The 72,089-nt window shown below is 40.0% G+C and overlaps 1 pseudogene; it reads left to right on the forward strand.

Moving 5' to 3' along the window:
• Window positions 1-37,078: 37,078 nt before the first annotated feature.
• LOC149119961 (U6 spliceosomal RNA) lies at window positions 37,079-37,146 on the forward strand (annotated as a pseudogene).
• Window positions 37,147-72,089: the final 34,943 nt, after the last annotated feature.

Here is a 72,089-nt window from a genome sequence, read left to right on the forward strand (position 1 = left end):
CCAAAATCTTGCTTGTATTGCATCAGAATACAAAATTTGGGAAGGAAGAAGGCAAAACCGACTCAGACCCAGAAAACATTTAGGAAATTGCCGCTCAAGAAACCACAAATCGGCTGAGGCCCCCAAAACAATGACAGCAAGCCAGAATTGCAGCAAGCCAACATCTGTGCCCTGATTGAAAAAGAACCTTCCTCTTGTGCCCTGAGCTCAATATACCAGCCTCAAAACCAAAGCTCACATCAGAAAATTCATTACAAACATTGATAAATAAGAAAAATGAGAAAAAAGCCAAAGAAATGCAGGAGTTCTTAGTAATATTGGGCTTGATTTATTGCCATGTAAACGGCTGTTTCCAGATTCATCCACACCTCCCAGCTGAGTATCTGTGGTTTCTGACTGAATTAACCTGAATATCGCAGTGAAACTCGGTTTGGAGGCAATTAATATCTGTCACCTCAGCCAAAGTGTTCCATTTTATCTTCCAAAACTCAAAAACTCACCTTAGTCTTCTTACCTGTAGATTTCAAAACTTCAAATGCCTATTTGTTTTGTTTTTTATTTCATAATGGCTACTCTGCCCAAGCTCTTGTTTGTATTGCGTCAGAATACAAAATTTGGCAAGGAAGAAGGCAAAACCAACTCAGACCCAGAAAACATTTAGGAAATTGCTGCTCAACAAACCAAAATTGAGCTGAGGCACCCAAAACAATGACAGCAAGCCAGAATTGGAGCAAGCCAACAGCTGTGCCCTGTTTGAAAAAGACCATTCCTCCAGTACCCTGAACTCCATATTCCAGCCTCAAAACCAAAGCTCACATCAGAAAATTCATTACATACCATGATAAATAAGGGAAATGAGAAAAAGCCAAAGAAATGCAAGCCTGTGGAATCCTAACTGAATTAACTGAATTAATCTGAAAATCGCAGTGAAACTCGGTTTTGGAGGCAATTAATATCTGTCACCTCAGCCAGAGTGTTCAATTTTAATTTCGAAAACAAAAAATCATACCTTGGTCTTGTGACCAGTACATATATAAGCTTCAAATGCATATTTGTTGTGTTTTTTATTTCATAATGGCTACTCTGTCCAATCTCTTGTTTGTATTACGCCAGAATACAAAATTTGGGAAGGAAGAAGGCAAAACCTACTCAGAGCCAGAAAACATGTAGGAAATTGCCGCTCAAGAAACCACAAATGGGCTGAGGCACCCAAAACCTTGAAAGCAAGCCAGAATTGGAGCAAGCCAACAGATGTGCCCTGATTGAACTAGACCATTAATCCAGTGCCCTGAACTCCATATTCCAGCCTCAAAACCAAAGCTCACACAAAAAAAAATCATTACAAACAATGATAAATAAGGGAAATCTGAGAAAGCCAAAGTAATTCAAGAGTCCTTTGTGGTATTTGGCTGGATTTAGACAGAAGGAAACAGGCTTTTTCCGGATTCATCCCCCCCTTCCACAGACTGACTTTGGAATTCTGACTCAATTCGCCTCAAAATCGCACTCACACTCAATTTGGAGGGAATTAGTATCTGTCCCCTCAGCAGAAGTGTTCCATGTCATTTTCCAAAACACAAAAACTCATCTTAGTCGTGTTGCCTGTAGACTTCTAATCCTGAAAGGGCAATTTACTGTGTTTTTTTTTTTTTCTTTCATAATGGCTACTCTGTCCAAAATCTTGCTTGTATTGCGTCAGAATACAAAATTTGGGAATAAGAAGGCAAATCCGACTCAGACCCAGAAAACATTTAGGAAACTGCAGAAAAAGAATCCACAAATCAGCTAAGGAATCCAAAACAATGACAGCAAGCAGAACTGGAGCACGCCAACAGCTGTGCCCTGATTGAAAAAGAACCTTCCTCTTGTGCCCTAAACTCAATATGCCAGCCACAAAACCAAAGCTCACATCAGAAAATTCATTTCAAACCATGATAAATAGGAAAAATCAGAAAAAAGCCAAAGAAATGCAAGTTTTCTTAGTGATATTGGGCTTGATTTATTCCTAAGTAAACAGCTGTTTCCAGATTCATCCACAACTCCCAGCTGAGTGAATAGGGATTCTGATTGAATTAACCTCAAAATGGCAGTGAAATTCGGTTTGGAGACAATTAATATCTGTCACCTCAGCCAAAGTGTTCCATTTTATTTTCCAAAACACAAAAACTCACCAAAAGTCAGCTGAGGCACCAAAACAAGGACAGCAAGCCAGAATTGGAGCAGGCCAACAGCTGTGCCCTGTTTGAAAAAGACCATTCCTCCGGTGCCCTGAACTCAATATGCCAGCCTCAAAACCAAAGCTCACATCAGAAAATTCATTACAAACCATGATAAATAAGAAAACGGAGAAAAAAGCCAAAAAATGCAAGAATCCATAATGATATTGGGCTTGAGTTAGTCGCAAGGAAACCGGCTGTTCCCGGATTCATCCACCCCTTCAGCGGACTGCCTGTGGAATTCTGACTGAATTAACCTGAATATCGCAGTGAAACTCAGTTTGGAGGCAATTAATATCTGTCACCTAGCCAAAGTGTTCCATTGTATTTTCCAAAACACAAAAACTCCCCTTGGTCGTGTTACCTGTAGATTTCTAAGCTTAAAACGCCTATTTGTAGTGTTTTTTTATTTCATAATGGCTACTTTAAACAAACTCTTGTTTGTATTGCGTCAGAATACAAAATGTGGGAAGGAAGAAGGCAAAATCAACTCAGACCCAGAAAACATGTAGGAAATTGCCGCTCAAGAAACCACAAATCGGCTGAGGCACTCAAAGCAATGACAGCAAGCCAGAATTAGAGCAGACTAACAGCTGTGCCCTGATTGAAAAAGAACCTTCCCCTTGTGCCCTGAACTCCATTTTGCAGCCTCAAAACCAAAGCTCACATCAGAAAATTCATTACAAACCATGATAAATAAGAAAAATGAGAAAAAAGCCAAAGAATTGCAAGAATCCATAATGATATTGGGCTTGATTTAGTCGCAAGGAAACCGGTTGTTCCCGGATTCATCCACCCCTCCAGCTGACAGCCTGTGGAATTCTGAATGAATTAACCTGAAAATCGCATTGAAACTCTTTTTGGAGGCAATTAATATCTGTCACCTCAGTCAAAGTGTTCCATTTGATTTTCCAAAACACAAAAACTCACCTTGGTCGTGTTACCTGTAGTTTTCTAAGCTTCAAACGCCTATGTGTTGTGTTTTTTATTTCATAATGGCTACTCTACCCAAACTCTTCTTTCTATGGCGTCAGAATACAAAATTTGGGAAGGAAGGGGGCAAAACCAACTCAGACCCAGAAAACATGTAGGAAATTGCCGCTCAAGAATCCACAAATCGGCTGAGGCACTCAAAAGAATGACAGCAAACCAGAATTGGAGCAGGCCAACAGCTGTGCCCTGTTTGAAAAAGACCATTCCTCCATTACTCTGAACTCCATATTGCAGCCTCAAAACCAAAACTCACATCAGAAAATTCATTAGAAACGATGATAAATATGAAAACGAAGAAAAAAGCCAAAGAAATGCAAGAATCCATAATGCTATTGGGCTTGATTGAGTCGCAAAGAAACCGGTTGTTCCCGGATTCATCCACCCCTCCAGCTGACAGCCTGTGGAATTCTGACTGAATTAACCTGAAAATCGCATTGAAACTCTTTTTGGAGGCAATTAATATCTGTCACCTCAGCCAAAGTGTTCCATTTGATTTTCCAAAACACAAAAACTCACCTTGGTCGTGTTACCTGTAGATTTCTAAGCTTCAAACGCCTATTTGTTGTGTTTTTTATTTCATAATGGCTACTCTGCTGAAACTCTTGTTTGTATTGCGTCAGAATACAAAATTTGACAAGGAAGAAGGCAAAAGCAACTCAGACCCAGAAAACATTCAGAAAATTGCCGCTCAAGAAACCACAAATAAGCTGAGGCACCCAAAATAAAATGACAGCAAGCCAGAATTGGAGCAGGCCAACAGCTGTGCCCTGTTTGAAAAGGACCATTCCTCCGGTGCCCTGAACTCAAAATGCCAGCCTCAAAACCAAAGCTCACATCCGAAAATTCATTACAAACCATGATAAATAAGAAAGATGAGAAAAAAGCCAAAGAAATGCAAGAATCCACAATGATATTGGGCTTGATTTAGTCGCAAGGAAACCATCTTTCCCGGATTCATCCACCCCTCCAGCTGACTGCCTGTGGAATTCTGACAGAATTAACCTGAAAATCGCAGTGAAACTCAGTTTGGAGGCAATTAATATGTGTCACCTCAGCCAAAGTGTTCCATTTGATTTTCCAAAACACAAAATCTCACCTTGGTCGTGTTACCTGTAGATTTCTAAGCTTCAAACTCCTATTTCTTGTGTTTTTTTTTATTTCATAATGGCTACTCTGTCCAACCTCTTGTTTGTATGGCGTCAGAATACAAAATTTGGAAGGAAGAAGGCAAAACCAACTCTGACCCAGAAAACATTTAGGAAATTGCCACTCAATACACCAAAAATCAGCTGAGGCACCCAAAACAATGACAGCAAGCCAGAACTGGAGCAAGCAAATGGCTGTGCCCTGTTTGAAAAAGAACCTTCCTCTTGTGCCCTGAACTCCATATTGCAGACTCAAAACCAAAGCTCACATCAGAAAATTCACTACAAACCATGATACATAAGAAAAATGAGAAAAAAGCCAAAGAAATGCAAGAATCCACAATGATATTGTGCTTGATTTAGTCTCAAGGAAATCAGCTCTTCCCAGATTCATCCCCCCCTCCAGCTGACTACCTGTGGAATTCTGACTGAATTAACCTGAAAATCACAATGAAACTCAGTTTGGAAGCAATTAATATCTGTCACCTCAGCCAAAGTGTTCCATTTGATTTTCCAAAACACAAAAACTCACCATGGTCGAGTTACCTGTAGATTTCTAAGCTTCAAAAGCATATTTGTTGTGGTTTTTATTTCATAATGGCTACTTTAACCAAACTCTTTTTTGTATTGCGTCAGAATACAAAATTTGACAAGGAAGAAGGCAAAACCAACTCAGACCCAGAAAACATTTAGGAAATTGCCGCTCAAGAAACCAAAAGTCAGCAGAGGTACCCAAACCAATTACATTAAACCAGAATTGGAGCAAGCAAAGAGCTGTGGCCTGATTGAAAAAGAACCATCCTCCTCTGCCCTGAACTCCATCTTCCAGACTCAAAACCAAAGCTCACATCAGAAAATTCATTACACACCATGATAAATTAGAAAAATGAGAATAAATCCAAAGAAATGCAAGATTCCATAATGATATTAGGTTTGATTTAGTCGCAAGGAAACCGGTTGTTCCCAGATTCATCCACCCCTCCAGCTGACTGCCTGTTGAATTCTGACTGAATTAACCTGAAAATCACAGTGAAACTCAGTTTGGAGGCAATTAATATCTGTCACCACAGCCAAAGTGTTCCATTTTAAATTCCAAAACACAAAAACTCACCTTGGTCATGTTACCAGTAGATGTCTAAGCTTCAAACGCCTATTTGTTGTGTTTTTTATTTCATAATGGCTACTCTGTCTAAACTCTTGTTTGTATTGCGTCAGAAGCAACATTTGAAGGAAGAAGGCAAAACCAACTCAGACCCAGAAAACATTTAGGAACTTGCCGCTCAAGAAAGCAAACTCAGCTGAGGCACCCAAACCAATGACAGTAAGCCAGAATTGGAGCAAGCAAAGGTCTGTGCCCTGATTGAATATGGCCATTCCTCCGGTGCCCTGAACTCCATCTTGCAGACTCAAAACCAAAGCTCACATCAGAAAATTCATTACAAACCATCATAAATAAGAAAAATGAGAAAAAAGCCAAAGAAATGCAAGAATCCATAATGATATTGGGCTTGATTCAGTCGCAAGGAAACCGGCTGTTCCCAGATTCATCCACCCCTCCATCTGGCTACCTGTGGAATTCGACTGAATTAACCTGAACATCGCAGTGAAACTCAGTTTGGAGGCAATTAATATCTGTCACCTCAGTCAAAGTGTTCCATTTGATTTTCCAAAACACAAAAACTCACCTTGGTCGTGTTTTCTGTACATGTATAACCTTGAAATGCTTGTTTGTTGTGTTTTTTATTTCATAATGGCTACTCTGCCGAAACTCTTGTTTGTATTGCATCAGAATACAAAATTTGGGAAGGAAGAAGGAAAAACCAACTCAGACCCAGAAAACATTTAGGAAAATGCCACTCAAGAAACCACAAATCGGCTGAGGCACCCAAAACAATGACAGCAAGCCAGAATTGGAGCAAGCCAACAGCTATGCCCTGATTGAAAATGACCATTCCTCTTGTGCCCTGAACTCCATATGCCAGCCTCAAAACCAAAGCTCACATCAGAAAATTCATTACAAACCATGATAAATAAGAAAAAGGAGAAAAAAGAAATGCAAGAATCCATAATGATATTGGGCTTGATTTAGTCGCAAGGAAACCGGCTGTTCCCAGTTCATCCACCCCTCCAGGTGACTGCCTGTGGAATTCTGACTGAATTAACCTGAATATCGCAGTGAAACTCAGTTTGGAGGCAATTAATATCTGTCACCTAGCCAAAGTGTTCCATTTGACTTTCCAAAACACAAAAACTCACCTTGGTCGTGTTACCTGTAGATTTCTAAGCTTCAAACGCCTATTGGTTGTGTTTTTCATTCCATAATGGCTACTCTGTCCAAACTCTTGTTTGTATGCCGTCAGAATACAAAATTTGGGAAGGAAGAAGGCAAAACCAACTCAGACCCAGAAAACATTTAGGAAATTTCCACTCAAGAAACCAAAAGTCAGCTGAGGCTCCCAAAATAATGACAGCAAGCCAGAATTGGAGCAAGCCAATAACTGTGCCCTGATGGAAAAAGGCCATTCCTCCGGTGCCCTGAACTCCATATTGCAGCTTCAAAACCAAAGCTGACATCAGAAAATTCATTACAAACCATGATAAATAAGACAAATGAGAAAAAAGACAAAGAAATGCAAGAATCCATAATGATATAGGGCTGGATTTATTCGCAAGGATACCGGCTGTTCCCAGTTCATCCACCCCTCCAGCTGACTGCCTGTGGAATTGTGACTGAATTCACCTGAAAATCGCAGTGAAACTCAGTTTGGAGGCAATTTATATCTGTCACCTCAGCCAACGTGTTCCATTTGATTTTCCAAAACACAAAACCTCACCTTGGTCATGTTACCTGTAGATTTCTAAGCTTCAAATGCCTATTTGCTGTGTTTTTCATTACAAAATGGCTGCTCTGCCCAAACTCTTGTTTGTATGGCGTCAGAATACAAAATTTGGGAAGGAAGAAGGCAAAACCAACTCAGACCCTGAAAACATGCAGGAAATTGCTGCTCAAGAAACCAAAAGTCAGCTGAGGCACTCAAAACAATGACAGCAAGCCAGAATTGGAGCAGGCCAACAGCTGTGCCCTGTTTGAAAAAGGCCATTCCTCCGGTGCCCTGAACTGCATATTGCAGCCTCAAAACCAAATCTCACATCAGAAAATTCATTACAAACCTTGATAAATAAAAAATGAGAAAAAATCCAAAGAAATGCAAGAATCCATAATGATATTAGGTTTGTTTTATTCGCATGGAAACCGGCTGTTCCCAGATTCATCCACCCCTCCAGCTGACTGCCTGTGGAATTCTGACTGAATTAACCTGAAAATCGCAGTGAAACTCAGTTTGGTAGCAATTAATATCTGTCACCTCAGCCAAAGCGTTCCATTTTATGTTCCAAAACACAAAAACTCACCATGGTCGTGCTACCTGTAGATTTCTAAGCTTCAAATCCTATTTCTTGTGGTTTTTATTTCATAATGGCTACTGTGCGCAAACTCTTGTTTGTATGGCATCAGAAAAGATAATTTGGGAAGGCAGACAGCAAAACCAACTCAGACCCAGAAAACCCATAATGATATTGGGCTGGATTTATTCGCAAGGATACTGGCTGTGCCCAGATTCATCCACCCCTACAGCTGACTGCCTGTGGAATTGTGACTGAATTCACCTGAAGTCAGCCGCGGCACCCAAAACAATGACGGGAAGCAAGAATTGGAGCAGGCCAACAGCTGTGCCCTGTTTGAAAAAGACCATTCCTCTTGTGCCCTGAACTCCATATGCCAGCCTCAAAACCAAAGCTCACATCAGAAAATTCATCACGAACCATGATAAATAAGAAAAAGGAGAAAAAAGCCAAAGAAATGCAAGAATCCATAATGATATTCAGCTTGATTTCCTCACAAGGAAACCGGCTGTTCCCGGATTCATCCACCGCTCCTGCTGATTGCCTGTGGAATTCTGACTGAATTCACCTGAAAATCGCAGTGAAACTCAGTTTGGAGGCAATTAATATCTGTCTCCTCAGGCAAAGTGTTCCATTTGATTTTCCAAAACACAAAAACTCACCTTGGTCGTGTTACCTGTAGATTTCTAAGCTTCAAACGCCTATTTGCTGTGTTTTTCATTACAAAATGGCTACTCTGCCCAAACTCTTGTTTGTATTGTGGCAGAATACAAAATTTGGGAAGGAAGAAGGCAAAACCAACTCAGACGCAGAAAACATTTAGGATATTGCCGCTCAAGAAACCACTAATCGGCTGAGGCATTCAAAACAATGACAGCAAGCCAGAATTGGAGCAGGCCAAGAGCTGTGCCCTGTTTGAAAAAGACCATTCCCAGCTGGCTCCGCGGCTCATTAAGCTAATCCTCCACCTAGCGGCCCCAGCACACCAGGTTCTAGTCCCGGTCTGGGTGCGGATTCTGTCCCGGTTGCCCCTCTTCCAGGCCAGCCCTCTGCTGTGGCCAGGGAGTGCAGTGGAGGATGGCCCAAGTGCTGGGGCACTGCACCCCATGGGAGACCAGGAAAAGCACCTGGCTCCTGGTTCCTGCAATCGGATCAGCGCGGTGCGCCCGCCGCAGCACACTGGCCGCGGCGGCCATTGGAGGGTGAACCAACGGCAAAGGAAGAAATTTCTCCCTGTCTCTCTCTCTCACTGTCCACTCTGCCTGTCAAGAAAAAAAAAAAAAGGAAAAAGACCATTCCCCCGGATCCTGAACTCCATATTGCAGCTTCAAAACCAAAGCTCACCTCAGAAAATTCATTACAAACCATGATAAATAAGAAAAATAAGAAAAAGGCCAAAGAAATGCAAGAATCCATTATGATATTGGGCTTGATTCACTCGAAGGAAACAGGCTGTTCCAGGATTCATCCACCCCTGCAGCTAACTGCCTGTGGTATTCTGACTGAATTAACCTGAAAATCACAGTGAAACTCAGTTTGGAGGCAATTAATATCTGTCACCTCAGCCAAAGTGTTCCATTTGATTTTCCAAAACACAAAAACTCACCTTGGTCGTGTTACCTGTAGATTTCTAAGCTTCAAACGGTTATTTGTTGTGTTTTTTATTTCATAATACCTACTCGGTCCAAACTCTTGTTTGTATTGCATCAGAATAGAAAATTTGGGAAGGAAGAAGGCAAAACCAACACAGACCCAAAAAACATCTAGTAAATTGACACACTAGAATCCACAAATTTGCTGAAGCACTCAAAACATTGACAGCAAGCCAGAATTGGAGGAGGCCAACAGCTGTGCCCTGATTGAAAAGAACCATCCTCTTGTTCCCTGAACCCAATATGCCAGCCTTAAAACCAGAGCTCACATCAGAAAATTTATTACAAACCATGATACATAAGAGAAATGAGAAAAAGCCAAAGAAATGCAAGAATCCATAATGATATTGGGCTTGATTTAGTCGCAAGGAAACCGGCTGTTCCTGGATTCATCCACCCCTGCAGCTGAATGCCTGTGGAATTCTGATGGAATTAACCTGAAAATCGCACTGACAATCAGTTTGGAGGCAATTACTATCTGTCACCTCAGCCAAAGTGTTCCACTTTATTTTCCAAAACACAAAAACTCACTTGGTCTTGTTACCTGTAGATGTATAAGCTTCAAACGCCTATTTGTTGTGTTTTTTATTTCATAATAGCTACTCTGTCCAAACTCTTGTTTGTATTGCATCAGAATACAAAATTTGGGAAGGAAGAAGGCAAAACCAACTCAGACCCAGAAAATATTTAGGAAATTACTGCTCAAGAAACCAAAAGTAAGCTGAGGCATGCAGAACAATGACAGCAAGACAGAATTGGAGCAAGCCAACAGCTGTGCCCTGATTGAAAAAGAACCTTCCTCTTGTGCACTGAACTCAATATACCAGCCTCAAAACCAAAGCTCACATCAGAAAATTCATTACAAACCACGATAAATAAGGGAAATCTGAGAAAGCCAAAGAAATTCAAGAGTCCTTTGTGGTATTTGGCTGGATTTAGACACAAGGAAACTGGCTGTTTCAGGATTCATCCCACCCTTAAACAGACTGACTTTGGAATTCTGATTGAATTCACCTCAAAATTGCACTCACACTCAATTTGGAGGAAATTAGTATCTGTCCCCTCAGCAGAAGGGGTCCATGTCACTTTCCAAAACACAGAAACTCATCTTGATTGTGTTGCCTGTACAGTTCTAATCCTGAAAGGCCAATTTCCTTTGTTTTTTTTTTTTTTCTTTCATAATGGCTACTCTGTAAAAATCTTGCTTGTATTGCATCAGAATACAAAATTTGGGAATAAGAAGGCAAAAGTAACTCAGACCCAAAAAGCATTTAGGATATTGCCACTCAAGAATCCACAAATCAGCTGAGGCACCCAAAACAATGACAGCAAGCCAGAATTGGAGCAACCCAACAGCTGTGCCCTGATTGAAAAACAACCCTCCTCTTGTGCCCTGAACTCAATATGCTAGCTTAAAACCAAAGCTCACATCAGAAAATTCATTACAAACCATGATACAAAAGAAAAATGAGAAAAAGCCAAAGCAATGCAAGAATCCATAATGATATTGGCCTTGATTTAGTCACAAGGAAACCAGATGTTCCCGGATGCATCCACCCCTCCAGCTGACTGCCTGTGGAATTCCGACTGAATTCACCTGAAAATCGCAGTGAAACTCAGTTTGGAGGCAATTAATATTTGTCACCTCAGCCAAAGTGTTACATTGTATTTTGCAAAACACAAAACCTCACCTTGGTCATGTTACCTGTAGATTTCTAAGCTTCACAAGCCTATTTGTTGTGTTTTTTATTTCATAATGGCTGCTCTCCCCAAAATCTTGTGTGTATTGCGTCAGAATACAAAATTTGGGAAGGAAGAAGGCAAAACCAACTGAGATTCAGAAAACATTTAGGAAATTGCCGCTCAAAAAACTGAAGGACACTGAGGCACCCAAAACCTTGAAAGGAAGACAGAATTGGAGTAAGCCAACAGCTGTTACCTGATTGAAAAAGACCATTCCTCCGGTGCCCTGAACTCCATCTTGCAGGTTCAAAACCAAAGCTCACATCAGAAAATTCATTACAAACCATGAAAAATAAGAAAAATCCTAAAAAATCCAAAGAAATTCAGGAGTTCTTAGTGATATTGGGCTTGAATCATTCCCTTGTTAATGGCTGTTTCCAGATTCATCCATACCTCCCAGCTGAGTGTCTGTGGTTTCTGACTGAATTAACATGAAAATCGCAGTGAAACTCGGTTTGGAGGCAATTACTATCTGTCACCTCAGCCAAAGTGTTCCATTTGATTTTCCAAAACACAAAAACTCACCTTGGTCGTGTTACATGTAGATTTCTAAGCTTCAAATGCATATTTGTTGTGTTGTTTATTTCATAATGGCTACTCTGTCCAAACTCTTGTTTATATTGCGTCAGAATACAAAATTTGGGAAGGAAGAAGGCAAATCCAACTGAGACTCAGAAAACATTTAGGAAATTGCCGCTCAAGAAACCTAAAGTCAGCTGAGGCACCAAAAAAATGACAGCAATCCAGAACTTGAGAAAGCCAACAGCTGTGCCCTGATTGAAAAAGACCATTAATCCAGTGCCTGAACTCCATATTCAAGCCTCAAAACCAAAGCTCACATCAGAAAATTCATTACAAACCATGATAAATAAGAAAAATGAGAAAAAAGCCAAAGAAATGCAAGAGTCCTTTGTGATATTGGGCTTGATTTAGTTGCAAGGAAACGGGCTGTTCCCGGATTCATCCACCCCTCCAGCTGACTGCCTGTGGAATTCTGACTGAATTAACCTGAAAATCACAGTGAAACTCAGTTTGGAGGCAATTAATATCTGTCACCTCAGCCAAAGTTTCCATTTTATTTTCCAAAACACAAAAACTCTCCTTGGTCGTGTTACCTTTAGATTTCTAAGCTTCAAACTCCTATTTCTTGTGTTTTTTTTTATTTCATAATGGCTACTCTGTCCAACCTCTTGTTTGTATTGTGGCAGAATACAAAATTTGGGAAGGAAGAAGCCAAAACCAACTCAGACCCATAAAACATTTAGGAAATTGCCGCTCAAGAAACCAAAATCAGCTGAGGCACCCAAAACAATGACAGCAAGGCAAAATGGGAGCAAGGCGACAACTGTGCCCTGTTTGAAAAAGACCATTCCTCCTGTGCCCTGAACTCCATATTCCAGCCTCAAAACCAAAGCTCACAGCAGAAAATTCATTACAAAGCATGATAAATAAGGGAAATGTGAAAAATCTAAAGAAATGCAGGAGTCCTTTGTGATATTTGGCTGGATTCAGACACAAGGAAACTGGCTGTTTCCAGATTCATACCCCCTTCCACAGACAGACTTTGGAATTCTGATTGAATTCACCTCAAAATCGCACTCACACTCAATTTGGAGGGAATTAGGATCTGTCCCCTCAGCAGAAGGGTATCATGTCATTTTCCAAAACACAGAAACTCATCTTGGTCGAGTTGCCTGTAGATTTCTAATCCTGAAAGGGCAATTTCCTGTGTTATTTTTTCTTTCATAATGGCTACTCTGCCAAAATCTTGCTTGTATTGCATCAGAATACAAAATTTGGGAAGGAAGAAGGTAAAACCGACTCAGACCCAGAAAATATTTAGCAAATTAACGCTCAAGAAACCACAAATCGGCTGAGGCACCCAAAACAATGACAGCAAGCCAGAATTGGAGCAAGCCAACAGCTGTGCCCTGATTGAACAAAACCATTAATCCAGTGCCCTGAACTCCATATTCCAGCCTCAAAACCAAAGCTCACAAAAAATAATCATTACAAACAATGATAAATAAGGGAAATCTGAGAAAGCCAAAGTAATTCAAGAGTCCTTTGTGGTATTTGGCTGGATTTAGACAGAAGGAAACAGGCTGTTTCTGGATTCATCCCCCCCTTCCACAAACTGACTTTGGAATTCTGACTCAATTCACCTCAAAATCGCACTCACACTCAATTTGGAGGGAATTAGTATCTGTCCCCTCAGCAGAAGTGTTCCATGTGAATTTCCAAAACACAGACACTCATCTTGGTCGTGTTGCCTGTAGATTTCTAATCCTGAAAGGGCAATTTACTGTGTTTTTTTTTTCTTTCATAATGGCTACTCTGTCCAAAATCTTGCTTGTATTGCGTCAGAATACAAAATTTGGGAATAAGAAGGCAAATCCGATCAGAACCAGAAAACATTTAGGAAACTGCAGAAAAAGAATCCACATATCAGCTGAGGCACCCAAAACAATGACAGCAAGCAGAATTGGAGCACGCCAACAGCTGTGCCCTGATTGAAAAAGAACCTTCCTCTTGTGCCCTAAACTCAATATGCCAGCCACAAAACCAAAGCTCACATCAAAAAATTCTTTTCAAACCATGATAAATAGGAAAAATCAGAAAAAAGCCAAAGAAATGCAAGTTTTCTTAGTGATATTGGGCTTGATTTATTCCTAAGTAAACAGCTGTTTCCAGATTCATCCACAACTCCCAGCTGAGTGAATAGGGATTCTGACTGAATTCACCTCAAAATGGCAGTGAAATTCGGTTTGGAGACAATTAATATCTGTCACCTCAGCCAAAGTGTTCCATTTTATTTTCCAAAACAAAAAAACTCACTTTGGTCATGTTACCTATAGATTTCCAAGCTTCAAACGCCTATTTGTTGTGTTTTTTATTTTATAATGGCTACTCTGTCCAAAATCTTCCTTGTATTGCATCACATACAAAATTTGGGAAGGTAGAAGGCAAAGCCAACTCAGACACAGAAAACATTTAGGAAATTGCCACTCAAGAAACCAAAAGTCAGCTGAGGCACCCAAAACCATGACAGCAAGCCAGAATTGGAGGAGGCAATCAGCTGAGTCCTGATTGAAAAAGGCCATTCTTCCGGGACCCTGAACTCCATATTCCAGCCTCAAAACCAAAGCTGACATCAGGAAATTCATTACAAACCACGATACATAAGAAAAATGAGAAAAAAGCCAAGAAATGCAAGAATCCATAATGATATTGAGCTGGATTTAGTCGCAAGGAAACGGGCTGTGCCCGGATTCATCCACCCCTCCAGCTGACTGCCTGTGGAATTCTGACTGAATTCACCTGAAAATCGCAGTGAAACTCAGTTTGGAGGCAATTAATATCTGTCACTTCAGCCAAAGTGTTCCATTTTATTTTCCATAACACAAAAACTCACCTTGGTCGTGTTATCTGTAGATTTCTAAGCTTCAAACACCTATGTGTAGTGTTTTTTATTTCATAATGGCTGCACTGGCCAAACTCTTGTTTGTATTGTGTCAGAATACAAAATTTGGGAAGGAAGAAGGCAAAACCAACTCAGACCCAGAAAACATTTAGGAAATTGCCGCTCAAGAAATCACAAATCAGCTGAGGCACCCAAAAAAATGTCAGGATGCCAGAAGTGGAGCAAGCCAACAGCTGTGCCCTGATTGAAAAAGAACCTTCCTCTTGTGCCCTGAACTCAATATGCCAGCCTCAAAACCAAAGCTCACATCAGAAAATTCATTACAAGCCAAGATAAATAAGAAAAAAGAGAAAAAAGCCAAAGAAATGCAAGAATCCATAATGATATAGGGCTTGATTTAGTCGCTAGGAAACCGGCTGTTCCTGGATTCATCTACCCCTCCAGCTGACTGCCTGTGGAATTCTGACTGAATTAACCTGAAAATCACAGTGAAACTCAGTTTGGAGGCAATTAATATCTGTCACCTCAGCCAAAGTGTTCCATTTTATTTTCATAAACACAAAAACTCACCTTGGTCATGTTACCTGTAGATTTCTAAGCTTCAAACGCCTATTAGTTGTGTTTTTTCTTTCGTAATAGCTATTCTGTACAAACTCTTCTTTGCATTGCATCAGAATACAAAATTTGGGAAGGAAGAAGGCAAAGCCAACTCAGACCCTGAAAACATTTGGGAAATTGCCACACAAGAAACCACAAATCGGCTGAGGCACTCAAAACAATGACAGCAAGCCAGAATTGGAGCATGCCAACAGCTGTGCCCTGATTGAAAAAGAACCATCCTCTTGTGCCCTGAACTCCATATTGCAGCCTCAAAACCAAAGCTCACATCAGAAAATTCATTACAAACCATGATAAATATGAAAAAAGAGAAAAAAGCCAAAGAAATGCAAGAATCCATAATGATATTGGGTTTGATTTAGTTGCAAGGAAACCGGCTGTTCCCAGATTCATCCACCACTAAAGCTGACTGCCTGTGGAATTCTGACTGAATTAACCTGACAATCTCAGTGAAACTCAAGAAACCAAATATCAGCTGAGGCACCCAAAACAAAGACAATAGCCAGAATTGGAGCAGGCCAACAGCTGTGCCCTGTTTGAAAAAGACCATTCCTCCGGTGCCCTGAACTCAAAATGCCAGCCTCAAAACCAAAGCTCACATCAGAAAATTCATTACAAACCATGATAAATAAGGGAAATGTGAAAAAGCCAAAGAAATGCAAGAGTCCTTTGTGATATTTGGTAGGATTTAGACACAAAGAAACTGGCTGTTTCCAGATTCATCCCCCCCTTCCACAGACTGACTTTGGAATTCTGATTGAATTCACCTCAAAATCGCTCTCACACTCCATTTGGAGGGAATTAGAATCTGTCACCTCAGCAGAAGCGTTCCATGTCATTTTCCAAAACACAGAATCTCATCTTGGTTGTGTTGCCTATGGATTTCTAATCCTGAAAGGTCAATTTGCTGTGTTTTTTTTTTTTCTTTCATAATGGCTACTCTCCAAAATCTTGCTTGTATTGCATCAGAATACAAAATTTGGGAAGGAAGAAGGCAAAACCAACTCAGACCCAGAAAACATTTAGGAAATTGCCACACAAGAAACCACAAATCAGCTGAGGCACCCAAAACAATGACAGCAAGCCAGAAGTGGAGCAAGCCAACAGCTGTGCCCTGATTGAAAAAGAACCTTCCTCTTGTGCCCTGAACTCAATATGCCAGCCTCAAATCTAAGCTCACATCAGAAAATTCATACAAACCATGATACATAAGGGAAATGTGAAAAAGCTGAAGAAATGCAAGCCTGTGGAATCCTAACTGAATTAACTGAATTAACCTGAAAATCGCAGTGAAACTGAGTTTGGAGGCAATTAATATCTGTCACCTCAGCCAAAATGTTCCATTTCATTTTCCAAAACACAAAAACAACTTGGTCATGTTACCTGTAGATTTGTATGCTTCAAACACCTATTTGTTGTGTTTTTTATTGCATAATGGCTACTCTGTCCAAAATCTTGCTTGTATTGCATCAGAATACAAAATTTGGGAAGGAAGAAGGCAAAGCCAACTCAGACCCAGAGAACATTTAGGAAATTGCCACACAAGAAACCACAAATCAGCTGAGGCACCCAAAACAATGACAGCAAGCCAGAATTGGAGCAAGCCAACAGCTGTGCCCTGATTGAAAAAGAACCTTCCTCTTGTACCCTGAACTCAATATGCCAGCCTCAAAACCAAAGCTCACATCAGAAAATTCAATACAAACCATGATAAATAAGAAAAAAGAGAAAAAAGCCAAAAAAATGCAAGAATCCATGATGATATAGGGCTTGATTTAGTCGCTAGGAAACCAGCTGTTCACGGATTCATCCACCCCTCCAGCTGACTGCCTGTGGAATTCTGAATGAATTAACCTGAAAATCGCAGTGAAACTCAGTTTGGAGGCAATTAATATCTGTCACCTCAGCCAAAGTGTTCCATTTTATTTTCCAAAACACAAAAACTCACCTTGGTCATGTTACCTGTTGATTTCTAAGCTTCAAACGCCTATTAGTTGTGTTTTTTATTTCATAATGGCTACTCTGTCGAAAATCTCGCTTGTATTGCATCAGAATACAAAATTTGGGAAGGAAGAAGGCAAAGCCAACTCAGACCCAGAGAACATTTAGGAAATTGCCACACAGGAAACCACAAATTGGCTGAGGAACCCAAAACAATTACAGCAAGCCAGAATTGCAGCAAGCCAACAACTGTACCCTATTTGAAAAAGACAGGTCCTCCAGTACCCTGAACTCCATATTGCAGCCTCAAAACCAAGCTCACATCAGAAAATTCATTACAAACCATGATAAATCAGGGAAATGTGAAAAAGCCAAAGAAATACAAGAGTCCTTTTTGATATTTGGGTGGATTCAGATACAAGGAAACTGGCTGTTTCCAGATTCATACCCCCCTTCCACAGACTGACTTTGGAATTCTGATTGAATTCACCTCAAAATCGCTCTCACACTCAATTTGGAGGGAATTAGAATCTGTCCCCTCAGCAGAAGGGTTCCTTGTCATTTTCCAAAACACAGAAAGTCATCTTGGTCGTGTAGCCTGTAGATTTATAATCCTGAAAGGGCAATTCGCTGTGTTTTTTTTTTCTTTCTTTCATAATGGCTACTCTCCAAAATCTTGCTTGTATTGCATCAAAATACAAAATTTGGAAATAATTTGGGAAGGCAAAACCGACTCAGACCCAGAAAACATTTAGGAAATTGGCACTCAAGAAACGACAAATCGGCTGAGGCACCCAAAACAATGACAGCAAGCCAGAATTGGAGCAAGCCAACAGCTGTGCCCTGATTGAAAAAGACCCTCCTCCGGTTCCCTGAACTGCATATTGCAGCCTCTAAACCAAAGCTCACATCAGAAAATTCATTACAAACCATGATAAATAAGAAAAAAGAGAAAAAAGCCAAAGAAATGCAAGAATCCATAATGATATTGGGTTTGATTTAGTTGCAAGGAAACCGGCTGTTCCCAGATTCATCCACCACTAAAGCTGACTGCCTGTGGAATTCTGACTGAATTAACCTGACAATCGCAGTGAAACTCAACAAACCAAATTTCAGCTGAGGCACCCAAAACACTGACAGGAAGCCAGAATTAGAGCACGCAAACAGCTGTGCCCTGTTTGAAAAAGACCATTCCTCCGGTGCCCTGAACTCTATATTGCAGCCTCAAAACCAAAGCTCACATCAGAAAATTCATTACAAACCATGATAAATCAGGGAAATGTGAAAAAGCCAAAGAAATACAAGAGTCCTTTGTGATATTTGGCTGGATTCAGATAAAAGGAAACTGGCTGTTTCCAGATTCATCCCCCCCTTCCACAGACTGACTTTGGAATTCTGATTGAATTCACCTCAAAATCGCACTCACACTCAATTTGGAGTGAAATAAAATCTGTCCCCTCAGCAGAAGGGTTCCATGACTTTTTCCAAAACACAGAAACTCATCTTGGTCGTGTTGCCTGTAGATTTCTAATCCTGAAAGGGAAATGCGCTGTGTTTTTTTTTTTTTTTCTTTCATAATGGCTACTCTCCAAAATCTTGCTTGTATTGCATCAGAATACAAAATTTGGGAATAAGTAGGCAAAACCGACTCAGACCCAGAAAACATTTAGGAAATTGGCACTCAAGAAACCACAAATCAGCTGAGACACCCAAAACAATGACAGCAAGCCAGAAGTGGAGCAAGCCAACAGCTGTGCCCTGATTGAAAAAGAACCTTCCTCTTGTGCCCTGAACTCAATATGCCAGACTCAAAACCAAAGCTCACATCAGAAAATTCATTACAAACCATGATAAATAAGGGAAATGTGAAAAAGCCAAAGAAATGCAAGAGTCCTTTGTGATATTTGACAGGATTTAGACACAAAGAAACTGGCTGTTTCCATATTCATCCCCCCCTTCCACAGACCGACTTTGGAATTCTGATTGAATTCACCTCAAAATCGCTCTCACACTCCATTTGGAGGGCATTAGAATCTGTCACCTCAGCAGAAGCGTTCCATGTCATTTTCCAAAACACAGAATCTCACCTTGGTTGTGTTGCCTATGGATTTCTAATCCTGAAAGGTCAATTTGCTGTGTTTTTTTTTTTTTCTTTCATAATGGCTACTCTGTCCAAAATCTTGCTTGTATTGCATCAGAATACAAAAATTGGGAAGGAAGAAGGCAAAACCAACTCAGACCCCGAAAACATTTAGGAAATTGCCACACAAGAAACCACAAATCAGCTGAGGCACCCAAAACAAGGACAGCAAGCCAGAAGTGGAGCAAGCCAACAGCTGTGCCCTGATTGAAAAAGAACCTTCCTCTTGTGCCCTGAACTCAATATGCCAGCCTCAAAACCAAAGCTCACATCAGAAAATTCATTACAAACCATGATAAATAAGAAAAAAGAGAAAAAAGCAAAAAAAATGCAAGAATCCATAATGATATAGGGCTTGATTTAGTCGCTAGGAAACCGGCTGTTCCCGGATTCATCCACCCCTCCAGCTGACAGCCTGTGGAATTCTGACTGAATTAACCTGAAAATCACAGTGAAACTCAGTTTGGAGGCAATTAATATCTGTCACCTCAGCCAAAGTGTTCCATTTGATTTTCCAAAACACAAAATCTCACCTTGGTCATGTTACCTGTAGATTTCTAAGCTTCAAACGCCTATTTGTTGTGTTTTTTCTTTCATAATGGCTATTCTGTACAAACTCTTCTTTGCATTGCATCAGAATACAAAATTTGGGAAGGAAGAAGGCAAAGCCAACTCAGACCCAGAAAACATTTGGGAAATTGCCACACAAGAAACCACAAATCGGCTGAGGCACTCAAAACAATGACAGCAAGCCAGAAGTGGAGCAAGCCAACAGCTGTGCCCTGATTGAAAAACAACCTTCCTCTTGTGCCCTGAACTCAATATGCCAGCCTCAAAACCAAAGCTCACATCAGAAAATTCATTACAAACCATGATAAATAAGAAAAAAGAGAAAAAAGCCAAAAAAAATGCAAGAATCCATAATGATATTGGGTTTGATTTAGTTGCAAGGAAACCGGCTGTTCCCAGATTCATCCACCACTAAAGCTGACTGCCTGTGGAATTCTGACTGAATTAACCTGACAATCGCAGTGAAACTCAAGAAACCAAATTTCAGCTGAGGCACCCAAACAAAGACAATAGCCAGAATTGGAGCACACCAACAGCTGTGCCCTGTTTGAAAAAGACCATTCCTCAGGTGCCCTGAACTCTATATTGCAGTCTGAAAACCAAAGCTCACATCAGAAAATTCATTACAAACCATGATAAATAAGGGAAATGTGAAAAAGCCAAAGAAATGCAAGAGTCCTTTGTGATATTTGGCTGGATTTAGACACAAAGAAATTGGCTGTTTCCAGATTCATTCCCCCCTTCCACAGACTGACTTTGGAAATCTGATTGAATTCACCTCAAAATCGCTCTCACACTCCATTTGGAGGGAATTACAATCTGTCCCCTCAGCAGAAGCGTTCTATGTCATTTTCCAAAACACAGAAACTCATCTTGGTCGTGTTGCCTGTAGATTTCTAATCCTGAAAGGGCAATGCGCTTTTTTTTTTTTTTCTTTCATAATGGCTACTCTCCAAAATCTTGCTTGTATTGCATCAGAATACAAAATTTGGGAATAAGAAGGCAAAACCGACTCAGACCCAGAAAACATTTAGGAAATTGGCACTCAAGAAACCACAAATCGGCTGAGGCACCCAAAACAATGACAGCAAGCCAGAATTGGAGCAAGCCAACAGCTGTGCCCTGATTGAAAAAGAACCTTCCTCTTGCACCCTGAACTCAATATGCCAGCCTCAAAACCAAAGCTCACATCAGAAAATTCATTACAAACCATGATAAATAAGAAAAAAAGAAAAAAGCCAAAGAAATGCAAGAGTCCTTTGTGATATTTGGCAGGATTTAGACACAAAGAAACTGGCTGTTTCCAGATTCATCCCCCCCTTCCACAGACCGACTTTGGAATTCTGATTGAATTCACCTCAAAATCGCTCTCACACTCCATTTGGAGGGCAGTAGAATCTGTCACCTCAGCAGAAGCGTTCCATGTCATTTTCCAAAACACAGAATCGCACCTTGGTTGTGTTGCCTATAGATTTCTAATCCTGAAAGGTCAATTTGCTGTATTTTTTTTTTCTTTCATAATGGCTACTCTGTCCAAAATCTTGCTTGTATTGCATCAGAATACAAAAATTGGGAAGGAAGAAGGCAAAACCAACTCAGACCCCAAAAACATTTAGGAAATTGCCACACAAGAAACCACAAATCAGCTGAGGCACCCAAAACAAGGACAGCAAGCCAGAAGTGGAGCAAGCCAACAGCTGTGCCCTGATTGAAAAAGAACCTTCCTCTTGTGCCCTGAACTCAATATGCCAGCCTCAAAACCAAAGCTCACATCAGAAAATTCATTACAAGCCATGATAAATAAGAAAAAAGAGAAAAAAGCCAAAAAAATGCAAGAATCCATAATGATATAGGGCTTGATTTAGTCGCTAGGAAACCGGCTGTTCCCAGATACATCCACCCCTCCAGCTGACAGCCTGTGGAATTCTGACTGAATTAACCTGAAAATCACAGTGAAACTCAGTTTGGAGGCAATTAATATCTGTCACCTCAGCCAAAGTGTTCCATTTGATTTTCATAAACACAAAAACTCACCTTGGTCATGTTACCTGTAGATTTCTAAGCTTCAAACGCCTATTTGTTGTGTTTTTTCTTTCATAATGGCTATTCTGTACAAACTCTTCTTTGCATTGCATCAGAATACAAAATTTGGGAAGGAAGAAGGCAAAGCCAACTCAGACCCTGAAAACATTTGGGAAATTGCCACACAAGAAACCACAAATCGGCTGAGGCACTCAAAACAATGACAGCAAGCCAGAAGTGGAGCAAGCCAACAGCTGTGCCCTGATTGAAAAACAACCTTCCTCTTGTGCCCTGAACTCCATATTGCAGCCTCAAAACCAAAGCTCACATCAGAAAATTCATTACAAACCATGATAAATATGAAAAAAGAGAAAAAAGCCAAAAAAATGCAAGAATCCATAATGATATTGGGTTTGATTTAGTTGCAAGGAAACCGGCTGTTCCCAGATTCATCCACCACTAAAGCTGACTGCCTGTGGAATTCTGACTAAATTAACCTGACAATCGCAGTGAAACTCAAGAAACCAAATTTCAGCTGAGGCACCCAAAACAAAGACAATAGCCAGAATTGGAGCACACCAACAGCTGTGCCCTGTTTGAAAAAGACCATTCCTCAGGTGCCCTGAACTCTATATTGCAGTCTCAAAACCAAAGCTCACATCAGAAAATTCATTACAAACCATGATAAATAAGGGAAATGTGAAAAAGCCAAAGAAATGCAAGAGTCCTTTGTGATATTTGGCTGGATTTAGACACAAAGAAAGTGGCTGTTTCCAGATTCATCCCCCCCTTCCACAGACTGACTTTGGAATTCTGATTGAATTCACCTCAAAATCGCATTCACACTCATTTGGGAGGGAATTAGAATCTGTCCCCTCAGCAGAAGCGTTCTATGTCATTTTCCAAAACACAGAAACTCATCTTGGTCGTGTTGCCTGTAGATTTCTAATCCTGAAAGGGCAATGCGCTGTGTTTTTTTTTTTTTTTCTTTCTTTCATAATGGCTACTCTCCAAAATCTTGCTTGTATTGCATCAGAATACAAAATTTGGGAAGGAAGAAGACAAAACCAACTCAGACCCCGAAAACATTTAGGAAATTGCCACACAAGAAACCACAAATCAGCTGAGGCACCCAAAACAATGACAGCAAGCCAGAAGTGGAGCAAGCCAACAGCTGTGCCCTGATTGAAAAAGAACCTTCCTCTTGTGCCCTGAACTCAATATGCCAGCCTCAAAACCAAAGCTCACATCAGAAAATTCATTACAAACCATGATAAATAAGGGAAATGTGAAAAAGCCAAAGAAATGCAAGACTCCTTTGTGATATTTGGCAGGATTTAGACACAAAGAAAGTGGCTGTTTCCAGATTCATCCCCCCCTTCCACAGACTGACTTTGGAATTCTGATTGAATTCACCTCAAGATTGCTCTCACACTCCATTTGGAGGGAATTAGAATCTGTCACCTCAGCAGAAGCGTTCCATGTCATTTTCCAAAACACAGAATCTCATCTTGGTTGTGTTGCCTATGGATTTCTAATCCTGAATGGTAAATTTGCTGTGTTTTTTTTTTCTTTCATAATGGCTACTCTGTCCAAAATTTTGCTTGTATTGCATCAGAATACAAAATTTGGGAAAGAAGAAGGCAAAACCAACTCAGACACAGAAAACATTTAGGAAATTGCCACACAAGAAACCACAAATCAGCTGAGGCACCCAAAACAATGACAGCAAGCCAGAAGTGGAGCAAGCCAACAGCTGTGCCCTGATTGAAAAAGAACCTTCCTCTTGTGCCCTGAACTCAATATGCCAGCCTCAAAACCAAAGCTCACATCAGAAAATTCATTACAAACCATGATAAATAAGAAAAAAAGAAAAAAGCCAAAGAAATGCAAGAGTCCTTTGTGATATTTGGCAGGATTTAGACACAAAGAAACTGGCTGTTTCCAGATTCATCCCTCCCTTCCACAGACTGACTTTGGAATTCTGATTGAATTCACCTCAAGATCGCTCTCACACTCCATTTGGAGGGAATTAGAATCTGTCCCCTCAGCAGAAGCGTTCCATGTCATTTTCCAAAACACAGAATCTCACCTTGGTTGTGTTGCCTATGGATTTCTAATCCTGAAAGGTCAATTTGCTGTGTTTTTTTTTTTTTCTTTCATAATGGCTACTCTGTCCAAAATCTTGCTTGTATTGCATCAGAATACAAAATTTGGGAAGGCAGAAGGCAAAACCAACTCAGACCCCAAAAACATTTAGGAAATTGCCACACAAGAAACCACAAATCAGCTGAGGCACCCAAAACAATGACAGCAAGCCAGAAGTGGAGCAAGCCAACAGCTGTGCCCTGATTGAAAAAGAACCTTCCTCTTGTGCCCTGAACTCAATATGCCAGCCTCAAAACCAAAGCTCACATCAGAAAATTCATTACAAACCATGATAAATAAGGGAAATGTGAAAAAGCCAAAGAAATGCAAGACTCCTTTGTGATATTTGGCAGGATTTAGACACAAAGAAAGTGGCTGTTTCCAGATTCATTCCCCCCTTCCACAGACTGACTTTGGAATTCTGATCGAATTCACCTCAAGATCGCTCTCACACTCCATTTGGAGGGAATTAGAATCTGTCACCTCAGCAGAAGCGTTCCATGTCATTTTCCAAAACACAGAATCTCATCTTGGTTGTGTTGCCTATGGATTTCTAATCCTGAAAGGTCAATTTGCTGTGTTTTTTTTTTTTCTTTCATAATGGCTACTCTGTCCAAAATCTTGCTTGTATTGCATCAGAATACAAAATTTGGGAAGGCAGAAGGCAAAACCAACTCAGACCCCGAAAACATTTAGGAAATTGCCACACAAGAAACCACAAATCAGCTGAGGCACCCAAAACAATGACAGCAAGCCAGAAGAGGAGCAAGCCAACAGCTGTGCCCTGATTGAAAAAGAACCTTCCTCTTGTGCCCTGAACTCAATATGCCAGCCTCAAAACCAAAGCTCACATCAGAAAATTCATTACAAACCATGATAAATAAGAAAAAAGAGAAAAAAGCCAAAAAAATGCAAGAATCCATAATGATAAAAGGCTTGATTTAGTTGCTAGGAAACCGGCTGTTCCCGGATTCATCCACCCCTCCAGCTGACTGCCTGTGGAATTCTGAATGAATTAACCTGAAAATCACTGTGAAACTCAGTTTGGAGGCCATTAATATCTGTCATCTCAGCCAAAGTGTTCCATTTTATTTTCATAAACACAAAAACTCACCTTGGTCATGTTACCTGTAGATTTCTAAGCTTCAAACGCCTATTTGTTGTGTTTTTTCTTTCATAATGGCTATTCTGTACAAACTCTTCTTTACATTGCATCAGAATACAAAATTTGGGAAGGAAGAAGGCAAAGCCAACTCAGACCCTGAAAACATTTGGGAAATTGCCACACAAGAAACCACAAATCGGCTGAGGCACTCAAAACAATGACAGCAAGCCAGAATTGGAGCAAGCCAACAGCTGTGCCCTGATTGAAAAAGAAACATCCTCTTGTGCCCTGAATTCAATATGCCAGCCTCAAAACCAAAGCTCATATCAGAAAATTCATTACAAACCATGATAAATAAGAAAAAAGAGAAAAAAGCCAAAAAAATGCAAGAATCCATAATGATATAGGGCTTGATTTAGTTGCAAGGAAACCGGCTGTTCCCAGATTCATCCACCACTAAAGCTGACTGCCTGTGGAATTCTGACTGAATTAACCTGACAATCACAGTGAAACTCAAGAAACCAAATTTCAGCTGAGGCACCCAAAACAAAGACAATAGCCAGAATTGGAGCAAGCCAACAGCTGTGCCCTGTTTGAAAAAGACCATTCCTCCGGTGCCCTGAACTCTATATTGCAGCCTGAAAACCAAAGGTCACATCAGAAAATTCATTACAAACCATGATAAATAAGGGAAATGTGAAAAAGCCAAAGAAATGCAAGAGTCCTTTGTGATATTTGGCTGGATTTAGACACAAAGAAACTGGCTGTTTCCAGATTCATCCCCCCCTTCCACAGACTGACTTTGGAATTCTGATTGAATTCACCTCAAAATCGCATTCACACTCATTTGGGAGGGAATTAGAATCTGTCCCCTCAGCAGAAGCGTTCTATGTCATTTTCCAAAACACAGAAACTCATCTTGGTTGTGTTGCCTGTAGATTTCTAATCCTGAAAGGGCGATGCGTTTTTTTTTTTTTTTTCTTTCATAATGGCTACTCTCCAAAATCTTGCTTGTATTGCATCAGAATACAAAATTTGGGAATAAGAAGGCAAAACCGACTCAGACCCAGAAAACATTTAGGAAATTGGCACTCAAGAAACCACAAATCGGCTGAGGCACCCAAAACAATGGCAGCAAGCCAGAATTAGAACAAGCCAACAGCTGTGCCCTGATTGAAAAAGAACCTTCCTCTTGTGCCCTGAACTCTATATTGCAGTCTCAAAACCAAAGCTCACATCAGAAAATTCATTACAAACCATGATAAATAAGGGAAATGTGAAAAAGCCAAAGAAATGCAAGAGTCCTTTGTGATATTTGGCAGGATTTAGACACAAAGAAACTGGCTGTTTCCAGATTCATCCCCCCCTTCCACAGACTGACTTTGGAATTCTGATTGAATTCACCTCAAAATCGCTCTCACACTCCATTTGGAGGGAATTAGAATCTGTCCCCTCAGCAGAAGCGTTCCATGTCATTTTCCAAAACACAGAATCTCATCTTGGTTGTGTTGCCTATGGATTTCTAATCCTGAAAGGTCAATTTGCTGTGTTTTTTTTTTTTTCTTTCATAATGGCTACTCTGTCCAAAATCTTGCTTGTATTGCATCAGAATACAAAATTTGGGAAGGAAGAAGACAAAACCAACTCAGACCCCGAAAACATTTAGGAAATTGCCACACAAGAAACCACAAATCAGCTGAGGCACCCAAAACAATGACAGCAAGCCAGAAGTGGAGCAAGCCAACAGCTGTGCCCTGATTGAAAAAGAACCTTCCTCTTGTGCCCTGAACTCAATATGCCAGCCTCAAAACCAAAGCTCACATCAGAAAATTCATTACAAACCATGATAAATAAGAAAAAAGAGAAAAAAGCAAAAAAAATGCAAGAATCCATAATGATATAGGGCTTGATTTAGTCGCTAGGAAACCGGCTGTTCCAGGATTCATCCACCCTTCCAGCTGACTGCCTGTGGAATTCTGACTGAATTAACCTGAAAATCACAGTGAAACTCAGTTTGGAGGCAATTAATATCTGTCACCTCAGCCAAAGTATTCCATTTTATTTTCATAAACAAAAAAACTCACCTTGGTCATGTTACCTGTAGATTTCTAAGCTTCAAACACCTATTTTTTGTGTTTTTTATTTCATAATGGCTATTCTTTTTTTTTTTTTAAACTTTTATTTAATGTATATAATTTTCCAAAGTACGACTTATGGATTACAATGGCTTCCCCCCCATACCGTCCCTCCCACCCACAACCCTCCCCTTTCCCACTCCCTCTCCCCTTCCACATAATGGCTATTCTTTACAATCTCTTCTTTGCATTGCATCAGAATACAAAATTTGGGAATAAGCAGTCAAAACCGACTCAGACCCAGAAAACATTTAGGAAATTTCCACTCAAGAAACCAGAAATCGGCTGAGGCATCCAAAACAATGACAGCAAGCCAGAATTGGAGCAAGCCAACAGCTGTGCCCTGATTGAAAAAGAACCTTCCTCTTGTGCCCTGAACTCAATATGCCAGACTCAAAACCAAAGCTCACATCAGAAAATTCATTACAAACCATGATAAATAAGGGAAATGTGAAAAAGCCAAAGAAATGCAAGAGTCCTTTGTGATATTTGGCAGGATTTAGACACAAAGAAACTGGCTGTTTCCAGATTCATCCCCCCCTTCCACAGACTGACTCTGGAATTCTGATTGAATTCACCTCAAAATCGCTCTCACACTCCATTTGGAGGGAATTAGAATCTGTCCGCTCAGCAGAAGCGTTCCATGGCATTTTCCAAAACACAGAATCTCACCTTGGTTGTGTTGCCTATGGATTTCTAATCCTGAAAGGTCAATTTGCTGTGTTTTTTTTTTTCTTTCATAATGGCTACTCTGTCCAAAATCTTGCTTGTATTGCATCAGAATACAAAATTTGGGAAGGAAGAAGGCAAAACCAACTCAGACCCCGAAAACATTTAGGAAATTGCCACACAAGAAACCACAAATCAGCTGAGGCACCCAAAACAATGACAGCAAGCCAGAAGTGGAGCAAGCCAACAGCTGTGCCCTGATTGAAAAAGAACCATCCTCTTGAGACCTGAACTCAATATGCCAGCCTCAAAACCAAAGCTCACATCAGAAAATTCATTACAAACCATGATAAATAAGAAAAAAGAGAAAAAAGCCAAAGAAATGCAAGAATCCATAATGATATAGGGCTTGATTTAGTTGCAAGGAAACCGGCTGTTCCCAGATTCATCCACCACTAAAGCTGACTGCCTGTGGAATTCTCACTGAATTAACCTGAAAATCCCAGTGAAACTCAAGAAACCAAATTTCAGCTGAGGCACCCAAAACAAAGACAATAGCCAGAATTGGAGGAAACCAACAGCTGTGTCCTGTTTGAAAAAGACCATTCCTCCGGTGCCCTGAACTCTATATTGCAGTCTCAAAACCAAAGCTCACATCAGAAAATTCATTACAAACCATGATAAATGAGAAAAAATAGAAAAAAGCAAAAAAAATGCAAGAATTCATAATGATATAGGGCTTGATTTAGTCGCTAGGAAACCGGCTGTTCCCAGATACATCCACCCCTCCAGCTGACAGCCTGTGGAATTCTGACTGAATTAACCTGAAAATCACAGTGAAACTCAGTTTGGAGGCAATTAATATCTGTCACCTCAGCCAAAGTGTTCCATTTTATTTTCATAAACACAAAAACTCACCTTGGTCATGTTACCTGTAGATTTCTAAGCTTCAAACGCCTATTTGTTGTGTTTTTTCTTTCATAATGGCTATTCTGTACAAAGTCTTCTTTAAATTGCATCAGAATACAAAATTTGGGAAGGAAGAAGGCAAAGCCAACTCAGACCCTGAAAACATTTGGGAAATTGCCACACAAGAAACCACAAATCGGCTGAGGCACTCAAAGGATTGACAGCAAGCCAGAAGTGGAGCAAGCCAACAGCTGTGCCCTGATTGAAAAAGAACCATCCTCTTGTGCCCTGAACTCCATATTGCAGCCTCAAAACCAAAGCTCACATCAGAAAATTCATTACAAACCATGATAAAAAGAAAAAAGAGAAAGAAGCCAAAGAAATGCAAGAATCCCTAATGATATTGGGTTTGATTTAGTTGCAAGGAAACCGGCTGTTCCCAGATTCATCCACCACTAAAGCTGACTGCCTGTGGAATTCTGACTGAATTAACCTGACAATTGCAGTGAAACTCAAGATGCCAAATTTCAGCTGAGGCACCCAAAACAAAGACAATAGCCAGAATTGGAGCACACCAACAGCTGTGCCCTGTTTGAAAAGGACCATTCCTCTGGTGCCCTGAACTCTATATTGCAGCCTCAAAACCAAAGCTCACATCAGAAAATTCATTACAAACCATGATAAATAAGGGAAATGTGAAAAAGCCAAAGAAATGCACGAGTTCTTAGTGATATTTGGCTGGATTTAGACACAAAGAAACTGGCTGTTTCCAGATTCATCCCCCCCTTCCACAGACTGACTCTGGAATTCTGATTGAATTCACCTCAAAATCGCACTCACACTCATTTTGGAGGGAATTAGAATCTGTCCCCTCAGCAGAAGCGTTCTATGTCATTTTCCAAAACACAGAAACTCATCTTGGTTGTGTTGCCTGTAGATTTCTAATCCTGAAATGGCAATGCGCTGTGTTTTTTTTTTTCTTTCATAATGGCTACTCTCCAAAACATGCTTGTATTGCATCAGAATACAAAATTTGGGAATAGGAAGGCAAAACCGACTCAGACCCAGAAAACATTTAGGAAATTGGCACTCAAGAAACCACAAATCGGCTGAGGCACCCAAAACAATGATAGCAAGCCAGAAGTGGAGCAAGCCAACAGCTGTGCCCTGGTTGAAAAAGAACCTTCCTCTTGTGCCCTGAACTCAATATGCCAGCCTCAAAACCAAAGCTCACATCAGAAAATTCATTACAAACCATGATAAATAAGAAAAATGAGAAAAAATCCAAAAAAATGCAAGAATCCATGATGATATTGGACTTGATTTAGTCTCAAGAAAACCGAATGTTCCCGGATTCATCCACACCTCCAGCTGATGCCTGTGGAATTCTGTCTGAATTAACCTGAAAATCATAGTGAAACTCATTTTGGAGGCAATTAATATCTGTCACCTCAGCCAAAGTGTTCCATTTGATTTTCCAAAACACAAAAACTCACCTTGGTCGTGTTACCTGTAGATTTATATTCTTCAAATGCCCATTTGTAATGTTTTTTATTTCATAATGGCTACTCTGTCCAAACTCTTGTTTGTGTTGCGTCAGAATACAGAATTTGGGAATGAAGAAGGCAAAGCCAACTCAGACCCAGAAAACATTTAGGAAATTGCCACACAAGAAACCACAAATCGGCTGAGGCACCCAAAACAATGACAGCAAGCCAGAATTGAAGCAGGCCAACAGCTATGCCCTGTTTGAAAAAGACCATTCCTCCTGTGCACTGAACTCTATATTGCAGCCTCAAAACCAAAGCTCACATCAGAAAATTCATTACAAACCATGATAAAAAGAAAAAAGAGAAAGAAGCCAAAGAAATGCAAGAGTCCTTTGTGATATTGGGCTTGATTTAGTTGCAAGGAAACCAGCTGTTCTCGGATTCATCCACCCCTCCTAGCTGACTGGCTGTGGAATTCTGATTGAATTCACCTGAAAATCGCACTCTCTCTCGATTTGGAGGAAATTAATATCTGCCCCTCAGTGGAAGGGTTCTATGTCATTTTCCAAAACCCAAAAACTCATCTTGGTCATGTTGCCTATGATTTCTAATCATGAAAACCCAATATGTTCTGTTTTTCAATTTCCTGATGGATCCTCGTTCTAAACCCTTGTTTGTATTGCATCAGAATACACAATTTGAAAAGGAAAAAGGCAAAACCAACTCAGACCAACAAAGCATTTAGGAAAAAGTCGCTCAAAATGAAAAATTGCCTGAGGCACCCAAAGCAATTACAGAAAGCCAGAATTGGAGAGAAACAACAGCTGTGCCCTAATTGAAAAAGACCATTCCTCTGGTTCCCTGAACTCCTTAAGCCAGCCTCAAAACCACAACCCACATCAGAAAATTTATTACAAACCATGATAAATAAGAAAATGTGAAAAATGCAAAAAAGAAAAAGAAATGCAAGAGTCCTTCGTGATATGGCGCTTGTTTTAGTACAAGGAAACCAGCTGTTTCCGGATTCATCCACCCCTCCCAGCTGACTGACTGTGGAATTCTGATTGTATTCACCTGAAAAGAGAGAACATTTATAAGTATATTGGGACTGTGGAACCTGTCATTTACCAATCACATGTTAGACTGAATCATAGACCAAATATAGGGAAGAAATCCTATGCATGTAAACCTTGTGGGAATTCATTCAGTATTAAATACCCTCCATCACAGCACTCATATTGTGGAAAACCCTCATGTGTGTAATGATTGTGTGGAAACCACTCACCAGAAGTCAGATCTCATTAGACATCAGAGAATTCACACAGGGTTGAAATCTTACAAATCTAATGACTGTGGGAAGTTCTTTGGCCAGAAGAAACACCTCATAAATCATCAGAGAATTCACACAGGTGAGAAACCTTTTGAATGTAATGACTGTGGAAAATCCTTTGGCCAGAAGGCAAACCTCATAAATCATCAGAGAATTCACACAGGTGAGAAACCTTATGAATGCAATTACTATGGAAAATCCTTTGGCCAGAAGGCAAACCTCATAAATCATCAGAGAATTCACAGAGGGGAGAAACCTTATGAATGCAATCATTGTGGAAAAGCCTTTGCTGAGAAATCAAAGCTCACAAAGCATCAGACAATTTGTACTGGGGGAAACCTTATGATTGCAATGACTGTGGAAAAACCTTTGCTGAGAAGTCAAACCTCAGAAAGTATCAGAGCCTTCACACCATGGAGAAAGCTTATAAATGAAATGACTGTGGAAAAGCCTTTGGTCCCATCCTTGCATACCAAGGATAAATCCCACTTGGTCTGGGTGGATGATCTTTCTGATGCATTGTTGGATTCAATTGGCCAGAATTCTGTTGCAGATCTTTGCATGTATGTTCATCAGGGAAATTGGTCTATAATTACTTTCTTTGTTGCACTTTTTTCAAGTTTAGGAATGAAGGTGATGTTGGCTTCATAGAAAGAATTTGGGAGAATCGCCTCTCTCTCAATTGTTTTGAATAACTTGAGAAGAATTGCAGTTAGTGCTTTAAATGTCTGTTAGAATTCAGCAGTGAAGCCTTCCAGTTTTGGGGTTTTCTTGGTAGTGATGGTCTTTATTACTGGTATCATTTCCATCTGGTTATGTGTGTGTTTAGGTTTTCTATATCTTTGTTGCTCAATTTAGGTAGGTTTTATGGATGGAAGGATGGTGGAAAGCCTCTTTGCTGTACTTCATAACTCATAAGATATCAGAGTATCCACACAGGGAATTTTCTACTTGACCTTTTTGTGCAAGTTATATCTCATGAAATATTAGAGAATTCACCAAGGGGAGAAATGCATGAATATAATACATGTGAATAGCCTTTGTGGTGCAAATCAGACCTCATCAAACATAAAAGAATTCTCATGGGGAGCAATTTTATGAATGTAATGACTCAGAGCCTTTTACCATAATTCAGCCCTCATTGTACATCATCAAATTCATATAGGGAAAAACTCCTTTGAAAGTAAAATCCCTTTAATTAGAAGCCATACCTCATAAGACAACAGGGAATTCACGTGGGAGAGAAACCTTATGGGTGTAATGAGTGTTGGAAAGCTCTGCCCAAATCTCTCCTTATATCAGAATGCACAACATATATATCTAATGAATGAAATAAATGTGAGAAAGTCATTTCACATAGGTAATGCCTCATAATCCATCATGGAATTTGAACAAGGGAGAGACCTTAACAATATAATGAATGTGGAAGAGCTTTTCTCCAAAATTCATGTAAGTATTGTGACAAAACCTTTTGCTGGAAATCACATCCTATCCAACAGAGACTCATGTAAAGGAGAAAGCTTATAAATATTATTAGAGTCAGAAGTCAATGGTACATCAGAGAATTGACACAGGTGGTTTCTTAGGTGTATACTGATTGTGCAAAAACATTTTCTTTATTTCAGGCTTGTATAGACACAGAATTCACAAAAGGTGATAGTCTTTGCATGCTGTAAATACAATAAAACCTTTAGCCAGAAATTAGACATCAACAGACTTCAGAGAATTCATAAGGAACAAAAGTCTATGCAATGAATTTGGAAAATGTATTTCTGTTATAAATCAGTCTTCAATTCCCATGAATAGACTCACAAATGAGAAAACATGCATGCATAGAAAAGTTTTGTACCATAAATTATCTCTAGATGGTAAACTAATATATCACACAAAAGAAATATCATGAGTGTAATGGAATTGGGAAACCCTTTGCTATAAGGCAGATTTCCAGAAAGCTTAGCAAGATTACAGAAAAGTCTCTGAAAATGTAACATGTCTGAAAGATTTGTTGGCATCACAAACTGGAGGATAGCTCAAGTGCATGTGTTTTTGTGCCTGGCATCCAAATTGATATCTCTTTTTCTTTGATGAATTCCTTGTTTATTTATTTAGCAGATTTAGAGACAAAGGATTCCTGTCCATTGATTTACTACTATATGCCCACAATTGCCATGGTAAAGTATATGGCAAAAACTGAGTGCTGGGGGCTGTGAATCTGATTCATCACTGATAACATTGAAGACATTGGTTCCTGGTTCTTATGCTGCTATGCATGGAAATGTTTCTCTAATTTCATTTTCAAATAGTTCATTGTTAATATAAAGAAATGCTTCTAATTTTTAAAATTTCATTGAAATAATTTGTGATTAATGTGTCCTAGTCATGCATTATTACAGGGTGTAGTGCAATATTTGCACACATTTATGCAGTAAAAAGTGATCAAGCTAAGCAACTACAGTTTTATTAAGTTTTTAAAGAGTTATTTATTTGAAAGACAGAGTTACAGAGAGAAGTAGCAGCAGAGAGAGAGAGAGGTCTTCCTCTGCCGGTTCACTCCCCAGATGGCCACAATGGCCGGAGCTCTGCCAATCTGATTCCAGGAACCAGGAGCTTCTTCCAGATCTCCCACTTGGGTGCAGGGACCCAAGGACTTGGGCCATCTTCTACTGCTTTCCCAGGCCATAGCAGAGAGTTGGATCAGAAGAGGAGCAGCCAGGACTAGAACTGGTACCCACATGGGATGCTGGTGCTTCAGGCCAGGGTGTTAGCCCACTGTGCCACAATGCTGGCCCCCAAGCAACTACAGTTTCTAATTCTTCTCCATGATTTGAGACTACCAGCTCCTCTCCTTCAGTTCTTTACACAGAACCTAATATGGTTGAATGTAGTCATCTCATTATATTATGGAACACCAGAAGTTCTTTCTGCCTCTTTGATTTTTGATACCTATTATCCAATCCCCCTCTATCCCTAGCTGCTTCCCTTCTCAGCCTCTAGTAATCACAGTTCTGTGTTCAGATCCATTATTTTCTTTCACTTCCACATGCGACAAGGACCAGGTGACATTTGTGTTCCTGCTTCTGGCTTATTTCAATTAATTTAATAATATTTTGTTCTTTTTTTGTATCTAAAAGAGGTTGCCCTGTCCATTGTTTTTCATTGATGGACAGCTAGATTGGTTTCACATCCTGGCTGCAGTGAACTGTGTTATAGTGGCTGTGTTATGGGAAAATTGCTGTATCTTTGATATGCTCTCCTCCTTTCCTTCTAATAAAATTTCCTTATTCTATATAGCCAAGAGCAAGATAACTCTCACATGGTAGGTCAATTTTTATCTTAGTTTAATTTTTGTTATTTATTTGAAAGAGTTACAATAGAGGTAGAGACACAGAGAGGTCCTCCATTAGCTGGTTCGCTCTACAGATGACTACAAAGGCCAGAGTTATGCCATTCTGAAACCTGGAGACAGGAGCTTCCTCTGGGTCTCCCTCATGGGTGCATGGGCCCAAGGACTTGGGCCATCTTCTACTGCTATCCCAGGAGATAGCAGAGAGCTGTATTGGAAGAAGAGCAGCTGGAACTAGAACTGGCACCCAAATGGGATGCTGGCCCTTCAGGCCAGGGCTTTAACTCACTGCACAACAGCGCCAGCCCCAATTTTTATCCTTTTTAAGGAATGACCATACTGTTCTGCATAACATCTGTACTAACTTGTGTTTTCACCTACCATATATGGTGGTTTTCTTTTCCCATGTGCTCTCTAGCATTTGTTATTTTTTATCAGTTTGGCATAAAAATGGTATAGTATTGTTCATGTTTTTGTGTATTTTGAAATCAGTTAATTTGTTTATTAAATCTTTATTATTTGAAAGGTGGATTTAGAGAGAGAGGGAAAGACATAGATAGCTTTCATCTGCTGGCTCACACCCCAGAGAGTTTCAACAGTTGAGCCTGGGGCATGCTGGAGTCAGGAGCTTCATCCAAGTCTCCCACATGAGTGGCAAGGACCTGAGTCCTTCGTCCATCTTCTGCTGGTTTCCCAGGTGTTTAGCAGTGAGCTAAATTGGAAGTGGAGATTCCTAAACTCAAAGTGGAACTCAGATGTTATGCTGGCCTCACAGATTGCAGCTTTCCCCACTTGGCCACAATGCCAGCCCCTCTATCAATTTAATTCCTCAAAAATAGCTCAGTAATGTTGGCATCTATCTCATTTTGTTTTTTCTCTGTTATTATTCAACTTATTGATGTCTTATTTTTGTTCACATTATTCCTCTCAATTGCTCTACCTGAGGTGAGTAGGGCTGCTGTGTTGCTTAAATGAAGTGTATGCTTTAGATTACTCATTTAATGAGTGCATGTCATTCACATAGCACTTCACTGAAGTTCTACTATGTCCCAAATCCTCTTCTAGGCACAGAATTTAGACCACTTTTCTCTTAGGCCCAGATCTTGCCTTTAACATACTACTTGGAATTTAGTAGCTCATGAAATCTGCAGACTGCATAAATGAATGAATATTTTGAGGGCTGTGCTTTTGTGGAGGAACTTCATAGGAGACCGAAGGAATAAAATAAATCAAAAGTATCCACAGTATATAGAATGTATACTATTTTACAAGTCACAGAGAAGAAGAAGAAGAAGAAGGAAAGTAGTAAGACTAGAAAGTTTGTGGCAAGACTAACAGGCGCTGGTCAAGAACTTAATAAGCACATTAGGAAAGCAGTAAGGTTTCTTTTTTTTTTTTTTTTGAGGAAAAGTTTTTATTTCTAGTGATGAAATTGGCTACAGAACATTATGAAAGTTTAAAAATACAAAGAGAAATTGTCTATAATTAATAGATTCAAAATTTGACAATCAGTGAATATCATTATTAGTCATTACCAACAACAGTTATTGATTTGAAAGGCAGAGTGACAGGAAGAGGGAACCACTGCTTCACTCCCCAGACACTTGCAATAGCCAAAGCTTGACCAAGCCAAAACCAGGAACTGGGAATTCATTCTGGATGTCCCATTTGGGTGCAGGGACCCAAGCACTTCTGCCATCCTCCGTCTCCTCCCAGGGTGCACACTAGCAGAAACTTGCCTCAAAGCAGAGAAGCTACCACTCAAGCCAGGCATTTGTATATGGGATGTGGGTGTGTGGTGGTGATAGCAAGCCCTCATGGATAAAAAAAACAAAAAAAAAAAAAAAAAAAAAAAAACAAAACAAAACAAAAAAAAAAAACAAAGTTATTTCTATGCCAAGGAAATTACTCTGTAGTCTTTCTCTTATAAACTACGTATTGCTGAACCTAGATAATTTTTCCTTTATTTAACAATGACATGAAAATGTCAGTTGAGTTGGCTTTCCTGAAGACCTTGTTTCTTGAATATTAGTGGCTAGCTGAGATAAATTCTTTTCATCTCTTTCTCGCTTCGGCAGCACATGTGCTCGCTTCGGCAGCACATATACTAAAATTGGAATGATACAGAGAAGATTAGCATGCCCCTGCGCAGTAAGGTTTCTTTACCTCCCTGTAGGCTCTGCTCTCCAGAGGTGAACAGGGTCCTCTAAACCCACTTGCTGCACACACAAACACCTGAGTGTTGTATTCTCCCACAGGTGTTGGAGACTGATATGGTGTTCTGATTTATATTTACATAATGGCTAGTGACATCGGGCATATTCACATGTTTTGACCATGTACATTTCTTCTGAGAAATGTCTATTCAGATCCTTGCCTGTTTCTTCACTGTATTTTTTGGAGTTTTTCCAATTCATGTAAATGTTCTGGAAATCTGTAAACATTCAGAGTTTTAATTTTTCCTGCCATCTGTTCATTGTATCTACACTCTGATGTTTACTTTGTTGTGAAGAAGTATCTTAGTTGGATATACTCAAATGTCTCTGTTTTTATTTTTGTGACTATTGCTATTGGAATCTTACCCAAAAGCTATTGTGTGTTGACAATATTTAGAGTTTCCCTATGTTTACTTGGGTTTGGGTCTTATGATTACATTTTAATTCACTGTGAGTTCACTTTCACATAGTGTAAGAGATGTTGGAGTCTCTTTTCAGGCTTCTACATATGGATAATCAAGTTCCTCTGCACCACTTGTGAAAGAGATTCTTCTTTCTCCAGTTCATTTTAGTTCCTTTGTTAAATATGAGTTGCTGGTAGAAATTTGGGTTTATTTCTATGCTACCAAGTCTTTTCCATTGAACTATGTGTCTGTTATTATATCAGTGCTAACACTTCTTCTTTTTTTTTTGCAGTATATTTATTTGAAAGGCAGAGTTACAGAGAGGTAGAGGCAGAGAGAGAGAGAGGTCTTCCATCCACTGGTTTACTCCCCAAATGGTCACAATGGCCGGAGCTCTGTTGATCTGAATCCAAGTGTCAGGAGCTTCTTCCAGGTCTCTATGCAGGTGTAGGGGCCCAAAGACTTTGGCCATTTTCTACTTTTTTCTCAGGCTATACCAGAGAGGGGTATAAGAAGTGGAGCAGCTGGGAAACATACTGGCACCCATATGAGATGCCGGCACTGCAGACGGTGACTTTACCTGCTTTGTCATAGTGCTGACCCCTGTAATATGTCTTAAAATATGGTGTGATGTCTCCAGCTTTTTTTTGCTTTATAATATTGCTTTAGATGTTAAGCATCTCTCATGTTTCTATGTGAATTTTAGCATCATTTTTTCTAGCTCTGAGAACATCGTTGGTATGTTGATTGGGATTACATTGAATTTGCAAATTGCTTTTGGTAGTATGGATATTTTGGTATTATTCTTCCCATTCACAAACATAAGTTTTCTGTGAGACTTTCAAAAAGCCTTGACAAAAATTGGACTTTATTACACAAAAATTCATCACTTTTTGGGATCATTTAAATCCATAATTTTGCACTAATATTTGATAAATAATTAAAGACTTTGAGCATTTTAGTAGGAGAAATTAAAATATTTATCAATTTATTCAAATATTGTTTAGATGTGATATTCAAATATTGTTTAGAGCCATTGTCTATATTCCCTCTAAATTACGATCTTTTTGCTTTTTGCCTGTTAAACTTGTCCCTTGATTCAAGAACCCTTTTTAATGTAATGTAAACTGAAAATGTCATTTCATAAGCTAAAAAAAATGACAAAGAAGGAAAAAGAAGGGAGGGAGGTTGAGTATATAATTATGTTCTCCGAATTTTTTCTATAAAACATATTGAATCATTTAAAAGCTAATTAAAATTAAACTCAAAATTGGACCATTATGACCAATATTTAAAACAAGTGATTAAAAACTGTAGATGTCTTCAATTTTGATTATCATTCTTCTTTAGAATATCTGAAAGAAATCCGGCTTCTCACTTTAAAATATACCAGTGTGTTAGAATTCAGTATTAAATGACTTTGTTTAAAAGTTTTATTTAATCTATTGCTTTAAGTAGTAATACTATGGCCATTGTAAAACAAAATCCTTATCATTTTTCATAAAACAGAAAGGGCCTTTAAAACATCATCACTAAAAATATTAAGAGACCTAAAATATAACATTCTTAAAACCCAAGTGATACCATTCAAAATTTTCAAATATGCAGGGATAGTTCATGTCAAGTAACTAAATAATTGTTAAGTGTATATATGGAATAGCTTCTATAAATTCTTTTGGCAAGGGCTGGCACTGTGGCATAGTGGGTGAGGCTGCCACCTGCAGTGCTGGTATTCCATAGGGGCATCAGTTCAAGACCTGGCTGCTCCACTTCCTATCCAGCTCTCTGCTATGGCCTGGGAAACACTATAAAATGGTGCAAGTCCTTGGGCCCCTGCACCTGCATAGGAGACCAGGAAGAGGCTCCTGGCTCCTGCCTTCCAGTCAGCACAGCTCCAGCCATGGAGGCCAACTGTGGAGTGAACCAGTGAATGGAAGACCACTCTCTCTGCCTGTCCTTCTCTCTCTGTGTAATTCTGACTTTCAAATAATATAAATAAATCTTTAAAAATTCTTTTGGCAAATAGATGAAGCTACTTGTTATACATTTCAAATAAATAGCAAACATACTAGAAAAATATATTGAATAAAATTTAAGCAACTCATAGCTATACACAGAAATTTCTCACCATAACAACATAGCAACCACTAAATTTCCAAATTCAATTTTCCACAACTTAGAATCTTTAACTCCAGAAGGAGTACAAAATTGACAGAACAGTGGCCTATGTATCAGGATACCTAATGCTAATACAGAATTATCCCTGCCACAACTTACCTATGTGACCTTGAACAATTCACTTTACTTCTCTGGGCTTGGCATTTAGCATCCTCATGTGATAAAGGAGGCTTGGATAAGATCAGTTGTACTCTATCTTGAGACTTCAATGATCTCTCAGTTTCCAAACAGGCACCTTAAGGGAAAGTAAACCTTTAGATCAAAGCTTACATTTTTAAATATAAATATATTTTAAACTGTTTCTACAACTAGTACAAAACAACACATTCAAATGTGTACCATGCCACTTTTCAATATTTGGGAATAATTAATGCATCATTTTAGAGCATTGTCTTGAGGCCAGTGCTGTGGTGTAGCTAGTAAAGCCACTGCATGCAGTGGGGGCATCCCATATGGAGGCCGGTTCAAGTCCAGGCTGCTCCATTTTCCATTCAGCTGTCTGCTATAGCCTGGGAGAGCAGTAGGAAGTTGGCCCAAGTCCTTGGGCCCCTGAATCTGCATGGGAGACCCTGAAGAGGTCCTGGCTCCTGGTTTCAGATTGGCATATCTCTGACCTTTTAGGCCATCTGGGGAGTGAACCAGCAGATGGAGGACCTCTCTCTCTCTCTCTTCCTCTTGTTCACTATCTGTGTAACTCTGACTTCCAAATAAATAAATAAATAAATCTTTTAAAAAATCAAAAGAATATTGTCTGGCACACAGTGAACCACTAAGTACAAGATATTATTAGGAATATTAGATTGAAATATTGAAATAAACTAGGCAATAAGCCTTAAGATGCAAATTAATACCAAGAAATATAATCTCAAATTTCTGTGTTCAACAAGGTAGTCTCTTTTCACTACTAACTTTATACTAAATAAGATATTTTGATATTTTGTTAAGAGTAAATTTATCGGGGGCCAGCGCCGTGGCTCACTTGGTTAATTCTCCACCTGTGGTGCTGGTATCCCTTATGGGCAAAGTGTTCTAGTCCTGGTTGCTCCTCTTTTAGTCCAGCTTTCTGCTATGGCCCGGGAAGGCAGTAGAGGATGGCCCAAGTGCTTGGGCCCTGCACCCGGATGGGAGACCAGGAGAAAGCACCTGACTCCTGGCTTTGGATGGGCACAGCTCCAACTGTGGCAGCCATCTGGGGACTGAACCAATGGAAGGAAGACCTTTCTGATTTCTCACTGTATATAACTCTACCTGTCAAATAAAAAAAATTATTAGTTTTTCATAAAAACTGCAGTATTGAAAAAGTTCTAAAATCCCTCTAATTCTAAATGTCTGTGACTGCTAACTCATTAGCACATATTGCATTCTTTACATCTGGGTAATCATGACAATTCACTTTTAAATGATTAACAGATCTGCTGTTATATATAAATACATGCTTTTCCGAAAATCATACAATAAGCAGGCTACATACTTTACTTCAAGTAGAACTGCCATATCCAGTCCTACAATTGTAAATAAGACAGTTTCAATTGTTCAGCATTATCAATTATAAATTCCAATCGTGTAGCAATACTCATAAGAATTTAGGGGGCCGATGCTGTGGAGTAGCAAGTAGAGCTGTGGCTTGCAGTGCTGACATTCCAATTGGGTGCCAGTTCAAGTCCTGGCTACTCAAATTACTATCCATCTTTTTAGGCAAGTAAGACTTACTATCCAGCAGTAGAGGATGGCCCAGGCCCTTGGGCTCCTGCACCTGCAGAGGAGACCCAAAAGAAGCTGCTGGCTCCTGGCTTTGGATTGGCAGAGCTCCAGCCATTGTGGCCAAATGGGGAGTGAACCAGCGGTTGGAAGACTGCTCTCTCTCTCTCTCTCTCCTTCTCTGTGTAACTCTGATTTTCAAGTAAAATAAATGAATCTTTTTTTAAAAAGGATGAAATAAAAAGGAAGATGAAGATTACAAAATTGTTTAATTTTTTTAATAAATATAAATTTCCAAAGTACAGCTTTTGGATTACAGTGGCTTCCCCTCCCCCAAAACATCCCTCCCACCCATAATCCTCCTATTTCCTGTTTCCTCTCCCATCCCAGAAGATTACAAAATTGTATGAAGGACATTTGTACAGTAAACAAATATACTGATTTCCAATGCAATATTTGAATACTTGAAGCAGGAAGGCTAAGTACTTCTTTGCCAAAATAACATGTTTTCTCCAGTGTAAAACCCATTTGCCATCCCAATACACAAAGGGATTTGGGGCAAGAAGGAAAAAAGAAGTCCACACATGCAGAAATTTTAAGCAAAACAAAATAGAGAATGTATTTAGTTTCATGTAAATCACATGAGAATTAATAGTATTCTACCAATTTGCAACAAATATTTTTAACTTTAATGAATGAATGAACTTTCAGTTACATAGCAGGAAACTTCTACCCTCTCCCATAAAACTGAAAGAGAAACTTTTTAAAAGTAAAAACTGATGAAAGAATTCTGCAATACATGTTAATGTTAAGTAGCCCAGCAGAGTTTATTTAGAAATACAAACACACACACAGAAAATAAATACATTAAAATCTTACTGAATAGTCCAGTAATAATTCAGGATCCAATATGTGTGCAAAAGATTCTGGATTTCCCAGTCACTTTGTATAGGAAATGATGTGCTTTCCTATGTAGCATGTAACTTTAGATTCCTGAACACCTCCACTTTGCTTCTTACCCTGAGTCCCAGCAAATACAGGAACACAGCTGTTGAGTCATTCATTTTCTGGATTTGGGAATATCAAAGAATTAATGAGTATAGAAAGTTGTACAGCAAAGACCAAGAATATCCAAGGGAGGTCAGGAAAATCAATTGAACAAGTCAAAATACTATGAATGTATACTGAATGCTCTGTTTTTAATATGTCTTACTTACCTAAAAAGACATGAGGGCTATTGCTCTCTCTCTTAATACAACTAAGGAGAAGATATCACCAATGCTCAAGAAAAATGAATACACAGCAGAGCTAATACAAAATCCCCAAATTCCAAAATAGAAAAACTGGATATGCACTCCTTACACACACCCTGAAGTGGCAATGAAGTAGAACAAATCTAAAATTAGAAAAAAATCTTTTTTTAAAGATTTATTTATTTATTTATTTGAAAGTCAGAGTTGCACAGAGAGAGGTAGAGAAGAGAGAGGGGTCTTCCATCCACTGGTTCTCTCCCCAGTTGGCTGCAATGGCCAGAGTTGTGCCAATCCAAAGCCAGGAGCAAGGAGCTTCTTCCAGGTATCCCACATGGGTGCAGGGGCCCAGGACTTGGGCCATCTTCTACTGCTTTCCCAGGCTATAGCAGAGATCTGGATCCATATGAGCTGCCAGCACTGCAAGTGGTGGCTCTACCCACTATGCCACACCACTGGCCCCGAAAATTCTTGTCAAATTAAGAACATTTAACCTTTGTTTTAGAGTGCATTATTAAAATATCTAAACTGGGGGAATACATAATTTCTTTCTTTAGAAATCAGAAGAGAAAAAGAACACTTCAAGCCTACTGTGACACCACACAGAAGGAATGGAGAATCATGATCTCAATTAGCCTAGGGACAGAATAAAAGGGAGGGAAATAGGAACAACAGAATTAAGATGAATAAGCTTTGACAGCTGAGGGAATCTGAATGTAAAGAAAAGGCATGCAGTTAACTGAAACAATAGAGATAAGTCTTAGAGGAAAAAACATTGTTAAGTCATATTAATGGGGCCAGAGCTGTGACTTAGTAAAGTAAAAAAAAAAATCTAAAATTTGTTTTTAAATTATATAATTAAAAAAGATTAAAAAAAGATGTTCAATCTTAAGTCTCTACAGCATAAGATATACATCAATTTTCCCAGGTTCTATTTGCATTTATTAACAAAGTTTCATGGGTGTAATCACTAAAGTGGCTCCAATAAGTCTTTTTATAAAAATTATTTTTTATTTTGACAGGCAGTGTGGACAGTGAGAGAGACAGAGAGAAAGGTCTTCCTTTTTCTGTTGGTTTACCCCCTAGTGACCGCTGCCGCCAGTGTGCTGCAGCTGGCACATGGCGCTGATCCAAAGCCAGGAGCCAAGTGCTTCCTCCTGGTCTCCCACGCAGGTACGGGGCCCAAGCACTTTGGCCATCCTCCATTGCACTCCTGGGCCATAGCAGAGAGCTGGACTGGAAGTGGAGCAACTGGGACAGAATCTGGCTCTCCCAGCAGGACTAGAACTTGGTGTGCCTGCACCGCAGGTGGAGGATTAGCTTATTGAGCCATGGAGCCTGCCTCCAATAAGTCTTAACCTGGGATGCAACTAAATTTAACAAGGATACTCAATAGGAATTTTAGAAGAATTCCAAAATATGTATCAGAATAAAAATAAATACTTTACTTGGTACATCTCATTTTAACTATACTATTGTCTAAATTTCCAAATGTCAGATGTACTAAAAAAATCCCCAAAGCAGCAGAGTTGGTCCGACATGATGAGGAATAAAATAAAGAAAATGAGAATTCGCAGATCCCAGATTAAAATAACCAAGAAGGCCCAATAAAAGAAAACTCAATGTCTTCATACACTAACATTTATTACCTCAGATTTATTTAACAAAAAGGTGATTATTCCAGCTACATCCTATTAGGTAGCCCAATTTTACCTGCTAAATCCATTTAAAAAAAGCACCTCATGATATATTACTAAAATCATATTGCTATATGCCATCCACCATGTCCACTGTACCTTATACCTAATGTTAACAGATCTGATGAAAATCAGTAGATAAATGATGTGTCTTAACCACGTGTGGGAAATGTCTTTTGTTCAACGTTTTTCCAAAAACCCCTCAGTCTCAGTTTGCCTTCACCTTGAAAAGACACTTCTGAGGTTTACTAATCAGTCCAGCTTCTTCGGGCCTCCCTCCAATGAAAGGGGCTAAAATCCATCAAAATAAACTCTAGGCACTGTCCTTGTGCTCCCAGTGACTTTTTCACTCTAGGGGCTCACAAACCTTCTAAATTCTTTAGATCACCTGTGATGTCCATTAGTTCTCAAAGACTATGATGCAAGTAATTTCCCCTCTTGGAACCTTGTTATTAACTGTGCTGTATGAGAAATGAAGTCTCCTACACACCTTGTGCTTATGATTCTCCAAACCATGTTGCCTGCTAGGACTTTGGCCATGAATATAGGACAGCAATACCTGAACATGATTACTGAGATCTCCTTAATAAAGGATAGACTGGGGCCAGCACTGTGGTGCAGTGGTGTAATCCTTTACCTGCAATGCTGGCACCCCATATGAGCACCAGTTCTAGTCCCCATTTCTCCTTTTCCCAGCCAGCTCTCTGCAATAGCCTGGGAAAGCAGTAGAAGCTGTTCCAAGTGCTTTGGTCCCTGCCAAAATATGGGAGACCTGGAAGCTCCTAGCTCAGATTGGCCCAGCTGCAGACATTGCAGTCATTAGGGGAGTAAATGAGCATATGGAAGACCTTTCTGTGTCTCTTCTTCTCACTCTCTGTAAGTAAACCTGTCAACTACATAAATAAATTCCTTATATATATATTTACATTTATTTATATATTTATGTATATAAATATATTCATATATAAAATATATTATAATTTATCATACAATATATTATATAATATATAATTATAAACAGATAATATTATATAATTTATTATATGTATTTTATATATATATATATATTATTGAGATGACTTCAATAGCCAGAGTGTGGCCAGGTTGAAACCAGGAGCTTTTCCTCTGATGTGTGTCCCAGGAACCCAGGTACTTGGAGCATCTTTCACTGCTTTTTCAATCCATTGGTAAGGAGCTGGATCAGAAATAATTATTTATATATAAATAACAAATTCATATATAATATATACAATTATATATTTATAATAATTATATGCAATTCTATATTATGTATAGAAATATATAGTATAATATATAATATATATTATAATATATAAATATATATATGATGGACCAAAATATGGTATTCTCCATTTGGCAGAAGGGACAGGCTCCAATATCTACTGTCTATGTCAGTATGTCAGCATAATGCAGGAGGTAACCCCTCTACCAAATAAGAAAAGCTATTTCAGTTCAGCTGGACATCATTCTGCTGACTGTTGACCTTATTACTGTTAGTCTGGATGCTTTCATTGGTTGCAATCCAGAGACCCAATTTTCCCATAGATATAAACATCAGCAAACATGAAAATTTGGTAAGAAAAGCTTAAACTGAGAGTTATGATTAATAACTATTTTTTTTAATTTTTATTTAATGCATATAAATTTACAAAGTACGACTTATGGATTACAATGGCTTCCCCCCCATACCGTCCCTCCCACCCACAACCCTCCCCTTTCCCACTCCCTCTCCCCTTCCATTCACATCAAGATTCATTTTTGATTATCTTAATATACAGAAGATCAGCTTAGTATACATCAAGTATGGATTTCAACAGTTTGCTCCCACACAGAAACATAAAGTGAAAAATAATAGATGATTTTTTTTTAAAATGATGATGAAATCAGAGCAGACCTATTGTCATGTTTAATCCCAGTGAGAGTCAAGTTGGGAATTGATAATTTCTTTTTTTTTTTTAACAGAGGATCAGTTTAGTATGCATTAAGTAAGGATTTCAACAGTTTGCACCCCCATAGAAACACAAAGTGAAATATATTGTTTGAGTACTCGTTATAGCATTAAATCTCAATGTACAGCACATTAAGGATAGAGATCCTACATGAGGAGTAAGTGCACAGTGACTCCTGTTGTTGACTTTACCAATTGACACTCCTGTCTATGGCATCAGTAATCTCCCTATGCTCCAGTCATGAGTTTCCAAGGCTATGGAAGCCCTCTGAGTTCTCCGACTCTTATCTTGTTTAGACAAGGTCGTAGATAACCCTACGGTTCGACCCAGCCATCCCACTCCTTGGAATTTACCCAAAGGAATTTAAATTGGCAAACAAAAAAGAGGTCTGCACCCTAATGTTTATTGCAGCACAATTCACAATAGCTAAGACCTGGAACCAACCTAAATGCCCATCAACGATAGACTGGATAAAGAAATTATGGGATATGTACTCTTTAGAATACTATACCGCAGTAAGAAACAACGAAATCCAGTCATTTGCAACAAAATGGAGGAATCTGGAACACATCATGCTGAGTGAAATAAGCCAGTCCCAAAGGGACAAATACCATATGTTCTCCCTGATCAGTGACGACTGACTGAACACCAAGAGGGAAACCTGTTGGAGTGAGGTGGACACTATGGGAAACGGTGGCTTGATCAGCATAGCACTGACTGTTAATGAACAACTTAATACATTATCCCTCTTAGTAGTTTTTTTTATCTGTTCTACTTAATATGACTGGTTTAGATCTGTAATTGATGCACAGTTATTCTTAAGTGTTGAAAATTAACTGAAATGTGATCCCTGTTGAACATGGTGGTGGGAATGGGAGAGGGAAGAGATGTATAATTTGGGACATGCTCAGGCTGACTTGCCCCAAGTGGTGGAGTTGGAAGCATACCAGGGGATTCCAATTCAATCCCATTGAGGTGGCATGTACCAATGCCATCTCACTGTTCCAGGTGATCAGTTTCAGTTCACAGTTGGTCATGGTGGAGGGACTGGGAGTCAAAGGGAGCACATAGACAAGTCTAGTACCTGCTAACGCTAACCGATGGAGTAAATAAAGGGGAGAGTGATCCAACATGGGAAGTGAGATACTCAGCAGACTCATAGAATGGCAGATGTCCTAAATAGCACTCTGGCCTCAGAATCAGCCCTAAAGGCATTCGGAGCTGGCTGAAAAGCTCATGAGAGTATTTCAGGCATGGAAAGCCAAGACACTCTGGCAAAAGATCTCTGCGAGTGAGATCCCAGTGGACAGAACAGGTCATCAAAGAAGGAGGTACCTTTCTCTGAAGGGAGGAGAGAACCTCCACTTTGACTATGACCTTGTCTAAACAAGATTAATAACTATTTTAACAAAATTTCTCAGAACCCATCTAATCCAAACCTTGGACAATTGGAAGACATTGTACTTGGCCCACCCATAATCAAAATGGATTCTAAATCCTTCAACTGCAAGGAGAGTATCATAGACATTAATGCTCCAAACGGATCCAGTTCTCTGCTAATGTGTCTGGAAAAGCAGCACAGGGTGACTCAAATATTGGGGCTCCTGCACCCTTGTGAGAGACCTGGAAGAAGCCCCTGGCTCCTGATATCAGTCTGGCCTAGCCGCAGTCATTGCAGCCATTTGAGGAGTGAACAAACCAGGAGGAAGATCAATCTCTCCCATTCTCTCCATCTAGTGCTGCCTTTCAAATTCATAAAAGGATCTTTAAGAAAATAGATCACTTCAATAAATTTGCCATTGCTCAGTCATGATGACTTTTACTACCTTCAGTTCTTTTTCAAAAGATTTATTTATTGGAAAGGCAGATAGAGGAGCTGGTGGTTGTGGTGCAGTGGACAAAGCTGCTATCTGTTACATTGGCATCCTGTATGTGCACCAGTTTAAGTACCAGCTATTCCATTTCTGATCCAGCTCCTTACCAATGGACTGAAAAAGCAGGGAAAGATGGCCCAAGTGCCTGGGATGCTGCCACGCACATTGCAGGAAAAGCTCCTTGCTGCCATGCACATCGGAGGGAAAGCTCCTGGCTTCAACCTGGCCACACTCTGGCTATTAAAGTCATCTCAAAAATGAATTAGGTGGTGGAAGATTTCTGTCTCTCCCTCTCTCTGTAACTCTTTCAAGTAAGTAATTAAATATTTTAATATGATAAAAAAGGCAGAGACACACAGAGACAAAGAGAGAAGGAAAGAGAAGCAGAGAGATCTCCCATCTGCTGGTTCACTTTCTATATGGCTACCACTGTGCAAGACCAGGTTCTCAAGTCCCCATTGAGGTTACAGTTCTCCAATTTGACGACAGGAATGAAAGAATTTGAGCTATTATACATTGCTTCCCAGGGATATTAACATGAAGCTGATTTGGAAGTGTAGTACCCAAAACTCAGATTAGCACTGCAATATAGGATGTGGGCATCTGTTGTGACTGCTAACAAATTGGAAATCCTAGAGTAAAAATCAACAGATTCCTGGACATACACAATATACCAAAATTGAGTCATGAAGACACATAGAAAAGCTAAACAAATCAAAAACCAAGACAGAGATTGGATGAGTAATAAAGACCCTCCCAACAAGCAAAAGTCCAGGATCAGACAGCCTCACTATTGAATTCTACAGGACTTTTAAAGAACTAATGCTTCTCAAACTATTCAACACAATTGAAAGAGAGACAATCCTCTCAAACTCCTTCTATTAATCCTGCATCACCTTAATTCTTCAACTAGAAAAAGATACAGTGGAGAGAGAGTACTATAGAAAAATATCCCTGATGGGGGCCAGTGCCATAGCACACTGGGTTGATCCTCCACCCGTGGAGACGGCATCCCATATGGGTGCCAGTTCTGGTCCCGGTTGCTGCTATTCCAGTCCAGCTTTCTGCACTGGACTGGGAGGGCAGTGGAGGATGGCCCAAGTGCCTGGGTCCCTGCACCCGCATGGGTGACCAGGGAGATGCTCCTGACTCTGGCTTCCGATTGGACCAGCACTACCTGTTGGGCCATATGGAGCATAAACAAGCAGATAAAATACTTCTGTCTCTCTGCCTCTGCCTCTCCATCTCTGTAACTCAATCTTTCAAATAAATAATTCTTTTGAAAAGGTCAACAAACAATAAAGGCTGGTGGAGAGGGAGAGAAAAAGGTACCCTAATCCACTGTTGGTGGGAATGAAGCTAGTGCAACCATTATGGAAGGCAGTATCAAAGTTCCTCAGAAATCTGAAAACAAACATACCATGTGATCCTGCCATCTGACTACTGGGAATTTATCCGCATGAAATGAAATAGAATATGCACAGGCATGAGTTATCTGTACCCTCATGTTTATTACAGCTCAATTCACAATAGCTAACATGGAATCAACCCAGATGTCCATCAACTGGTGACTGGAACAAAAATATGAGCTATATATACAGTGTAAAATACTATTCAACCATAATTGAGAATGAAATCCCATCTTCTGTAACTAAATGGATGAACTGGAAACAAGTATGCTTCATGAAAGAAGCCAGTCCCCAAAAGACAAATACCATATGTTTTCTCTGACTGGTGGTAATTAATATATAGACAACAAAAAGCAGCATATGAGTTAAATTGACATTTTGAGATTTGAGTATTGTTCATAGCACTTTTCTGTACTCTTTGATAGAGTACACAACATATACTCATTGATATTTCTGCTACTACTTGCTGAATTCTTTATTTTGTAGAGGGTTAAAGCTTGTGATTCTAAAATAAAATCAAAGCATGCAGCTGTCAAAATTAAAAGAAAATAAAACAAGAAGGAGGGAGTTGGAAATATGAGAACAAGGGAAGATAGGATAGGATGTTATCAGTTTGCTCTTCAATCTGTATATATAAATTACATGAAATTTGTTCACTTAATATGCATTTAAAAATATAAACTTAACACTGGAAGAAAAAGACCTGAGATCAGTGTTTTCTGGATTACCACTAATAAAATTTAGTCTTCATTTATGTCTGACCATATTTAATTTCTTATTTATTTATTTTATAAGAAAATTAACATCACCATTCCTAACAAGTCCATCCTGCTTCATGCATATCTATCAGTTCCCACTATGCTAATAATTTCTCATGAACTTAAATCCATATCATCTTAAAAAGATGCAATGTGGGGCTGGCGCTGTGGCATAGCAGATAAAGTTGTTGCCTGCAGTGTTGGCAAGCCATATGGGTGCCAGTTCAAGTCGCGGCTGCTCCACTTCTGAACCAGCTCTCTGCTATGTCCTGGGAAAGCATTAGAAGGTGGCCCAAGTCCTTGGGGCCTTGCACACATGTGAAAGACCCTGAAGAAGCTCCTGGCTTCAGATTGACACAGACCAGTCATTGCAGCCAACTGGGAGTAAACCAGCCGATGGAAGACCTCTCTGTCTCTGTCTGTCTGTCTGTCTCTCTCTACCTCTTCTCTATTTGTGCAACTCTTTCAAATAAATAAATTAATATTTAAGAAAAAAGCCTGATTCATGTTATTATTTATGTGTTTTAGAGGCTTTGCAGATGTTGATTACATGTGCCATGAAAACCCATTAAAATGCAAATCCTATAAGAGGCAACTCCATGTGCACTAAACTGGTAAAATCCAGTGCATGTGTTGAGAAAAACACACTAGCAATACATTTCAAAAAGCTGTGAAATATTATAAGTGGCTGTCAAAAGCTAAAAATCTGACAATGACTCATTATGTCATTTATTTATATATAATGCTGAGAAAATCAGAAGTATTTGTTAAAACTTCTGCTAAAATGCACTAGATTTATAATTTTTAAATGCATCTTTCCTAGATGTAATGCAATCCTGTACTACTTTAGAGTATCAGAAATTTAAAATGTTGGACCGGTGCTGTGGTGGAGCAGGTTAACACCCTGGTCTGAAGCGCCAGCATCCCATATGGGGGCCGGTTCAATACTCAGCTGCTCCACTTCTGATCCTGCTCTCTGCTATGGCCTGGCAAAGTAGTAGAAGATGGCCCAAGTCTTTGGGCCCCTGTACCCATCTGGGAGACCGGGAACTAGCTCCTGGCTCCTGGCTTCAGATCAGCACAGCTCTGGAAGTTGCAATCAATTAGGGAGTGAACACCAGATGGAAGACCTCTCTCTTTCTCTCTGTCTCTCCTCTCTGTCTGTAACTCGACTTGTACATAAATAAATAAATCTTTAAAACAATTAAGAAATTTAACATGTGAAAGGTTTTTAAAAAATGTATTTCTTTATTGTGAGGCAGAGTTACAGATATAGAGAGGAAGAGAAAGAGAGGTCTTCTATCGACTGGTTCACCCCTAAATGGCCAGAATGGCTGGAGCTGGGCCGATCTGAAGCCAGGTGCCAGAAGCCAGGAGTCAGCAGCTTCCTCCAGGTCTCTCACATGGGTGCAGGGGCCCAAGAACTCAGGGCATATTGCACTGCTTTCCTAGGCCATTAGTAAAGAGCTGGATTGGAAGTGCAGGAGCAGGGACTCAAACTGGTGCCCATGTGGGATGCTGGTGCTGCAGGTGGATGCTTAATCTACTATGCCACAGAGTGGGCCCAGTGAATGGTTTTAGGAAGACATCTTTCATGTAGACTAGGCTGCAATATTGCAAGGTAAGGTTTAGCTTTTATTCCCACACATCAGTATTCATCTTTTAGCAACTATAAATACTGAATATCATACATATAGACATAAATATAGGTAACTGAAGATTTTGTTGTCATTCTTTCTAATTCTCTTTTTAATGTCTGCTAATAGGTCATCTTATGGATTATTATATTGATGTTACCCGTACACAACCATCAGGCATTTCCACTGTTGAATGTGTTTATGAGTACAGGTAGATTTGTGTGTACATGAATGCACATTTGATGGAGATAGCACTGACAGTAATACTGTGAGAAATCCTAACGCTGATTCCAAACTTTCTGTCCTCCGCAGAGATGGCTGTCATTGAAGTAGACCACAGGGCCCCTTTTGCTGTTATGGACTGAAATGTGCCTCCCTAAAACTCTAACACAGAAGTGCTAACCAGCAACATGACTCTACCTGAAGAAAGTGCTTTTAAGCAGATCAAATGGTAGATGTGTCTGTCACATCGGAGAAAGGCTTCTGGAAAAATCGAGCCTATTTAAGCACCTTGATCTGATATTTTCAAGCTCTACAACTCTGAGAAGTAAAATTCCATGATTTAAATCATATTCTCTGTGGTATTTTCTTAGCAAATTAATATATCCTCATTTCTGCCAGCATTTTCTATTGTCATCCAGAAGGTCCTAGTGATTAGCAGAGAAATATAGAAACTAAAAACTGTGATTTTAGATTACCAAGTATCTACTAACACAAAAAGATCCCAGAAGCCACCTACTACCATCGTCCAGGACCCAGAAAAAAAACAGGAAGGAGTCAAGTTGCAGGGCAGTAGAAAAAAGTGAATAATGAAAGATCACAGCAGAAGTAAATAAGGAAGTGTTTGGTGCTGTGGTGTAGTGGATTAAAGCCTTGACCTGCTGTGCATGCATCCCATATGTTGCTGCTAGGAGACCAGGTGCTCCACTTCCAATCCAGCTCCCTACTAATGCACCTGGGAAATTGGTGGAAGATGGACCGTGTTCTACGGTGCTGGCACCCACATGAGAGACTTGGAAGAAGCATCTGGCCTTTCCAATAAATAAATAAATCTTAAAAATATAGAAACAGTGTTAGCACTGTTGGAAAACAGACTCATAGTTCAATGTAAAAGTATAGGCAGCTGAAATAAACCGACTTTTCTACAGGCAACTCCTATTTAACAAAGGAAAGAAAACAAACAGGAGAAAGAAGAACCCCTTTAGCATATGGTTTAAAGGAAAGTGATTATCCATATGTAGAAGCCTGAAAATATACCCAAAACCTCATACACTATGTAAAAGCAACTCAAGGTGAATTAAAAGTCTAAATATAAAACCAGAAACTAAGTAAACATATGAGAAACTATAAAACATAAGCATAGATAACAGTTTTGGGTAAGATTCCAAAAGCACAAGTAACAAAAATAAAATATAGAAATTTGAGCATATCATATTAAGATACATCTTCACAACAAAGTAATCAACAGAGTGAACATACAATGGACAGAATGGCAGGAAACATTGAAAACTCTGATTATGACAAAAGATTGATAGCCAGAACATACATATATAGAACTGGGAAAATCTCCAAATAAGAAGCAAAATGTACAGCTAAGAAATGGGCAAGGATCAAAACAGATGTTTCTCAGAAGAAGAAATCTCAATGGTCAAGACATAGATGAACATGCCCAATATCACTAGCCATTAGGGAAATGTAAATCAAAACCAATAGCAGACTCCATCTGTGGGAGAAGACAATGCTTGGGTTTTCATTTGTGCAACAAGTGGGTTTAGAGGACCCTGTTCACCATAAGAGGGCAGAGTCTACATGGAAGTAAGGAAACCTTAATGTTTTCCTAATGGGCTTGTTAAATTCTTGACCAGTGCCTATTACCTTTGCCGCAAACTTTCCAGTCTCACTACTTTCCTGCTTCTTCCTCTTCGCTGTGGCTTGCAAAAACAGTGTACCTTCTATATACGGAGGATACTTTTGTTTTGTTTTATTCCTCCTATCTCATGATGTTCCTCTAAGAAATCACAACCCTCCAAGTATTCATTAATTTATGCAGTCTGCAGTTTTCATGGGCTACTACATGGCAAAGTACTAGGTTAAAGGAAAGGTATAGGTCAGGAACTGAGCAAAGTTCACAATGATGAAGCCATTGGGGAAATGAACCTGATGGAAGACCTCTCTCTCTCTCTCTCTCTCTCTCTCTCTCTCTGCCTCTCCTTCTCTCTCTGTGTAACTCTGATTTTCAAATAAATAAATAAATCTTTAAAAACTAACAAAATATACTAAAAACCTGGTGGCAACACCTTTCTATCAGAACATGTGAAGCACTCAAACACAGTTTGTCCCAGAAAGTCAACCATAAGGGCATATCGTCTACTGCACTTGTGGACATCTCTGAGGGAGGTAAGGGGCACTTATTTCTTCCCCTCTTCTTTCTTAGCACTCTCACAGTTATAACTTCTATCGATGCTTCCAAAGACCAGTCTCTATGAAATTGTAGAACTAATATCCTCCCATGTCAAAAGTGTCATGGGTTTAAACACAGAACCCAAAATAAGATAAGTAACTGGCCTTCTTAATTACACAGTGTGGAATGTAAGATTTTCAGTGGAGCACTGGGTAATATAAAGTGCTGGGCAGAGAAAAACTGTTACTTATCTGTATTTATGATGCTGTAATTCTCCTCTTTATGCAAACTCAGATTAAAAGAGCTCCCGTTAGTGGGCAGCACTGTTGCATAGTGGGTAAAGCTACTGCTGCCTTGTCAGCATCCTATATGGGTGCCGGTTGGGATCCTGGCTGCTGCACTTCCCATCCAGCTCTCTGCTGTGGACTGGGAAAACAGTAGAAGTTGGCCCAAACCCCTCATCTCCTGCACCCACCTATGAGACCTGGACAAAGTTCTGCCTTTCAAATAAATAAATAATTATTTAAAAAAACAGCTTCATCTCAGAAGGAGCTCCTGGCTACTGGCTCCAAATTGGCATACCTCCAGCTATTGCTGCCAATTGGGGAATGAACCATCGGATGGAAGACCTCTCTCTCTTTCTCTCTCTCTCTCTCTCCTCTCTGTGTAACTCTTTCAAATGAATAAATAAATCTTTAAAAAAGTAGCTCCAGTTATTGACAACACAGTAGACTTGCATTAATTTTGGTTCCCTTCTCACTTTGCAAAGGGATCAGTGGCAGGTCAAAACAGTTGACAGCCTTGCTTACAGGAGAAGAGATAGCTGAAGACAGAAAATGAAAAGCAGCCAAATACATCATCAAAGAAAGAGAAGTGGACCCCATCCAACACAAGCCTTTAAAAGTGGATGCTCACAATTAATGAGTGAAACAGCTGCCCACTGAAATCTTGTCTAGGGAGGGAAGATGTCCTAAGTTCTGCTTTTGTAAACTCCAGTCATAAATCTGTCCTAATAAATCTGTCCCTGGCATCTCTTTTACAAACATACTGGACCCACTGACCATTGGAAATGTGGTTCTAATCATGTAGGCTGCCATTTAAACCCACCAATGCTGTAACAGCTAAGAAACTTGAATTTGATGCTCAATTCTCAAGAAATCATTCCAGCTGAGCCTAGGGCCATTAATAGAAACTCCTTGGATCCTCCACTGTCTCTGTGCCTGTTTGAAAGAAGGGAGATTTCCCACCCCATGTTTCTGGAACAGCTTCAAATTCCACATTGGAAAAATTTGATAATTAATACTTGAGAGGGATCAACACACAAAGCAGCTATTCACGCTTCACACTGCTCCCCACCAGGAAGATGAGGTGCAGGATGAGAGCAGTGGGGCAGATCCTAGACAGATCCTCCTGCCCACCCCTCTGCTGCCCCAGGCTCCCTCCTGAGGGCCATCCAGCCCCACCCTGCAGGAACCAGCCCAGGAAACATCAAGAGACCAGGCCAGACTGCATTCTGAGACCACCCACAGTGGGAACCCGGCTTATTTAACTGTGGAGATCAGGAGTCTTTCTGCCTTCCTTCCCTGTGAGTGCAGGTTCCCAGAACACTGCCCCCTCTCTCCTGTAACCACTAAATAAAGCACATTAGGGACAGTTTAGGTGAGGTACTGCAGGAGAGAGTCCGGGCACTTTGAGCCTGGGAAATAGAGGTGGGAGACAGAGCAGCCCGGGTCCCAGCCCTGACCTCGGGAGAAGCTGCCAGGATCGCTGGCACACTTCTCCCACATGTGTCTCCGCCCCTTCCTGCATGCCAAACCTGCAGCAGAAAGTCCCTGGAGCAGGTACCCTTTCTTCCAGATACACGGGGAGTGAAATTGGGAGTGTGGAGAAGAGAGTCCCTGGCATGTGGGACCCACAGTTGGTGGATGAAGAGGGAAGAAGCAGCAGGAGGCAGGCTCAGGGTGAGCACTCGGAAACTGCCTGGGATCGCACGTGCAGAGCAGGAGTTGCAGTAAATGCCAGAGAAGGAGCAGCATAGCCCCCAGGGTTGACACTGATCAAGGAATGAACTCCCCTGGTCCAACTCTGAGCCCCAGGGACTGGCAGTGGCAGGTGCATGCCCACAGGTATTTGGAAAGCAGAATACCTCGGAGCTACTGGGAACTCTGGGAAATGGAGTCCAGGCTGCAGCATCCCTAGAGACACCAGCTGTTCCTCCGAAAAGCTGCAGTCAGGGGTGGGTGCCCACAACCAGAGGGCATTTGCTTTTGTTAAGTCCCTCCTTCCTTTCCTTCCCACACCAAAATCTCAGGGATCAGTTGCTGTTCCTTTCCTGCATCAAATCTGAAAGAGTGACACTCACTTCTGCTAACTGACCCCAAATCCTGGCTCCCTCATAACCTCTGTCTCTTCCAGAAAAATCTTATTTACTACTTTGGCCCTAGAAATCATAAATGACTATGATAGAATGTAACTTTTAACAGAGGTGTAGAAGGCATGGATTAATATCCAGTTTTGAGAATAAAATTTTCATTTGTGTTTTATTGATGTTTATACTTCTTTTAAGATTCATTTTTTTATTTAGAAGTCAGAGTAACAGAGAAGGAGAGGCACAGAGAGAGAGAGAGAGAGAGAGAGAGGTGTTTTCCATCTCCTGCTTCACTCCTCAATTGGCAGCAGCAGCACAGCGCTGACCCCTTATAGTTCTTTACAAATCATTTTACACTGTCTTTTTATTCATCTAGTAAAGAGACAGAAGAATGGACACAGAGCTAACTCTATCCAAAATCTTGCTTGTATTGCATCAGAATACAAAATTTGGGAAGGAAGAAGGCAAAACTGACTCAGACCCAGAAAACATGTAGGAAATTGCCACTCAAGAAACCAAAAGTCAGCTGAGGCACCCAAAACAAGGACAGCAAGCCAGAATTGGAGCAAGCCAACAGCTGTGCACTGATTGAAAAAGACCATTCCTCTTGTGCCCTGAACTCAATATTGCCGCCTCAAAACAAAAGCTCACATCAAAAAATTCATTACAAACCATGATACATAAGAAAAAAGAGAAAAAAGCCAAAGAAATGCAAGAATCCATAATGATATTGGGCTTGATTTAGTCGCAGGGAAACCGGCCGTTCCCGGATTCATTCACCCCTGCAGTTGACTGCTTGTGGAATTCTGACTGAATTAACCTGAAAATCACAGTGAAACTCAGTTTGGAGGCAATTAATATCTGTCACCTCAGCCAAAGTGTTCCATTTGATTTTCCAAAACACAAAAACTCACCTTGGTCATGTTGCCTGTAAATTTCTAAGCTTCAAATACCTATTAGCTGTCTTTTTTAATTCATAATGGCTACTCTGTCCAAACTCTTGTTTGTATTGCGTCAGAATACAACATTTGGGAAGGAAGAAGGCAAAACAAACTCAGACCCAGAAAACATTTAGGAAATTGCCGCTCAAGAAACCACAAATCGGCTGAGGCACTCAAAACTACGACAGCAAGAGGCACCCAAAACATTTAGGAAATTGCCGCTCAAGAAGCCAAAAGTCACTGAGGCACCCAAAACAATGACAGCAAGCCAGAATTGGAGCAAGCCAACAGCTTTACCCTTTTTGAAAAAGAACCTTCCTCTTGTGCCCTGAACTCCATATTGCAGCCTCAAAACCAAAGCTCACATCAGAAAATTCATTACAAACCATGATAAATTAGAGAAAAGAGAAAAAAGCCAAAGAAATACAAGAAACCATAATGATATTGGGCTTGATTTAGTCGCAAGGAAACCGGCTGTTTCCGGATTCATCCACCCCTCCAGCTGACGGCCTGTGGATTTCTGACTGAATTAACCTGAAAATCGCAGGGAAACTCAGTTTGGAGGCAATTAATATCTGTCACCTCAGCCAAAGTGTTCCATTTGATTTTCCAAAACACAAAACCTCACCTTGGTCGTGTTACCTGTAGATTTCTAAGCTTCAAACGCCTATTTGTTTTGTGTTTTATTTCATAATGGCTACTCTGCCCACAGTCTTGTTTGCATGGCGTCAGAATACAAAATTTGGGAAGGTAGAAGGGAAAAGCAACTCAGACCCAGAAAACATTTAGGAAATTGCTGCTCAAGAAACCACAAATCGGCTGAGGCACCCAAAACAATGACAGCAAGACAGAATTGGAGCAGGCCAACAGCTGTGCCCTGTTTGAAAAAGACCATTCCTCCGGTGCCCTGAAGTCCATATTGCAGCCTCAAAACCAAAGCTCACATCGGAAAATTCATTACAAACCATGATAAATAAGAAAAAGGAGAAAAAAGCCAAAGAAATGGAAGAATCCATAATGAAATCAGAGTTGATATAGTCGCAAGGAAACCGGCTGTTCCCGGATTCATCCACTGCTCCAGCTGACTGCCTGTGGAATTCTGACTGAATTAACCTGAAAATCGCAGTGAAACTCAGTTTGGAGGCAATTAATATCTGTCACTTCAGCCAAAGTGTTCCATTTGATTTTCCAAAACACAAAAAGTCACCTTGATCGTGTTACCTGTAGATTTCTAAGCTTCAAATGCCTATTTGTTGTGTTTTTTATTTCATAATGGCTACTCTGCCCAAACTCTTGTTTGTATAGCGTCAGAATAGAAAATTTGGGAAGGAAGAAGGCAAAACCAACTCAGGCCCAGAAAACATTTAGGAAATTGCCACTCAAGAAACCAAGTCAGCTGAGGCACCCACAACAATGACAGCAAGCCAGAATTGGAGCAAGCCAACAGCTGTGCCCTGTTTGAAAAAGAACCTTCCTCTTGTACCCTGAACTCAATATGCCAGCCTCAGAACCAAAGCTCACATCAGAAAATTCATTACACACCTTGATTAATAAGAAAAAGGAGAAAAAGACAAAGAAATGCAAGAATCCGTAATGATATCGGGCTTGATATAGTCGCAAGGAAACCGGCTGCTCCCGGATTCATCCACCCCTCCAGCTGACTGCCTATGGAATTCTGACTGAATTAACCTCAAAATAGCAGTGAAACTCATTTTGGAGACAATTAATATTTGTCACCTCAGCTAAAGTGTTCCATTTTATTTTGCAAAACACAAAAACTCACCTTGGTCGTGTTACCTGTAGATTTCTAAACTTCAAATGCCTATTTGTTGTGTTTTTTATTTCATAATGGCTATTCTACCCAAACTCATGTTTGTATGGCGTCAGAATACAAAAATAGGGAAGGAAGACGGGAAAAACAACTCAGACCCAGAAAACATTTTGCAAATTGCCACTCAAGAAACCACAAATCAGCTGAGGATCCCAAACAATGAAAGCAAGCCAGAATTGAGGTAGGCCAATAGCTGTACCCTGTTTGAAACAGAACATTCCTCTTGCTCCCTGAACTCCATTTTGCAGCCTCAAAACCAAAGCTCATATCAGAAAATTCATTACAAACCATGATAAATAAGAAAAAGGAGAAAAAAGCCAAAGAAATGCAAGAATCCGTAATGTTATTGGGCTTGATTTAGTCACATGGAAGCCGGCTGTTCGCGGATTCATTCACCCCTCCAGTTGACTGCCTGTGGAATTCTGACTGAATTAACCTGAAAATCGCAGTGAAACTCAGTTTGGAGGCAATTAATATCTGTCACCTCAGCCAAAGTGTTCCATTTTATTTTCCAAAACACAAAAAATCACCTTGGTCATGTTACCTGTAAATTTCTAAGCTTCAAACGCCTATTTGTTGTGTTTTTTATTTCATAATGGCTACTCTGCCCAAACTCTTGTTTGTTTGGCGTCAGAATACAAAATTTCAGAAGGAAGAAGGCAAAACCAACTCAGACCCAGAAAATATTCAGGAAATTGCCGCTCAAGAAACCAAAAGTTAGCTGAGGCACCCAAAGCAATGACAGCAAGCCAGAATTAGAGCAAGCCAACAGCTGTGCCCTGTATGAAAAAGAACCTTCCTCTTCTGCCCTGAACTCAATATGCCAGCCTCAGAACCAAAGCTCACATCAGAAAATTCATTACAAACCATGATAAATAAGAAAAAGGAGAAAAAAGAAAAGAAAAGCAAGAATCCATAATGATATTGGGCTTGATTCAGTCGCAAGGAAACCGGCTGTTCCCGGAATCATCCACACCTCCAGCTGACTGCATGTGTAATTCTGACTGAATTAACCTGAAAATCGCAGTGAAACTCACATTGGAGGCAAATAATATCTGTCACCTCAGCCAAAGTGTTCCATTTGATTTTCCAAAACACAAAAACTCACCTTGGTTGTGTTACCTGTAGATTTCCAAGCTTCAAACGCCTATTTGTTGTGTTGTTTATTTCAAAATGGCTACTCTGCTGAAACTCTTGTTTGTATGGCGTCAGAATACAAAATTTGGGTAGGAAGAAGGCAAAACCAACTCAGACCCAGAAAACATTTAGGAAATTGCCGCTCACAAACCACATATCGGCTGAGGCACCCAAAACAATGACAGCAAGCCAGAATTGGAGCAGGCCAACAGCTGTGCCCTGTTTGAAAAAGACCATTCCCCCGGTGCCCTAAACTCCATATTGCAGCCACAAAACCAAAGCTCACATCAGAAAATTCATTACAAACCATGATAAATAGGAAATCAGAGAAAAAAGCCAGAGAAATGCAAGAATCCATAATGACATTTGGCCTTATTAGTCACAAGGAAACCGGCTGTTCCCGGATTCATCCTCTGCTCCAGGTGACTGCCTGTGGAATTCTGACTGAATTAACCTGAAAATCGCAGTGAAACTCAGTTTGGAGGCAATTACTATCTGTCACCTCAGCCAAAGTGTTCCATTTGATTTTCCAAAACACAAAAACTCACCTTGGTCGTGTTACCTGTAGATTTTGAAGGTTAAAACGCCTATTTGTTGTGTTTTTTATTTCATAGTGGCTACTCTGCTGAAACTCTTGTTTGTATGGCATCAGAATACAAAATTTGGGAAGGAAGAAGGCAAAACCAACTCAGACCCAGAAACATTTAGGAAATTGCCGCTCAAGAAACCACAAATCGGCTGAGGCACCCAAAACAATGACAGCAAGCCAGAATTGGAGCAGGCCAACTTCTGTGCCCTGTTTGAAAAAGAGCCTTCCTCTTGCACCCTGAACTCCAGATTGCAGCCTCAAACCAAAGCTCACATCAGAAAATTCATTACAAACCATGATAAATAAGAAAAAGGAGAAAAAAGCCAAAGAAATGCAAGAATACATAATGATATTGGGCTTGATTCAGTCACAAGGAAACCGGCTGTTCCCGGATTCATCCACCCGTCCAGCTGACTGCCTGTGGAATTCTGACTGAATTAACTTGAAAATCACAGTGAAACTCAGTTTGCAGGCAATTAATATCTGTCACCTCAGCCAAAGTGTTCCATTTGATTTTCCAAAACACAAAAAATCACCTTGGTCGTGTTACCTGTAGATTTCTAAGCTTCAAATGCCTATTTGTTGTGTTTTTCTATTTCATAATGGCTACTCTCCCCAAACTCTTGTTTGTATTGCGTCAGATTACACAATTTGGGAAGGAAGAAGGCAAAACCAACTCAGACCCAGAAAACATTTATGAAATTGCCGCTCAGAATCCACAAATCGGCTGAGGTACTCAAAAAAATGACAGGAAGCCAGAATTGGAGCAGGCCAACAGCTGTGCCCTGTTTGAAAAAGACCATTCCTCTGGTGCCCTGAACTCCATATTCAGCCACAAACCAAAGCTCACATCAGAAAATTCATTACAAACCATGATAAATAAGCAAACGGAGAAAAAAGCCAAAGAAATGCAAGAATCCATAGTGACATTTGGCCTTATTAGTCACAAGGAAACCGGCTGTTCCCGGATTCATCCTCTGCTCCAGCTCACTGCCTGTGGAATTCTGACTGAATTCACCTGAAAATTGCAGTGAAACTCAGTTTGGAGCCAATTACTATCTGTCACCTCAGCCAAAGTGTTCCATTTGATTTTCCAAAACACAAAAACTCACTTTGGTCAAGTTACCAGTAGATTTTGTAGGTTTAAACGCCTATTTCTTGTGTTTTTTTATTTCATAATGGCTAATCTGCCCAAACTCTTGTTTGTGTGCCATCAGAATACATAATTTGGGAAGGAAGAAGGCAAAACCATCTCAGACCCCGAAAACATTTAGGAAATTGCCGCTCAAGAAACCAAAAGTTAGCTGAGGCACCCAAAACAATGATAGCAAGCCAGAATTGGAGCAAGCCAACAGCTGTACCCTGATTGAAAAAGAACCTTCCTCTTGTGCCCTGAACTCAATATACCAGCCTCAAAACCAAAGCTCACATCAGAAAATTCATTACAAACCAGGATGAATAAGAAAAATGAGAAAAAAGACAAGGAAATGCAAGAATCCATAATATTGGGCTTGATTCAGTCGCAAGGAAACCGGCTATTCCCAGATTCATCCACCCCTCCAGCTGACTGCCTGTGCAATTCTGACTGAGTTAACCTGAAAATCGCAGTGAAACTCAGTTTGGAGGCAATTAATATCTGTCACCTCAGCCAAAGTGTTCCATTTGATTTTCCAAAACACAAAAACTCCCCTTGGTCATGTTACCTGTAGATTTATAAGCTTCAAAATCCTATTTGCTGTGTTTTTTATGTCATAATGGCTACTCTCCCCAAACTCTTGTTTGTAGAAATCAGAATACAAAATTTGGGAAGGTAGAAGGCAAAACCAACTCAGACGCAGAACACATGTAGGAAATTGCAGCTCAGGAAACCACAAATCGGCTGAGGCTCAAAACAATGACAGCAAGCCAGAATTGGAGCAGGCCAACAGCTTTGCCCTGTTTAAAAGGTCCATTCCCCCGGTGCCCTAAACTCCATATTGCAGCCTCAAAACCAAAGCTGACATCAGAAAATTCATTACAACCCATGATAAATAAGAAAAAGGAGAAAAATGCCAAAGAAATGCAAGAATCAATAATGATATTGGGCTTGATTTAGTTGCAAGGAAACTGGCTGTTCCCGGATTCATCCACCCCTCCAGCTGACTGCCTGTGGAATTCTGACTGAATTCACCTGAATATCGCAGTGAAACTCAGTTTGGAGGCAATTAATATCTGTCACCTCAGCCAAAGTGTTCCATTTTTTTTTCCAAAACACAAAAACTCACCTTGGTAATGTTACCTGTAGATTTCTAAGCTTCAAATGCCTATTTGTTGTGGTTTTTATTTCATAATTGCTACTCTGTACAAACTCTTGTTTGTGTTGCCTCAGAATACAAAATTAGGGAAGGAAGAAGGAAAAACCAACTCAGATGCACAATACATTTAGGAAATTGCCGCTCAAGAAACCAAAAATTAGCTGAGGTATCGAAAACAATGACAGCAAGCCAGAATTGGAGCAAGACAACAGCTGTGCCCTGATTGAAATAGAACCTTCCTCTTGTGCCATGAACTCCATATTGCAGCCTCAAAACCAAAGCTCACATCAGAAAATTCATTACAAACCATAAAAAATAAGAAAAATGATAAAAAAGCCAAAGAAATGGAAGAATCCATAATGATATTGGGCTTGATTTAGTCGCAAGGAAACCGGCTGTTCCCAGATACATCCACCCCTCCAGCTGACAGCCTGTGGAATTCTGAGTGAATTAACCGGAGAAACACAGTGAAACTCAGTTTGGAGGCAATTAATATCTGTCACCTCAGCCAAAGTGTTCCATTTGATTTTCCAAAACACAAAACCTCACCTTGGTCGTGTTACCTGTAGATTTCAAAGCTTCAAATGCCTATTTGTTGTGTTTTTATTTCATAATGGCTACTCTCCCCAAACTCTTGTTTGTATGGCATCAGAATACAACATTTGGGAAGGAAGAAGGCAAACCCAATTCAGACCCAGAAAACATTTAGGAAATTGCCGCTCAAGAAACTAAAAGTCAGCTGAGGCACCCAAAACAATGACAGCAAGCCAGAATTGGAGCAGGCCAACAGCTGTGCCCTGTTTGAAAAAGACCATTCCTCCGTTACCCTGAACTCCATATTGCAGCCTAAAAACCAAAGCTCACATCAGAAAATTCATTACAAACCATGATGAATAATGGAAATGTGAAAAAGCCAAAGAAATGCAAGAGTCCTTTGTGATACTTGGCGGGATTAGACAAAAGGAACCTGGCTGTTTCCAGATTCATCCCCCCATCCACAGACTGACTTTGGACTTCTGATTGAATTCACCTCAAAATCCCACTCACATTCAATTTGGATGAATTAGTATCTCTCCCCTCAGCAGAAGGATTCCATATCATTTTCCAAACCACAGAAACTCATCTTGGTCATGTTGCCTGTAGATTTCTAATCCTGAAAGGCCAATTTGCTGTGTTTTTTGTTTTCTTTCATAATGGCTACTCTGTCCACAATCTTGCTTGTATTGCATCAGAATACAAAATTTGGGTATGAAGAAGGGAAAACCAACTCAGACCCAGAAAATATTCAGCAAACTGACCCTCAAGAAACCAAAAGTCAGCTGAGGCACCCAACAATGACAGCAAGCCAGAATTGGAGCAAGCCAACAACTGTGCCCCAATTGAAAAAGAACCATTCTCTTGTGCCATGAACTCCATATTGCAGCCTCAAAACCAAAGCTCACATCAGAAAATTCATTACAAACCATGATAAATAAGGGAAATGTGAAAAAGCCAAAGAAATGCAAGAGTCCTTTGTGATATTTGGCTGGATTTAGACACAAGGAAACTGGCTGTTTCAGGATTCATCCCACCCTTAAACAGACTGACTTTGGAATTCTGATTGAATTCACCTCAAAATTGCACTCACACTCAATTTGGAGGAAATTAGTATCTGTCCCCTCGGCAGAAGGAGTCCAAGTCATTTTCCAAAACACAGAAACTCATCTTGATTGTGTTGCCTGTACAGTTCTAAACATGAAAGGCCAATTTGCTTTGTTTTTTTTTTTTCTTTCATAATGGCTACTCTGTCAAAATCTTGCTTGTATTGCATCAGAATACAAAATTTGGGAATAAGAATGCAAAACTAACTCAGACCCAGAAAACATTTAGGATATTGCCACTCAAGAATCCACAAATCAGCTGAGGCACCCAAAACAATGACAGCAAGCCAGAAGTGGAGCAAGCCAACAGCTGTGTCCTGATTGAAAAACAACCTTCCTCTGGTGCCCTGAACTGAATATGCCAGCTTAAAACCAAAGCTCACATCAGAAAACTCATTACAAACCATGATACATAAGAAAAATGAGAAAAAAGCCAAAGAAACGCAAGAATCCATAATGATATTGGGCTTGATTTAGTCAAAAGGAAACCGGCTATTCCCAGATTCATCCACCTCTCCAGCTGACTGCCTGTGGAATTCTGACGGAATTATCCGGAAAATCGCAGGGAAACTCAGTTTGGAGGCAATTAATATCTGTCACCTCAGCCAAAGTGTCCCATTTTATTTTCCAAAACACAAAAACTCACCTTGGTCGTATTACCTGTGGATTTCTAAGCTTCAAACGCCTATTTATTGTGTTTTTTTTTTTTTTTATGGCAAAATGGCAAGTCTGTCCAAACTCTTGTTTGTATTGGGTCAGAATACAAAATTTTGGAAGGAAGAAGGAAAACCAACTCAGACGAACAAAAGATTTAGGAAATTTATGCTCAAGAAACCTCAAATCGGCGGAGGCAACCAAAACAATGACAGTAAACCAGAATTGGAGTAACACAGCAGCTGTGCCCTGATTGAATAAGAACCTTCCTCTTGTGCCCTGAACTCCATATGCCAGCCTCAAAACCGAAGCTCACATCAGAAAATTCATTACAAACCATGATAAATCAGAAAAATGAGACAAAAGCCAAAGAAATGCAAGAATCCATAATGATGTTGGGCTGGATTTAGTTTCAAGGAAACCTGCTGTTCCCAGATTCATCCACCCCTCCAGCTGACTGCCTGTGGAATTCTGACTGAATTAACCGGAAAATCGCAGTGAAACTCAGTTTGGAGGCAATTAATATATGTCACCTCAGCCAAACTGTTCCATTTGATTTTCCAAAACACAAAAACTCACCTTGGTCATGTTGCCTCTGGATTTCTAAGCTTCAAAACCTATTTGTTGTGTTTTTTATTTCATAATGGCCACTCTGCCCAAACTCTTGTTTGTATTGCGTCAGAATACAAAATTTGGGAAGGAAGAAGGCAAAACCAACTCAGACCCAGAAAACTTTTAGGAAATTGCTGCTCAAAAAACCTCAAATAGGCGGAGGCACCCAAAACAATGACAGCAAGCCAGAATTGGAGCAGGCCAACAGCTGTGCTCTGTTTGAAAAAGACCGTTCCCACGGTGCCCTGAACTCCATATTACAGCCTCAAAACCAAAGCTCACATCAGAAAATTCATTACAAACCATGATAAATAAGAAAAATGAGAAAAAAGCCAAAGAAATCAAGAATCCATAATGATATTGGGCTTCATTTAGTCGCAAGAAAACGGGCTGTTCCCGGATTCATCCACCCCTCCTGCTGACTGCCTGTGGAATTCTGACTGAATTAACCTGAAAATCGCAGTGAAACTCAGTTTGGAGGCAATTAATATCTGTCACCTCAGCCAAAGTGTTCCATTTTATTTTCCAAAACACAAAAACTCACCTTTGTTGTGTTACCTGTAGATTTCTAAGCTTCAAAAGCCTATTTGTGGTGTTTTTTTATTTCATAATGGCTACCCTGCCGAAACTCTTGTTTGCATGGCGTCAGAATACAAAATTTGGGAAGGAGGAAGGCAAAACAAACTCAGACCCAGAAAACATTTAGGAAATTGCCGCTCAAGAAACCACAAATCGGCTGAGGCACTCAAAACAATGACAACAAGCCAGAATTGGTGCAGGCCGACAGCTGTGCCCTGTTTGAAAAAGACCATTCCTCAGGTGCCCTGAACTCCATATTGCAGCCTCAAAACCAAAGCTCACATCAGAAAATTCATTACACAGCATGCTATATCAGAAAAAGGAGAAAAAAGCCAAAGAAATGCAAGAATCAAGAATGATATTGGGCTTGATTTAGTCGCAAGGAAAGCGGCTGTTCCCGGATTCATCCACACCTCCAGCTGACTGCCTGTGGATCTGACTGAATTCACCTGAAAATCGCAGTGAAACTCAGTTTGGAGGCAATTAAAATCTGTCACCTCAGCCAAAGTGTTCCATTTTATTTTCCAAAACACAAAAATTCACCTTGCTCGTGTTACCTATGGATTTATAAGCTTCAAAACCTTTTTGTTGTGATTTTATTGCATAATGGCTACTCTGCCGAAACTCTTGTTTGTATGGCGTCAGAATACAACATTTGGGAAGGAAGAAGGCAAAACCAACTCAGACCCTGAAAACCTTTAGGAAATTGTCGCTCAAAAGACCAATAATCGGCTGAGGCACCCAAAACAATGACAGCAAGGCAGAATAGGAGCAAGTCAACAGCTGTGCACTTTTTGAAAAATAACCTTCCTCCGGTGCCCAGAACTCGATATTGCAGCCTCAAAACCAAAGCTCACATCAGAAAATTCATTACAAACCATGATAAATAAGAAAAATGAGACAAAAGCCAAAGAAATGCAAGAATCCATAATGATATTGGGCTTCATTTAGTCGCAAGGAAATTGGCTGTTCCCAGATTCATCCACCCCTCCAGCTGATGCCTGTGGAATTATGACTGAATTAACGGGAAAATCGCAGTGAACCTCAGTTTGGAGGCAATTAATATCTGTCACCTCAGCCAAAGTGTTCCATTTGATTTTTCAAAACACAAAAACTCACCTTGGTCGTGAACCTGTAGATTTCTAAGCTTCAAATGCCTATTTGTTGTGTTTTTTATTTCATAATCGCTACTCTGTCTGAACTCATGTTTGTATTGCGTCACAATACAAAATTTGGGAAGGAAGAAGGTAAAAACCTCTCAGACACAGAAAACATTTAGGAAATTGCCGCTCAAGAAACCAAAAGTCAGCTGAGGCACCCAAAACAATGACAGCAAGGCAGACTTGGAGCAAGTCAACAGCTGTGCCCTTTTTGAAAAATAACCTTCCTCTTGTGCCCTGAACTCCATATTTCAGCCTCAAAACCAAAGCTCACATCAGAAAATTCATTACAAACCATGATAAATAAGAAAAATGAGACAAAAGCCAAAGAAATGCTAGAATCCATAATGATATTGGGCTTGATTTAGTCGCAAGGAAACCGGCTGTTCCCGGATTCATCCACCCCTCCAGCTGACAGCTTGTGGAATTCTGACTGAATTAACCTGAAAATCGCAGTGAAACTCAATTTGGAGGCAATTAATATCTGTCACCTCAGCCAAAGTGTTCCATTTTATTTTCCAAAATCAAAAACTCACCTTGGTCTCGTTACGAGTAGACTTATAAGCTTCAAATACCTATTTGTTGTGTTTTTTATTTCCTAATGGCTACTCTGCCCAAACTCTTGTTTGTATTCCATCAGAATACAAAATTTGGGAAGGAAGAAGGCAAAACCAACTCAGACCCAGAAAACATTTAGGACATTGCCGCTCAAGATACCAAAAGTCAGCTGAGGCTCCCAAAACAATGACAGCAAGCCAGAATTGGAGCAAGCCAACATCTGTACCCTGTTTGAAAAAGACCATTTCTCAGGTGCCCTGAACTCAATATTGCAACCTCAAAACCAAAGCTCACATCAGAAAATTCATTACAAACCATGATAAATAAGAAAAATGAGAAAAAAGCCAAAGAAGTGCAAGAATCAAGAATGATATTGGGCTTGATGTAGTCGCAAGGAAACCGGCTGTTCCCAGATTCATCCACACCTCCATCTGACTGCCTGTGGACTTCTGACTGAATTCACCTGAAAATCGCAGTGAAACTAAGTTTGGAGGCTATTAATATCTGTGACCTCAACAAAGTGTTCCATTTTATTTTCCAAAACACAAAAACTCACCTTGGTCGTGTTACCTGTAGATTTCTAAGCTTCTAACACCCATTTGTTGTGTTTTTTTATTTCATAATGGCTGCTCTGTCCAAACTCTTGTTTGTAATGCGACAGAATACAAAATTTGGGAAGGAAGAAGGCAAAACCAACTCAGACCCAGAAAACATTTAGGAAATTGCCACTCAACAAACCAAAATTGAGCTGAGGCATGCAAAACAATGACAGCAAGCCAGAATTGGAGCAAGCCAAGAGCTGTGCCCTGTTTAAAAAAAAAAAACCTTCCTCTTGTGCCCTAAACTCCATATTGCAGCCTCAAAACCAAATCTCACATCAGAAAATTCATTACAAAGCAGGATAAATCAAAAAATGAGAAAAATGCCAAAGAAATACAGGAGACCTTTCTGATATTGGGCTGGATTTAGTCGCAAGGAAACCGGCTGCTCCCAGATTCATCCACCCCTCCAGCTGACTGCCTGTGGAATTCTCACTGAATTCACCTGAAAATCGCAGTCAAACTCAGTTTGGAGGCCATTAATATCTGTGACCTCAACAAAGTGTTCCATTTTATTTTCCAAAACACAAATACTCACCTTGGTCGTGTTTCCAGTAGACTTATAAGCTTCAAACGCCTATTTGTTGTGTTTTTTATTTCATAATGACTGCTCTGTCCAAACTCTTGTTTGTATTCCATCAGAATACAAAATTTGGGAAGGAAGAAGGCAAAACCAATTCAGACCCTGAAAACATTTAGGACATTGTGGCTCAAGAAACCACAAATCGGCTGAGGCACCCAAAACAATGACAGCAAGCCAGAATTGGAGCAAGCCAACATCTGTAACCTGTTTGAAAAAGACCATTCCTCCGGTGCCCTGAACGCCATATTGCCGCCTTAAAACCAAAGCTCACATCAGAAAATTTATTACAAACGATGATAAATAAGAAAAAGGAGAAAAAAGCCAAATAAATGCAAGAATCCATAATGATATTGGGCTTGATTTAGTCGCAAGGAAACCAGCTGTTCCCGGATTCATCCACCCCTCCAGCTGACTGACTGTGGAATTCTGACTGAATTAAGCTGAAAATCGCAGGGAAACTCAGTTTGGAGGCAATTAATATCTGTCACCTCAGCCAAAGTGTTCCATTTGATTTCCCAAAACACAAAACTTCACCTTGGTCGTGTTACCGGTAGATTTCTAAGCTTCAAACGCCTTTTTGTTGTGTTTTTTATTTCCTAATGGCTACTCTGCTGAAACTCTTGTTTGTATTGCGTCAGAATACAAATTTGGGAAGGAAGAAGGCAAAACCAACTCAGACCCAGAAAACCTTTAGGAAATTGCCGCTCAAGAAACCACAAATCGGCTGAGGCACTCAAAACAATGACAGCAAGCCAGAATTGGAGCAGCACAACAGCTGTGCCCTGTTTGAAAAAGACCATACCTCTGGTGCCCTGAACTCCATATTGCAGACTCAAAACCAAAGATGACATCAGAAAATTCATTACAAAGCATGATAAATAACAAAAATGAGAAAAAATCCAAAGAAATGCAAGAATTCATAATGAAATTGGGCTTGATTCAGTCGCAAGGAAACGGGCTGTTCCCGGATTCATCCACCCCTCCAGCTGACTGCCTGTGGAATTCTGACTGAATTAACCTGAAAATCCCAGTGAAACTCAGTTTGGAGGCAATTAATATCTGTCACCTCAGCCAAAGTGTTCCATTTGATTTTCCAAAACACAAAAACTCACCTTGGTTGTGTTACCTGTAGATTTCTAAGCTTCAAACGCCTATTTGTTGTGTTTTTTATTTCATAATGGCTACTCTGCCCAAACTTTTGTTTCTATTGCGTCAGATTACAAAATTTGGGAAGGAAGAAGGCAAAACCAACTCAGACCCAGAAAACATTTAGGAAATTGCCGCTCAAGCAACAAAGGGCCGCTGAGGAACCCAAAACTTTGAAAGCAAGACAGAATTGGAGCAAGCCAACAGCTGTGCCCTGATTGAAAAAGACCATTCCTCCGGTGTCCTGAACTCGATATTGCAACCTCAAAACCAAACCTCAGATCAGAAAATTCATTACAAATCATGATAAATAAGAAAAATCAGAAAAAATCCAAAGAAATGCAGGAGTTCTTAGTGATATTGGGCTTGATTTATTCCCTTGTTAATGGCTGTTTCCAGATTCTTCTATACCTCCCAGCTGAGTGTCTGTGGTTTCTGCTGAATTAAAATGAAATTCGCTGTGAAACTCGGTTTGGAGGCAATTAATATCTGTCACCTCAGCAAAAGTGTTCCATGTCTTTTTACAAAACACAAAATCTCACCTTGGTCGTGTTACCTGTAGCTTTCAAAAGCCTATTTGATGTGTTTTTTATTTCATAATGTCTATTCTGTCCAAACTCTTGTTTGTATTGCGTCAGAATACAAAATTTGGGAAGTAAGAGGACAAAACCATCTGAGACTCAGAAAACGTTTAGGAAATTGCCACTCAAGAAACCTGAAATCGGCGGAGGCACCCAAAACAATGACAGCAAGCCAGAATTGGAGCAAGCCAGCAGCTCTGCCCTGATTGAAAAAGACCATTCCTCCGGTGCCCTGATCTCCATATTGCAGCCTCAAAACCAAAGCTCACATCAGAAAATTCATTACAAACCTTCATACATAAGAAAAATGAGAAAATACCCAAAAATGCA

This window comes from Oryctolagus cuniculus, chromosome 21, assembly GCF_051225735.1.
Source record: "Oryctolagus cuniculus isolate XC-2025 breed Fujian yellow rabbit chromosome 21, ASM5122573v1, whole genome shotgun sequence".
Taxonomy (NCBI): Eukaryota; Metazoa; Chordata; class Mammalia; order Lagomorpha; family Leporidae; genus Oryctolagus; species Oryctolagus cuniculus.